At 37.0% G+C, this 72,089-nt stretch overlaps 2 protein-coding genes, 1 long non-coding RNA gene and 2 other non-coding genes across 5 annotated transcripts; 1 reads left to right on the top strand and 4 right to left on the bottom strand.

Moving 5' to 3' along the window:
• Positions 1-13,499: 13,499 nt before the first annotated feature.
• Positions 13,500-13,572, bottom strand: TRNAV-CAC (transfer RNA valine (anticodon CAC)). The gene has a single exon. It is a non-coding gene; the product is annotated as a tRNA-Val (tRNA).
• A 203-nt stretch (positions 13,573-13,775) lies between these two features.
• On the bottom strand, positions 13,776-13,848 carry TRNAV-CAC (transfer RNA valine (anticodon CAC)). The gene has a single exon. It is a non-coding gene; the product is annotated as a tRNA-Val (tRNA).
• An 18,943-nt stretch (positions 13,849-32,791) lies between these two features.
• LOC149631004 (uncharacterized) lies at positions 32,792-36,559 on the bottom strand. Its single transcript, XM_089851240.1, has 5 exons — positions 36,227-36,559; positions 33,438-33,509; positions 33,288-33,374; positions 33,150-33,217; positions 32,792-33,086 (listed from the first exon to the last, which is right to left on the bottom strand). The coding sequence occupies exons 2-5, from the start codon at positions 33,459-33,461 to the stop codon at positions 32,888-32,890; spliced, it is 378 nt and encodes a 125-aa protein (XP_089707366.1). The 5' UTR covers positions 33,462-33,509; positions 36,227-36,559; the 3' UTR covers positions 32,792-32,887.
• Positions 36,560-36,802: 243 nt separating this feature from the next.
• Positions 36,803-38,089, top strand: LOC149631005 (uncharacterized). Its single transcript, XM_089851205.1, has one exon. The coding sequence runs from the start codon at positions 36,803-36,805 to the stop codon at positions 38,087-38,089; it is 1,287 nt and encodes a 428-aa protein (XP_089707331.1).
• A 27,669-nt stretch (positions 38,090-65,758) lies between these two features.
• On the bottom strand, positions 65,759-66,610 carry LOC149631006 (uncharacterized). The gene is made up of 3 exons (XR_016374094.1): positions 66,532-66,610; positions 66,016-66,465; positions 65,759-65,940 (listed from the first exon to the last, which is right to left on the bottom strand). It is a non-coding gene; the product is annotated as an uncharacterized LOC149631006 (long non-coding RNA).
• Between the last annotated feature and the right edge of the window lie 5,479 nt (positions 66,611-72,089).

The raw sequence follows: 72,089 nt of genomic DNA on the forward strand, positions 1-72,089 counted from the left end.
TTTCGATCCGAATCTTTTCATTCGGAGTCAATTTCTCAGAATGAAAGTAAAACGTATTCTGTAAGAACCTTATCCTAATCATACGGTGATAACCTCTCCGAATCATTCGGCGGTCGAAAGAGATGGCCGAATCGAGCATTCGGATATTTTACCGCCTCTCTTCCCTCCATCAATCTTAGATTCGCGGAACTTTCGCCGGAGTTTTCTAGTATTTTTCCCCGTACCTTTTTGCTGGCACCTTGGCTGCGGTTCATATTTCTATTTAGTATGGCTGCTTTGTTTTTTCAACTCAAGCTTCATCGTTTGCGATTTGAATATGGTAATTGCATTGCCCGTCGCGATTTACGAGTTCAAAGGGTTTTTCGAGACTTAAAATCAAGCGTGGGCAAAATTTTAGGTTAAAGCGGGAAATGGCTTTAGGCCTTGGCGAAATCTACAAGGTAGATCGACGGCTTTTTGGTAGATTTAAAGGTAAAAAAACGTCGTTGAATTTGGGTGTACCCCATATGAGCAGTTCCCTGTAGAGCAGTTCTCGAAATAGCAACCGCGATTCCAAAAAAACAGCGGAGTTTTTCAAAACTGCTGTTTTAGAAATAGCGGCCGCTGTTTTAAAATAGCGGCTGCTATTTTGAGAAATAGCAGTGTTTGTCTTGAGTAAATTTGGATAACAATACAGTTAAGTTTTCTGTGATCATTTAATCAGTAATGTGACCTACTAACGGATCGTGTTTTTGAACTAAACTTAAATATTGTACTGTTCTTCAGGCTGTATCAGTTTACAATTCTCATACTAGGATAGAAAAATCATTCGGGAAAGGTTATTTTATTTCGGTAGTAGAAAATTGTAAACAGTAATTTTTTGGAAAAGGCATATTAAAATTCGAGAAAGGTTATTTTATTTCGGAAGTAGATAATTGTAAACAGTAATTTTTGGAAAAGGCATATTATAAGTCGAGAAAGATTATTTTATTTCGGTAGTAGATAATTGTAAACAGTAATTTTTTGGAAAAGGCATATTATAATTCGAGAAAGGGTATTTTATTTCGGAAGTAGATAATTGTAAACAGTATTTTTTTGGAAAAGGCATATTATAATTCGAGAAGGGGTATTTTATTTCGGAAGTAGATAATTGTAAACAGTAATTTTTTGGAAAAGGCGTAACATTGTTACACCAATTCCAAAATATTACTAAACAGTAACCTAACGTGACCTGACCTAATACTATTTAGTTGAAATAATCAACTTTAACCTAACCAAATTATCCATATCTGACCTATTTGTTTTTTGAGTTCATATAGCCCAGCTGGTCCAGCTTACACCATAATAAACAACTATAGTTTTTCAACTTTTTCGCATACCTGTTTTTCCGCTCTTTAGAGAACTGCTGTAACGGTACGCCGCGTTTACGAGAACCGCTGTATGGGTAATTGCTGTAATGGGTAAACTGCCATTTCGGGAACCGCTATTTAGAGAACTGTTGTTATGAGGACCACTATTTAGAGAACTGTTGTTATGAGGACCGCTATTATGAAATCCGCTCATATGGGAACTGCTCATATGAAGCTTCCCGTTGAATTTATCCTACATTTAAGGGATCATTTCGCGAGATCCAATTACTTAACACAGATTTAATTGTTCATTTTAATATTTTTTTCTACCGGGGCTTGTAAGTTAGAGCCACCTATTTTTGACCAATTGCATCAATTATTAATAATTGCTAGATTAAATTTGGTTTTTTCGTTTAGCATCTATTTAAATTATTAAATTTTGGTAGGTGTGTAACCATTGATAGAGGGCTAATGATCTACATTAATGAATTTATCATAATCTCACGAGATCCTCACAATTGGACTATAATTTTCGATTAATTAACGTTGTTATTCTAGGTTCTCATTGCCTCATATTTAACCCTACTAAAACTTGCGCTAAGTTTCATTTGGACGAAGTTCCTATGCACTTCCAAAAATTCGACGTATATTAACTGTTGTTTAGCGTGTACTTTAATACCCATTTTAAAAGGATATTATGAAGCAATTTAAGAATAAATAATTTTTATCAAAAAAAAAAATAAATAAAAATGGAAAAAAAGGACTTGTTTCTATCTTAAGAAAAGAAATCGAAAAAGAGAAAATTTTCTTTGTATTGAATGTGTTCCCAATACAAAGACCCTTTCTCAAAATTTCCACTCCTTGGGAAAAACCAAAGTTTCCATCCTATCAATTTGAAAGCTCGCCAAATAAAATTGTCCAATAAAGAAAAAGTGGGCGTCAAAAAGTACCACGTGGCTTAAAGGAAGTGATGTCCATTTGGATTGAGAGAAAATTTTCTTAGTATCCGAATGACGATAAGGATTGGGGTTAGAGAATACGGTTTTTTCGGTCCACTCCGAATGAGGCCGATCCGAATCATAAGGATTCGGAGTGATCCGAATGATTTTCCAATTTTAGAGAATAGCCTCCATGGATTTAGGAGGAGAAATAGGTCGATTTCTTTTCCGTACAGTTTGGCTTAATGTGGCCTAATTTCCCACATTTATGGTATCTAATAGTCATGCTGCTTGAGCTTCTAGACGATCTAGTTTCCGTTCAGGTTTCCTGACTACAAGCCGTAGGGTTAATCCGAGAACTACTTTCGCTTACGGTATTTCTAGTAGAACTCCTAGAATCCCTACGACAAGCATTAAGTCTAGATTCAATTCTTTGAGCATGTAGACTTAACTCAGAAATAGTATCATAACTTCTATGTAAATTAATCAAAAATGTCTTGATTAGAATCAAGTCCTAAAAAGAATCGATAAGACTGAGGTTATCACTTGTCTGAAGGATCAGATATTAATTTTTCTTTTTAATTGAAACTTAAATGCATGCTTAAGAAAAAACAACGTTCTATTACCGATTTCCGTTGAAATAACTTATTTTACAGGTAATCAATTTCAAAAATTTACTTATCTCGGGTTTTCGGGCACAATTCCATTCCCCCAAAACATTTTATCATTACATTAATTACTTTTGAGAGAGTACGTGTATGACATTGAGTTCTAAAAGGTTCCCTCATTTGTGCCCGGCATGCTTCGCAGTGGATACGTTTTAAAACAATGGCGGAAAATTAAGTAGGGACAGTTAGATTTTTACTCGTGGTTATGCAAAATGATGTAATGTCTAGTGTACTTCAGTCAACAGTCATACTGTTCATTCTCATAGCTCAGGACATGATTAATGCTGCTCACTATTTCTCTCTCTAGTTTCAAACAATGGTTAGAGACCATTCAGTGCCGCAGGTCGCACATGAATATATTTCAACTACAGTTTACATCAATTCTCCGTGGTCGTACTATTAGAGGGTTAAGCACTAATTTGTTCAGAACATGTCTCGAAAGTGTGCTTGTTGTAAGTTTTTAAAGCAGTGTTGCCAATGTGTGGGTAATTTCCCACATTAGGTTTGGTTTTAGGCTCTGTGGGGAAAAAGTAATATTTTTCCGAAATCAATTAAATGTCGGAATTTTCCTGTTCAAGGGTTAATAGTGCAAAATTTTCAAAAATTTATCCGGTTTAAAAATTTCAAGCGACATTTTGAAATAAATTCGGTGATTTTAAGTTTGGCACTGAAAAAAAAGCATATTTTTGAGAATTTTAAAGCTTTATAGCATTTGTACATATTGTCAAAGCCATGCGGAGTGATATTCCATATTAAACTTAGTATGATAAAATAGTCCAGATAAATATGACTGTAAAAAAGGGGGTGTGGGAAATGCGGCAAATTTTTAAAATGGAAGTGGGAACATCCACCTTCTAACATTAGCAACACTGATTTGAAGGTTTTGGTCATGGCTAAACAGACCGCTCATTCAGTTTTTTATTGTTTTAAAGCTTATTTTGACATGTTATCTCTCAAAAGTAATTAATGTAATGATAAAATGTTTTGGGGGAATGGAATTGTGCCCGAAAACCCGAGATAAGTAAATTTTTGAAATTGATTACCTGTAAAATAAGTTATTTCAACGGAAATCGGTAATGGAACGTTGTTTTTTCTTAAGCATGCATTTAAGTTTCAATTAAAAAGAAAAATTAATATCTGCTCCTTCAGACAAGTGATATCCTGAGTCTTATCGATACTTTTTAGGACTTGATTCTAATCAAGACATTTTTGATTAATATCTGCTCCTTCAGTCTTCATTTTAATTAAGATTGTTAAGAAACTGTTTTACATTTTCAAAGTCTACACTAAGCAGAAACATATAAAAAGGGGACCGTAACTTTAGCTCAATCAGTCATTTATTTATAATGATACTCCAAAAAATAAAAACGTAACTCATTGAAAGTTTGTATTCTTATTGTAATTAACATAATACAATTTTTTACAACCCTTTGAAACGCAAGGCGCTCCCCTAAAAATTCCACAAATAGGACCAAATTGACAGTTTTACACAATTTTTTAAAACGCTGATTTATGTCTGTTTAACCTTTAGCTCAAACTTTTCATAAGCCCAATATGAAATTCGGATATCCTTAAAACTTCTCAAAGACGATCCGAGATTATCAATTTCAAACTTTTTTGTTGCATTAACTAACGTCTGTTTGATATTAAGCTTATAAACCTTAAACACAATATAGTCAGGACAATGCCGACTCAATTTATAAGGGCTACCCTAAAAGGTCCACAAAGGTGATCCAAGATTGTTAATACGCCTAAAAAGTGCCCTCTTCAAAATATGTAGCCGGGGAAAAGAGAGCGTGATCGAGTGGGCCATGCTAGTGGGCACTTTGGTAGTAAGTAACGGGGGTTGGGACTCCAGGGATAGCCCGCTCCATCACGCAGTCGACAACGCAAAGCAACTCGCGCCAGCGTGGGAAATAAGGCGGTAACACAGGGCAAATGACGAGTTTAAAAATTGCCTGGTCCAGTTCAAAAATAAAATCGGAGGGGTGGTCAGTGGTCCACGAGACTACTAAAAAATTCAAGGGTAACCAGAGTCCACACATTAAAATTCTAATATTTTAATTATCCACTTCTTTAGCTTAGCAGACGACGTGCTCTGGCCAATGGTCACGGACCAGTTTATTTAATCCAAGTCAGGAGGGTCTCTGGGAGTCTGGGGTACGTTCAGTAACGAAAATCTCAAGGAAATCGCGGTTTTCTTGATGTGTGGTTGATGGGCTCGAGACGTCACAGTGACGTAAAAGGCTGTTGAACGGAAAAGTGACACTTTGAAGTTAGCGCTGGTTTAGAAAATGGAGTTGGGGAAACGTCTTACTGGCCCTCAAAACGTTACGAAGCGCATATGGCTCTTTTCAAGTATAAACGAGCTTACAAATAATGAAATTGTTTAAGAAAATTATGTCTATTTGAATGGTAGAAGTAGTTTTGTAATGAAAACTAATACAATTACTGTAGGAATAACATTATTGGAATTTAATTTTTAAATCCCGCGCCAACTTTTCGTCTGTCAAGTGTTCATCAGTCAAACGCTACGTCACGCCATCAAAAAAACCATATCGATTAGATGGTTTTTTGGATGGGCAAGCGCTAAGCATCATGACGTCAAAACCGGAAACGCGAAAAAGTGTACAGTAGGAAAAATCTCACATCGTTTAGTGAGAGGGTTACTGAACGTACCCCTGGCCTAATGTCCAGTTTAAAAAAACCCTTATTTCCCACCCTGACTCGCGCTATAGCAAGCAGCTGGCGACGTGTTGCGCGTGATCGAGTAGGCTATGGTCCGGTCAAAAGAAATCTTCAGTTCAGCGTTGTAAATAAGGCGGTGGCACAGGGAAAATGACCAGTTTAAAAATTAAATCGGAGGGGGAGCAGTGGTCCACAGGACCACTAAGGAAATTCTAGGGTAACCAGGGTCCAGAGACTCCAGACATTATCTCAACTATTTTAATTACCCACTTCTTTAGTTTAGCAGACGCCGCGCCCTGGTCAATGGTCATGAACCAGTTCATTTATACCAGGGCAGGGGGGTCGCTGGCCCAATGTCTAGTTTTAAAAAAATCCCTATTTCCCACCCTGCTTCAGTTGGGAGTCTGACTCCTGGAGCTCCTAAAGTCCAGAGATGCATATGACAAGGATTCATTTCTCATAAGCGAGAATGGCCAACTCTGTTGTGTTAGAGACAGCCTGGCAGCCTGGTATTTGTTTACTTCTCAGTCAGCTGGGTTTTCACCTTTAAAAGTTAATACAGCCCTTTGAATTTAAATAATTAGAAATGAGAAATGTTATTAAATGAATAAATCTATACGGTTGCAGTTGTGTCGAAATGAGAGCAATTAAAAATGTGTCTTTGATATTTAGCTCTGATAATTTCAGAAACTTAATAAAAAAGTAGTGTTATGTATTTAACCAGTATTTATTTTATTGAAATTTATTAATAATTATTTAATTAAAAAAATTGTAATACTATTTTATGTTTTAAATTTTACAAATAAAATTCAAAACAGTAAACATAGGGCAAAGGTTATATTGTATTATAAATAGCCAGTGGGATTGATTTTAGCTATATCGCAATTAGAGCTCGACATTTTCTATCCATTATCCACAAATTAGTAATTAATTTGAATGAAAATAGGTGGATATCTTTTATTAATAGTTGGGAAATAATGCACACACTTTACATTTAAATTTTAGAAGCTAATTTATTATTTACTTTGTGTATATAATATTCAGCATTAATTTCACTAAGGAAATAAACTAATTACCTACGAGGAATTAACTAGTATATATGTTTAAAATTATAATTTAATCGTTTCAAAACTAATATGGTTTTGAACCGGTCTTTGTAATTTAATTATTAAAATTTGTGATTATCGATTGGTCAATATTGAAAATTAACCAATGGTGGAACTAATTTTTTTTAAACTCAATGAAACTGAACTATCAATGAATAATCTACCGAACGAGGTATCAACCTATTATTTTTTTTCAAAAGAAGGTAAATAAGGATTAGATGGCTTGCTGCTTCAAACAAGATTTTTAACCATGAATAGAATATTTTGTTAATTTTAGTCAAATTTAGATATTCGGTAATCGAGTTGATATGAATAAAGCCCTTTTTGCTCATGTCTATTTTAAACTTTAATCACAGATTTCGCTTACCATTTCACAAGCATAATAAACACTACTGAAGGGCGCAAATCTATCTGTGATCGGTAATGGTGACCAATATAGCAATTTGCCCAATTAATCAGTTTGAACTTCATTTGCACATTTCTATTCGTTAATTTGAAATGTTGCGAGAAATTTGAATGGAATGTAAGTAGATATCTCTTTCAGAAGATAATTTTTGATGTTGATATTTAAGATTCATTGAGTTAAAAAAATTGGTATTGGTATTTCAAGTAAGCTTAGATATCAACATCGGTGAATTTACGATATGGGCTTATGATGGTAGTCTGTCTATAAGATTAAATCGTTACTTTAAGTGTCACTAGACTACCTCCAAAATCGAGAGTTAGTAACTTTATAACCATCTCCTAGTCACAGGATATCCGAGGGTCAATTTTTTATATCATATGACATGTGATAATCTATGACATGTGATACTATAGCTCAGTCAACTTTTGGCAAGGCCTAATACCGTTTTGCTTGACTTTCGCGGTCAAATTCCTTTTAAAGCATAGATCATATAGTATCCACCCTTGATTTTCATTACGCAACACACGTTGGATTCGTAAACCTCGACGCGCACAACGATTAGAAGCATTAAAATGCAAAAACAACACACTGACCGCATACATTTTTGGTAAATAACAGAGTCACTACAGCTGTTTTCGGGGCTGAACGAGCGACCGAGAGGGCGTAAAAGAAAAAGCCTCCGGCGGCCGGTCTCTTAAAGGGGGTAGTTTCGAGGGAACGAAATTCAAATGCAAGGCGCGTCCCTTCAACAAAAAACATTGAATTCGTTAATACGGACGTTTTAGGCAATTATAATATTGAAATTTTATACAATTAAGTAATATTTTAGAAAACTAAGCACTACTTTCAAAGTCTAAACTTTAAAAATACGACGATACGAGAAGGCGAAGTAACAACAAGAGGTAAACATTTTTATAAATGGCAAAAATTAACGGTAAGCCAAGGCTTAGCGCAATTTCACCGCCTTAAAGAAAGTGCCAAGTTTAGAAATAGATTGTGGGACAATAAAAAGGTGGAAAATTATGAAATTAGGCTTATATTAAAGCTTGAAACCTACTTTATATTATATTTAAAATCCATCCATGAGCAAATCCTCAAACAATTTGAAAATGGCAACGAAAAAGGACCCACTCTCAAATTTTTTTCCCCTTTAAAAAAATGGCGGCCACAAACGGGGTAATTTGTCACGGCGGCAATATTAAAGCAGTCTTATCTCACTATCGATAGGCCATTTCAACCAAAAGGCATTAAGAAAAAACAATCGGATTATTATGACGCAACTATACGTAAAAAAGGCCAATATTGGTCGCGCTGATATTTACCAATAAAACAGCGTATCCATGCTAAAATATCGCAGATTGGGGTAGTTTATAAAATTTAAAATTTAAATTAAACATACTTAAAATTAATTTTTCTCAAAAACCTTAAAAATGTTCCTAGAAAAAGGTTTAAATTTTGATATAAAACCTTTCCCAAACGTAACAAACGAATATTTCATTTCAAAAGGGTGGCCACAAAATGGCTAAATTTGAAAAAAACTCCATGTTATTTCTATGGGAAAATTTTCTTTTTCACCTAAAGGGCTGATTAATTTTATGGAAATGAAAACCACCCTTAGCAACTTTATTTTTTATACAATAAACTAATGGGTGGATCTTCTTGAAATTTTAACCACATAATTGTAGTTCTGTGGAATTTTTTCAAAGCAGTTAATACGATACAAAAAAGTTATAACCAATCAAAAAACCATCCTTATACATTAAAGTCGGTATGAAGTCTTATCTAAGAGAGCTATCGCTCTCCTAGAATACAAACTTATTTGTATTGAGTGGGGTGGCGTAGCGGTTAGCGCTTCGCCTCGCAGCAAGAGAATCCCGGGTTCGATCCCGGACTGTGTCACCGGGTCAGGCCCGTAGCCAAAAACGTTACGCAGAAGGGGCAGTATCTTTCTGTGAGGGGGCATGACAAATGGAATTTTTTTAGAATAACATAAATATCAAAGTTGTCATACAATATTTCCGCATGTTATTGACACTCATTTAATATTTGAAAATCAAACTGATTTTTATATTGTAAAAAAATAGTAAACAAACAATTCTCAATCTAATTTCTAGTCAGATATTTTTCGTAGGGTAGCGAAAAGTTTCACTTTCTTCCATGTAACAAAGCTCGTCGTTAAGAGAAAATACGCGAGTAGGCAGGAAAAGCTTCCCTTACAACTTCGCAAGTCGCTGTTGAGGCTCTAAATGCTAGTCTGTACCTTGACTCCCCAACATAATATTTTGGTCCTGGATGAACAAACCAGGGACATATATCAAGGATAACGACATAAAGCAAAAACTTCCAGTGTATCAGGGATACATATCAAGGGTGAAATTAAAACATACAAGTGAATCATGGGTATATCATAATGTTAAACTTCCGATCCATAGTTTTATTAATTATTTGAATTTAAATAAAATGAGTCTGATACTTCATGGAGATTTTAAAAAATTTATTTATTAATTTAAATATAAGCAGACTCTTTCGGACCGCGGTCCCTCTTCAGCTGCAACTTTGACAATAATGCGATAAAATTATACGAACGAGAACTAACAGTTTTTTTACATATGTTTTTTAGCAATACTACATCATATCGTCTTACTCTTAATTTTTTTATATATATATTCTTTTTTTAAGTGAAAACTTCCCCACCCATTTATATTTATTGATCCTCAGTCTAAATTTAAGGGGTATATCCTTAGGATAAAGGCATCGAGTAAAAAAATCCAACTGTGTCAGGAATATACATCAAGTTTAAAGACAATAAAGCATAAAATATGTTAATATACATTCAAAATAATTTTAATATTTGTGTACCAAAATGAAAATATTCATTACAGGGCAAAGTCCCTCTAAATTAATTTAAACAAGTTGGGAAAACCAAAATATTACCTCTCCGAGTCAAGAGGTCTACTACTACAAAGTTATTTACCTAGATATGGAATTATTTCCCTTTTTTGAAGTAAAAATTTACGAAATATTGAAGCAGTATTCCAAGCATAGCGAATATACAGTAAAGCAGACGACATTTTACATCCAATAAGGATAAATCTTGGATACATGGAAATCAGTTAATGGCAAAAAGAACAGGAAATGAAGTCTACGCTTCAGCTGTTTACCCTATATTTTGATAGCTACATTCACAACTGGTTAGCAGTGTAAACACTATCGTCTCGTCTCACCTCAACAATATTCTTAGTTTGCCAACATAAGTGTTAACGTTAAATAATACCAAAGCTAAATTGTAGCTAGACGCACTGATAGTCAATGCGCACCTTAAAGAGAATAAAACTCTGTAGCTTGGCCCTACTAATCTAATTGCCACCATGATGTTTTCTTCTATTATAAAATCTTAACCTGATTATTTAAGAGTGTATTTAACTTTCGGCTCACCAGGGAGGAGAGACTTGAGAGGGAGTGTTAAAGTGAATAGGCGCATTCTTTCGCATCGTGGCTAAAATCGTCTCTCTCTGGCGCTGACTCAGGGACTCATGGCGGTGTCCGCGCGCATGCGTCAAATTTAAAAACCGGCTTTGAACTAGAAGGGGAAGGTCGTGTTTGAATTTCTGCCATGGTTAACTATAAGAAGTGTTGTTTTCTAATTGTTCAAGTAACCCTAAGTATTTAACAAGACCCGACATGGTAAATATCGTTTTCAAACCATTTCCCAAACCAAAAACAAAGCTTGAAATTTATTGAAAGTGAATAGAAACTCGTGGAAATCGGTCTTCCACTAGCTAATATCCATCCTTTACTTTTTTAAGTCTGGGTTTTTGGCTTTGGAAACGTGTGGAAGGATATTCCTTTCATATATTTTTAAGCGAATACCTTGAATCATTCCTACAACCGTTACAAAAACAATTTGGCATTTTTATTAAGCCTCGGTTTCCTCCCAACAGACGTTGATTTTTGGTTGAACAGAGTGAGTGGGGCAACAGTCGATGGAAGCGGAAGCTGGCGGCAGAGAGAATTTTTAAATTCACTCTGCTGGCGGTAGTAAACGACGTCACTCGCGCCTGCGCGTTAGCTAAAATTGTGGAACGGAGATAAAAATTCCTACCCCCACTTTCTTTCCCATTTGCCACTGTATGACGGTTTTTTTAGCATTAGATCAACACTCCCTCTAACGTTCCTTACTCCCTGGGCTCACTCTGAACCGTTGATGTCTCTTCATTTCATACATGAAAATCAAAACCCAAAGTTTACTTCACCTCAGGCCTCAATTATTTACTCTATATTTCACTAAGCTTATTGCAAGTAATACTAGACATACCCGCCGGAGTCTAGATCTTAGCTTTCTTCATGTAATTACTAAACCAAGGATTATTCTATATACAGATGTAGTATAGCTTAAGTATTATATAAACAGCCATTTCAAATAATAATATAAAAAAAATCTTTGGAATATCAAAATGAAACAGAGCTTTAAAGCTACAAAAGCACTAAATGCATCATAACTACGAAAAATATTTCATCATATTCACTTTATATTAAGGATAAAGGGAATATTATGGTTCTGTAGGATTTCTTTACAGATCAAAACAAAACGAACTTCTAACGCAGCGCACTGCGGCACTAGTGTAATAACGGACCGACACACACAGACAATAACATAGACTGCTTTTTAACTCTTTCCGTATTAATTTTGAATTGAGAAACAAGATTATCTTAAATATTAAAATAAATATAATTAATATTTAATATTTTCTTCGTTAGTTATTCGCCTTATTGAACGTTACATCGTTTTAAAAAAGAACAATTAAACATTCTTGAGAGACTTGACTAATATTGGCGTTTGAAATGAAGCATACGCCGGTTGCTTCGCCTTACTAAAATAGGTAGTATATAAGGGTTTCGAATCGCAGCTATGGATAAGAACAGCGCAATTGCGTGAACCTTTGGTGGAAGCCCAACCTTAGGGAGGCCGGACGTTTCTCGTAACCCTGGCCGATCGCCGCGTATGTCTTAACCTTGAGGATGCTGATGGAGTAGAAGCCAGGTGTGCAAACTGGTGTCCATGTGGGATGGACAAAAACAATGACCAGAAGATGGTGGTGTGTAGAAACCAGTGTGTACAGACTGGTGTCCATGTGGGATGGACAAAGACTAGAAGATGGTGGGGATTAGAAGCCAGTGTTTACAGACTGGTGTTCCATGTGGGATGGACAAAGACCAGAAGACGGTGCTGTGTAGAAGCCAGTGTGTACAGACTGGTGTCCAGGTGGGATGGACAAAGACTAGAAAATGGTGGTGTGTAGAAGCCAGTGTGTACAGACTGGTGTCCATGTGGCATGGAAAAAGAGCCAAAATGATGGTGGACTATAGAAGCCAGTGGGTAAAGACTGGTGTCCGTATGAGATGGACAAATGGCCAGAGGATGGTGGTGTTAGATAGGTAAGTAGCTATGGTAAGTGGAATACAATTTTCCAAATTTCCGGGAACTGTAAATGCGATCCGGAATTTGGGAAAACGTTTGCTCAGACAGACACACAGACAGACACACAGACAGACAGACAGACACGTCGAAATTAGAACCTCTCCGTGACATACGTCACTCGGAGAGGTAAAAATTACATATCTACGCTTTTTCAAGAACAATTAGATTTTCCGAAAACATTTTATCATGAAATTAATTGTTCTTGAAAAAGCGTAGATATGTAATTTTTCAATTAATTTAGAGGGTCTAGATCGATTAACAGTAAAATCAGTTGATTGCATTAAATATTGATTAAGGATTGAGTGGATAAAAATAACTAGAAAAAAATTTCAATATCTGAAACTTCAGTCAATTGATAAACCTCACACATATCGTTTGTTTTTTCGGCCTTGGTCCAAACCAAGACGTTTTTATATAATATCTGTCACTTCAGTCTTAATATAATTTAATTTTGAATAATTATGTTTGCTTTACCGTCATACATTTGCACTCTAAAATATAATAGTGCATTCAAACACCATATATGCTGTTTTTTCCAGTGCCAAAAAAGACATCATTTAGGGTGTACTTTAACCCCATTTCTATGATCAATTCACGCCATTTACTTATATTATTTGCAAGTATTAAGGAAATATTAGGCATTTATGCACCATTTACAGTGGCTTTTAACATCTTTTTTAGACAATCTGTTGAACTTCTAATATTACTTCGTTTAATGGTTTTAGAAGTAGGGAAAAAGTACGCTACCTATGTCACATTATTAAACCAAGTGAAGTGATATAATTGTTAAATATTTATTATAACCACTACACCACAGACACGTGGTAAGTCTAAGTTTTCCAAGAGATCAAACTAATTATAATGTCCAATCACGATGGTTAAAACATGTATCTACCTGGGCTCGAACCTGGGACTTTCCGCGTGTGAAGCGGACGTGATAACCACTACACCATAGATCCTTGGTATATCTGAGTTTTCCAAGAAATCTAGCTAATTCTTTTGCCCAATCACGATGGTCAAAACATGTAGTTACCAGAGCTTGAACCTGGGACCTTCCGCGTGTGAAGCGGACGTGATAACCACTGCACCATAGATACGTAGTAGCTCTGAGTTTTCCAAGAGATATAGCTAATTCTTATGTCCAATCACGATGGTCAATACATGTGTCTACCAGGGCTCGAACCTGGGACCTTCCGCGTGTGAAGCGGACGTGATAACCACTGCACCATAGATACGTGGTAGCACTGAGTTTTCCAAGAGATCTAGCTAATTATTATGTCCAATCACGATGGTCAAAGCCATACTTCTGTAATTAACCAAAATTAACATACTTAGACTTAATTGTTTTGATCAAACTGGCTGATAGCACACCCTGAATACTTAATTGTTAATATAAGATAATTCCGAAAAGTAACTTCGCTGTAGTTTTTAAGTTAGCGGTGGGGAAAAATCACGAACAACCCCATGTTAATCTCCATAAGAAATTTAGCAAAAGCATGTGAATTTTACTTTAACGTTACAAAACGGTATCAAGTCATATCTACAAGGGCCTACCGGCCCTGTAGAATTAGGTAAGGGGGCATTTTAAATTTTGATGGGGCATTAAGGGGCAAACATAAATCTTATTTTAGGGGGCAGTGTCCCTGGTGCCTCCCTCCCGAGGCTGCGGGCCTGGTAACTTGGGCCGTCTTTACACGAGTAATTTAAAGCGCTAAGTTTTGCTGCCTTTAACTGTCAAGTCGAAAAACCAATGGATTATAAGACCACTGATTTTAATTATATTTTAGAAATTAAATTTATTTCTTGCATTTTACAAACAAACAATGTGCTGAAGCAAATGATGTCCAATAAGTTTGAGTTGCTGCCCGGTCTGCCTTATGGGCCATCCGGGCTAGTTTGAAACCCATTGCGCGTCCACCAATTCCCGAAGAAGAAAAGGAATGGAAGATGATACGGTTGAACCTACCAGTTCTAGTAAACTTTTGAATTTGATATCGCATCCTACGGAATTAGATCCCTCCGCGCTATAGTTTTGAACCAGGAAGTAAACCTGAACGGATGGTGATAGGCTTAGACAGTGAAAACGACAGGACTTTACCGAATACCATAGACATATTGGGTGACAATTGCCCCTCGCAGCAGGCATTAAACGATATAAACAGTAGTAATACATCTTATTTTATGTTAGTTCAACTTTTTGGCCTTTTACACCAAGTTAAGTTTTTTTTATTCTTTAATTTAAATATTTTTGCATTTTACCACAGTTTTTTACTATTAACTATCATGTGACCAACCAGAGTTCTTTATCATTACAAACTTATCGCTTTCACTTTTTTTTCCGTTTGTGTCGAAGCCTATTACTGGCCTACTATGCCAACATATTTAAATTTCCCGCCATGAATAAAGTAGTGAGTGGTATAGAGTAATGGCAGTACAACGTATGCAAACTTCAGACCCTTCCAACTCTTAGTTCAGTGTCATCCCCCCTACTGGGCGCGTACAGTATCCCCTCTTACAAGAGCGCGCCTAAAGGGAGGGATACACATTATACACCCCTCTCTAGCGTCACTTGTCTATTGTAGTTCGGTTAGGACAAAAATCTTTGCTATGTTTGGAAATTTGAAATATTTATTATCTAAAAATTGTATTTTATACTTTATTAAATACTTTATAAGGATTAATGTAAGTTATTTTCAAATAAAATAATTTGGTCTTTAATCTTGCCTGTTAGTTAAGGGCCATGTGACTACCGGCTTACCATAGCCTCTTAGATCAGGCGCTCGCTCTTACAATGCCCGCCAATCAGTGCATTGATGGTGAAACGTGAGCAGCGGGTACTAGAACGCGCGATCTGGAAGGCTTAACCAAAGGCTTAAGGTTCAATGTGTGGCATTAGCCTCACCTATTTACTTATTCTCTTTTTTTTAATTCTATCTCATTTGTTTGAATTATAACCATTGTTCAATCTATTTCCATCTCTCAATGTATCCGATGTTCGTAAAAAAGCTGGTTCCACGAACAGCAGTCATTCAACAAATAAATAAAATTTTGGCCTATTGACGCTATTAGGCCAGTTTTTTCTTTGTGGGCTACTTTGTCTCCTGGCGGGCGATTCCTACACCGCCTTAGAAATACGTTGTAGAAATTTAGTCTCTCGAACAGTGGTAGTGGTTGGCAACAAAGAGAGTAGAAAGAGGGGGAGTAGAAGGCTTGGTGGGAGTGTTCTCGCTTTGAAAAGTTACCACTGAACTTCCGGTTTGCGCGCGACTTCTCGTGTTTGGTTGTCGTCGTCTGCTCCACCGTTAAATCAGCTAACCCTTTGAAATGGATGAACGAAGCCGTGCCGAAATGGACAGTAAGTTTTCGTAATTTTTTATGTTTACTTTATACTACTTTAAAATGTAGGTATATTGAAATAAATATATTAAATATGATTTTGGACACTAGATTCTCAAAAAATATTGTTATACGAAACATTGGCTGAACTTGAAAGGCGTAAAGAGGAATACAAGACTGAAAATTTGGACTACATTAACCAATTCTTTGAGGATATAAATGCTGGCCTCATGTCGAATTTAATTTTGAAACATTTAAAAAACGAAATAACAACGGGTAACCTCTTCAACTGTTCCTCAGAGACTAAATATATAGAAATAGTGTTAAAGATAAGTTTGGTGGAACGAAAAGAGGGTTGTTTACGATCAGTTCTCTGTTTGGCTTCATCAACATTTCAACTGTTGTCAGAATCTTTTCAAAAAACATTCGTGCAAATGTTCAAAATGTACCAAACATTGATATGAAAACCAAAGCTACCACTCCAACAAAATACACAGGGACCAAAAATAAAGAAAACTCACCTAAACGGCCACTAAAATCTCCTTCCAAGATCTCAAAAAAGGGTTTCAATTCAATAACTTTACCAGTTCCTCTAATCAAGCCCAGTAGGATAATTAAAGTGGCAGTTAATCAAAGGGGCCACTTATAGTAATGTCACATCATCATAAGTTTCTAGTCTAACCCCAAGCCAATGTGATAAAAAATATATTGCTCGTGATATTTACACACTGTCAATGCCAAGCAAAACCAAACGTGTCAAAACCAATACTGCCGCAGTAACTCAGATTGACTCAAATATTATGATGCCAACTTCTGAGGAAGGCATTTTGACGCATGTCATGTCAAACGCCAATCTAAATGATTCTAGTTTCCTAGACGGTAATCCGGACAAAGATTTATTTTTGCAATTCTTGCCTAAAAACCATGAAAATGACTATAGTTTCTTAGATGATAATCCTGATAAAGATTTATTTTTTGCAATTCTTGCCCAAAAACAATGAAAATGACTATAGTTTCTTAGATGATAATCCTGATAAAGATTTATATTTACAATTCTTGCCAAATGATTAAGAAGTAGTTTTACAATGTTGAAACAATTAAAGATTTTTGAGCTAACCAGATAGCGTTGTGTTTCCTCCTATTGCTTCCAAAACAAAGCCTTTCAACGATTCTAGCTTATCTATATTTGACTGGTAGTGCCAAACGGAGGGGTTGTTACTCCTGCCACCAGCTGATTTCATCCTTCCAAAGTACTGTTCCAACGGATCCTGATTAAGATGCTGCGTCAGGACGAAAGGAGCACCCTTATTAAGTACAAATATGACCACTCTGACAATTGAGTGAGCTACAAACATGATACTAAAATCCCTGTCATTAAAAACAATATACCAGTCATTTTCAACCCTTCGATCGTTTCTCTACTAAGCAGCATCTTGGCCCTTTGACCAGGAGAGAAGTTTCCTTCGCGGTTAAATACATCAGCTTCCCGATCATCAAGGTAATTGATGAAATTGGATTCCAACCACTATACAACAAAGGCAAAATTATTAACAATCCCCCTAGTATTATGGTTTTAGACATAAAACTAGTCTTTCGTCATTAACGGATGTGAAAGGTGCTTTGTCCGATTTTCCCTTTTGGTATCCCTCTTTACAGTTTTTCACATTACAGATGTCAAAAAACTTATTAAAAACTCTAATTAATTTTGTCGTCTCAGTGTATTTATCTTTTTCTAAACATGTTTCGATGGCGTATGCTACAGTTTCGCTGAGTACTTGTGCTGCATATTTTACTTTCATTTTTCCGTAAGAGTTTAAATAGACATGGCCATAGGTCAACTTGGTTAAATGTTTGAATTCCCCTCTTCGGCGAAGCTGAAAGTAATAGAGTTTCAAAATCACTTCCCGGGAAATATTTTCATTATTCTTCCACATAGAGCGAATCTTTGAGTCTTTATCACTGTTGTTAAAGCAGTTTCTAGTTGTTTTGATAAGATGAGGAGGATCTGATATAAAATAAATATTCCTCTCTTCATCGTTAGCAAATAAGTTCGGAGTACTGAATTTTATCGGTACAGCTTCATCTTGAAGTTTCCCGGCTGCTTCAGAAAACATTTTAAAATATTTCCTATTGACTGACGCTCCATCTCCAACAACCCCTATTATTTTAAACCACTATTTTCGAGTCTTTCGATGGCTTCTTGCATTATAAAAAATATTTCAGTACTGCTAGCGCAAGTAGTTGGGAAGTGTGCAAAAGGAATTTGAATTCTATTTGTCACACCTATTAACATCAGCTGAAGTATATGAGTAGCTAATGGTGGTGTCTAAATCCCATTTACCTCTCTTTTTATATCATCTATCTTGTTAATGTCATCATTTAAGTCCTTAAATCCTGTTAAGAAGCCTGTATTTTTATGACACATTAAGTCCTCTCTGATTTTCATCTCTTCAAGTAATATAGTGAAATAACAATCCCAAGGTTTACGATGTGCGATATTTGTTTTGCGAATCATGTCAGTAAATGTTTCCTGGTGAAATCCACTTTTGACTGTCATTACTTGACGCTCATTATACAGCGTTCTCGAGGTTGGCAAATATATACAACCTGATTTTCGCAGTGCTTCATAGGATTATTTCGATTTGTTTTTTAAGTAACAGCACCATTTCAAAAATGTTTTATCCCAACGCATCCCATACTTTGACGAACGCATAGCTTTTAATTGCTGCTTGATGAACACTGAAGAAAAAGACCCTGTTGGTTCCATTTTCAGTCTTTGTTGAAATATCTCTCTCATTGTTGAAATAGCAGCTTTAGTTTTTTGACAGTTTGATGGCACAATCAGCTTACTTGGTCCTTTTTTCACTATTGCTAAAGCTTGCGAAATTACTTTTGATCTTATTTTTCTGAGGCAGCTCCTGTATCTAATACAAGCATAACATCTTCTTTTCTCTGATGGTATTAAAAGATGTTTACCATTACTGAAAATAGTTTGACGTTTTTCACAATAATACCCGGTTTTTGTTCGGTTAAGCTTATTTTCCTTTTTGAATAACTTAACAAAATCTTTGTCTGGATTTCCAAGGCACATATTAAAGTTATTTAATTTTTCTAATAAATCATAGATATCCTTGTTTTCACTCAGTACGAAGTTTGGATAGATGCACTGCAAATTTATACACTTATCTACAGTGTTTACGCTAACAGTTTGTCCAGAAAAAATGCACTCAATAATTACAATACCACTTTCAAGTTTGCTAAATTTAACAGTATTCTCAACAACTTCCATAGCCAAACCAACTTGAGGGATTAATGAGTGTGTGTCAATTCCTTTCTTCAGTATTAATTCATTACTTAGTTTCAATTCAAATGATGAACTGGCAAATGATAATTCGGGAGAGCAACTTGGTTCAAACCCGACACTAGCTTCCTGGTATGTTTCAATCTAAATACATATAGTTTATACTGAATTAATTACATTATGCTTTCAAATAAGAAATAGCAATTTCAGAATTTACCAAATCATTTCGGATATTGGAAGGACAAAGACTTGAATGAATATCATTAAATGGCACTGGGTCGGGGGTCTCCGTCGTAGGTCCTTGAAACCCATGAAAATGTATTTTACATAGTTAACTGGACTTCGTAACATCTGCAATGCCAAAGTTTGGCCGTCCACATGCTGATACCCATCTTTTACACTTTTCTAGTTCAGTTATGGGTGACGGAAAACGCACAAAACCAACATCCAATGAAGAAACCGTTTTCTTTTTGGGTTTCGCATTTCTCATACAAGACCCATAACAGCAACGATATCTTAAGCTTGGCATTATTTTAGCAATCGCCGATAACCACAAACTTGGCAAATAATTAGAAGACGTTTAAGCGCGCTTAAATTTAAAATTAACTTGGATAATTAGTGATAAATGTTACACGACCACCACCTACACAATAAGCAGACGACAACGTTTTCCCTCCAAGCAGACCGCAACTTTTCTGTCCTCTAATTGGTTGAGTATAAGCCAATGGCGATAAACCGGATGTAAGGAGGAAAATTCAAGAAATAAATAAAAAAGAAAAGCGAGAACACCCAAAATGCCTTAGCAAGGCTGTAACTTTCTACTCCCCCTCTTTCTACCCTCTTTGTTGGCAAGCGTAAGCTTTCGTTCTTGCAGTATTTCATAATCGTAATTAGGGTAATTTTCGTATGTAATTTTAGTATGTAATTAGTATTTAAACCATGATTTAGGTGAACTTAATTGGTTTATTAGTTGATAAAATACGGAATTCCTAAGGTTTTATCTTCTATTTATAACAGGAAGGATTCTATCGCAATAGTGTGGCAAGTCTTCCTGGAGACATATAAATAAAAATTATAATTTCATCGGCCCAAAGCCCAATGTTCGTGGGTACCAGGGGCTCCCTAGTCATGCGCCCTAGAGGACAACTTTTGAGTCTTGAACTCTTGATACTAGAAACCGCGTCAAACTCACCTAAAGGGAAGGAGGGAAGGTAATAAAGGCTAGGAAGGGATTAAGCCCAAAACAAAATGTGGGTGAGGGAAGGATGCTTTCCGGCCACAGTTTTGTGGGGAAATATTCGTCAATTCTTCTTCCTCTTTTCTGATGGCTGTTTAATAAGTTCTATTTTATTTCTAAGTATTCTATTGCAGGCGCATAACCCCCTTTATTTGTTGCGTTAAATATTTCTACTCCTCTTGGGAGACTAGTTAGGTTGAACTTGAACACCACCCAAACACCTTAGTTCTTTTCTTAACTGAATATAGATCATTACAATGCCTTAAAAAGAGGAACCAACGCCGCAACACCTTCCAAAAGTTTTGGCATAATTGAATTCAAGGCCTTTCTTGAAGAAAATGGATCAATAACTTGAAACAAACTAACATCACGCATTTGGAAGCTTGCAAGAGATCACTCGCTAATCACTATTCAATAGTTTTTCAAAGTTTTAATTGTTCCTAACGCACAATTTTGACTTAAACATTAGGTTTATGAAGGAATCGAAATCATTACGATGTTTTGATAATGTAAAGGATAAAGTGGTCGTCCTAATTATTAACAATATCTGTAGTCCTGTCTAAGAAGTTCGTAATATGGTCTGTGACATATTTAAAACGGCCATGAACCAGTTGAAAGTATCCAACGAGGCTTTAATATCAGTCTTAACTTGTCGTTTATGAGTTAGTGAACTATATTTCTAGTAGGCTTCTACTATTATATGATGAAAGTAAATGAAATGTTTTTTTTTCCAAAAAGATGTTAGAGAAAAAATAGTAGAAATGTGCAAAACTGGGCAACTTGATTATGTTTTCAGACATTAAATGGTTATTGTAACTACCTTAGACTCTGCGAGGTTATTTGCGCAGTCATGTTTGTCCAGAGAGATTTCAAGTGAATATAAATTGTTTGTGGTCAATCTAGGCTTTTAACAAAAATCAATTTGAACTCCCTTCTGATGGTTTGGAAAAAGCATTCGAAACGAATATCCCCGATTGTCAAACTGCTTGTTGTAAAACTTGGCAAGGTTTGACTGACCATTTCGCGCGCGATAAAAACCGTCCTAGTTTCTGCCAATCAGGTGAAACAATCAATGCGATTATTATTGAGTGGTAAAAGATACAGTGAAGATACTAATGTCGCTCGATTTGAAGCTTTGTGTCACCTCGCCTATAGAATGGAGGAAAAACTTGATTCTGAGTTGAAAGAATTTGTTGTTTAATTTTAAGAATTATCCCCACATGAAAATTTTAAATATTTTTATATCATTCTACTACAGGTGATATTACGACTAATAAATAGAGCCCTCGATGATAAAAGAGAAGAAACGGCTATAAATAGTTTAAAAGTTCAAATGAAAGGGTGTGAAATACTGATAAGATTATTAGATTTTCCCGTTACTTCCGCAGTTGGTTTGGCTTCTCCAAAGAAAGCTCCACCAAATTCAACAAGTTAGTTAGTTAGTTATTAAATGTTTGGTTAAGTTCATCTTACATTAATTTCGTGTCTACTTTAATTTTACACTGCAAAAAATAAAGGTTTGGAATAAAACCCTTTATGAATATGAACTTTTTGTCAAAAACTAAAACCATGGAACGTTTGAAAATAAACCATTAGGAGATGTGGTACGCCCCCAAGGGTATGAATTGAAACCATTTTTTAGATATATGGCGTGTAGTTAAACCCTTTTGTTGCTGTTTTTATACCAATACTGGTAGATATTCAAACCACTATATTGAAGTGATTTTGAAGGGGTTTAAGCCTAAACCATAATATAATTTAAAAATAGACCATTATAGGTTTTTATTATGCATTTGTAAAACCAGTTATGGTTTAAATGACGACCAACAATGGCAGTATGGAACATTAATGGTATAGCTAAAACCCTTAATCTAATGCACTAATAGGCCTAGTTTTGAATTTTCATTATGCACTATAAGCTATGCATCTCGTCTCGCCTATAGACGAACAAATATCCAAGCCATGTACATAATGAAAACTCAAGATACTTTTGAGAATATATGAACATACTGAGCAAATAATTAATATCAATTATTGGCAATATCCACACTTTATTAGTTTTTCAAATTTTTTTTCACATTTGTATCACTTTCTAACCTTGCTTAAGTTTTTACCCATTTTTAAAAACCTTCAGTTTTACGAAATGTTTAGACCAAGTTTTAGTTTTTATAAATTTTTTAAAACCTTAAGTTTTTATTAATTTTTTGAACGAAATTTTTGTTTTTATTAATTTTTGAACGAAATTTTTGTTTTCATCAATTTTTAAAGCAAATTTTAGTTTTCATCAATTTTTAAATTTTAGTTTTCATCAATTTTTAAAAACATAACGTTTTTGTTACTTTTTAGATTTTAAACATTTTTAAACCAATTTTTCTTTTAGTCAGTTTTTAAAACACATTTTATATTTTGTCAATTTTGAAACCAAACTTCAGGCTTTGCCAAATTTTAAACCAAACTTTAGCTTTATTAAATATTTAAACAAAACTTTACTTTTCGTGAAATATGAAAAAGTTTAACCAAACTATAGTTGTTATGAAAATGTTTAACCAAACTATAGTTGGTATGAAAATGTTTAACCAAACTATAGTTTTTATGAAAATGTTTAACCAAACTTTTTTATCAAACCAAATTTTAGAGTCATCAAACTGAATTTTTGATTTATCAAACCAAATGTTGGTTCTTTATATTTTATATCCAATTTTATTACTTTCTATCATGTTTTTTTATAATATTTTTAACCACAGCCCCACATCTTGATTCCTTCATTCCAACAAAATATGATTCGATGAAACTTAAAGTTTTGACTAACGAGTCGTTATAACGCACATTTAAGATAAAAAACACAGCAAACAGTGCCGAGATTGCTGAGAAAAAGTCATGTGCATCAGTAATTTTCTTCCCATCAACAAAAATTTCATAATCACTGTTGGAAAACCAACTTTCACCTGAGTAGACAATGACAGGCCCATTCAAAACCCTTTGTACAAGTATCCTTTTACAAAAAAACTATTGTAGTTCTCCTTAAAAAGGCCAGGAACCAACAGGAGAGTGTAAGCCCGTTTTAAGCCTATTAAAAGATAATATGTATTTTCAACAAATGGCGATTCTTTTTATTTGATATCTTACTCTGTTGTTCTCTGGGATTATCATTAGCGAGCACTTGCTCCATTATTTACGCTCTTAGTGCCACCGATTCTTTTAGGTTCATTCCCGAGATTTTATTGCCATGTGCTTTCAGAGAAAAATCTAACTTTTCTTTTATATTTATTTCCGTAATACGTTCAAACTCCACAAAAATCTAAATTGAGAATTTGTCGTTATTTAAAAATTTCCATCTATAAGATTTTTTTAGATGGTTTCATAATTTGATTCACCTGTCTAAGATCACGCAACGCTGGATATTCAGCCAAAACCTGATCAACAGGTTTTTTCTCCTTTAAAATATAATTCCGGCGATCTTGGAAAGTTCTGTCCATCTTGACATCTATTACCTGCCAATCAATATTTGTTTTCGCCATTTCTACTTTCATGGATTTTTTAATAGCAGCCATGCTTTCTTTATCCTCGAAATCCATTGATTTTACCTTAATTTGAGTTAACTTAATCTTAGACCATAATATATATAATATACGAAATAGGTTTTTCAAATTACAAGTTGTTTACTGCATTTTGTAATTTGGGATTTGGAAGTCCTCAATGGCGATTTGTTGGCTCGTTTCCTCAAAATCAAGGTTTGTGACCTATTCTTTGATTCTATCAATGGAGCTCTAAGTCGTGCCCCAGTGGGTGTTTCTACCAAAGGGGATCTGTTTTCTGACAACGTCACTGTTTTGACTAAAGAGGATGTATTTTCTGGCAAGGTAGATGATTCTATCATGGGGGATTTATCTTCTGTCAAGGTGGATGATTCTATCATGAGGGATTTATTTTCTGGCAAGGTGGCGAGGTGGATGATTCTTTCATATGGGATCTAGTTTCAGGCGAGCTGGTTGATTCTATCATAGGAGATCTAGTTTCTGACAAGGTGGTTGATTCTATTGTAGGGGATCTATTTTCTGACAAGGTGGTTGATTCTATTGTGGGGGATCTATTTTCTGACAAAGTGGTTGATTCAATCGTAGGGGATCTATTTTCCGAAAAGGTGGTTGATTCTATTGTAGGGGATCTATTTTCTGACAAGGTGGTTGATTCTATTGTAGGGGATCTATTTTCTGACAAGGTGGTTGATTCTATTGTAGGGGATCTATTTTCTGACAAGGTGGTTGATTCTATTGTAGGGGATCTATTTTCTGACAAGGTTGTTGATTCTATTGTAGGGGATCTATTTTTCGACAAGGTGGTTGGTTGCTCAAAGAAAGATGGTGTTTCTATAACGGAATCCAGTTCCAAAACTGTCGCCAGTTCAGAATCATCGACCTCAACTTGCTTTTCAGCAATAGCTTCAGAAGTGTCTAAAATAAATCAAATTTGCTGAGTTTTTCAAGGTTTCGGCTCTTGTATTAGTTAAACAAGCGTATCACAAACATGCTTACTTTTCTTGTATGTTGATTTTCCATATTTAGCTTTGGCATTTTTTACCATGTCTACTTCTTTCAGGGTTAAACGAAAATTTTTAAATTTAGCACGTAGCTGTTTGTACCATTTCTCCTTTAAATCAAAATATAAAACATTTGATTTTGCAGTGTTTACGGTTTAATGCTCAAAACAAAGCAGGGCAATAGCTAGCTTGAAATAATATAGAATACTCATGAACCAACTTCTTTAGTCTAAGGGGTGAAAAAAGGTTCGCTTTACTAGAATCCAGTCTATTATAAACACTTATTTGCTTAAATTAACTGTTTATAGTAATTCCAAGTTGGGTTTTATTTTTTATAAGACCTATTTGACTACTCGTAAATTATTGGACACATTCAGTTAAGACTTAATTGTTTCATTTCCGTTTTACTTCAATGTTGTAAAACTATTGGTTTTCCCACTTTTTTTAACCAACTGAACACAATATTTGTCCAGCAAAAACTAACATCATTTCCCCAAGGGAAACTAATTCCTTTCAATCAGAGATTAGACTTTTACGCAATTTTTTTAATTTTATGGAAAAATTCTCAAACATCTAAGAACTGAAGCAGGGAAAAACTCTACAACTGTCCAAGGAAACGTTTCCTTACTATAAAGAAAAGCATCCCAACTTACATAACCTTCTCCTGGAAGTTGTCTTAGGTGTTGATATGTTAACACCAACTTTTTGGCTACGTACAGACTGTTAAAAAAGTCTTTGCGCGTTGCAGTTTTCGCACATATTTTACTATATTTCAAAAACTATTCAAGCTAGCGCTCTGGAATAAAGTGCGTTATAAAAGTTTCGCATTTCTCTTTCATATTTTAACCGTTTCACAGTTGTCCTTTGCATACTTCTACCGGAAACCGGAAATGTCAAAATTATCAACTTTGAAAATATTGGATTCTCGAGGATATAAATGCGATTTTCGGATTCCTTGGGGTCGATTCATATTTGAAAAGTTTTCACCAAATTCAATTCGGATGAATAGGTCACGAGTAATCAGCCTTTATTCAAAATCTGGCAACTTCGATTTAAATGGCGATAATTCACAATCGAGTATCGAATCTTTGTTAGATGTTATGGCACTTTATGCATATATATATGATTGGTCTTGTGGCGCGATACTTTGAAACAATTCAGACGCTCGTTAAAGGGATGGTGAAGTGGAAAATTAAGTAATTTTTTATTGATTCTTACATAAGACCAATCTGCATAGTGAATTATCAGGAAATAACACCGAACGATTTTTATACGTCAATTAGTTTGAAATTTCATGGATTATTTTAAATAAGGATCTCCGACCAGTCGCCTAGAGCCCTGTCCTTTTATAAACAATTTTCTCGTGGCACGTTCCGCGTTGAATCAATTTATCGCGAGATTTGAAAATATTTGCGTGATGTGACAATTGTGGCGCGAGACATGGAGCGTGCCACGAGAATTGTGTTAACAAAAAGGCACGGCGTTACGCGATTGGTCGTAGGTCCTTATTTAAAATTATTCATAAAATCTTAGCCTAATTTGAATATTAAAATCAATGGGAGGTATTTCCTAAATTTTTCATTATGCAGACTGGTCTTATAAGAACCGATAAAAAATCACTTTAATTTCCACTTCCCCCTCCCTTTAAGAGAAAACTCGCGTCTTTTGAAGAGGAGAAGCGGATTGAAAATATTGTTATTTGGGCCATGATATCATAATATTTAGAACTCATATTAATTACGTCTAGGTCTTCAGCCCGACTCATTGAAGCCTAGTGAAAATCTCATTCATGATGGCATATGCGCTTCAGGAGATCCCTTCAAATAGACATATTCGACTATTCCATTTAAGAAACAACCTCAGAGGAGATGGCTTCTATAAGTTCTATGCTAGGAAGGTTGGCTACGCGATTGAGCTTCGCTAAACGGAGCCTGGGGTTGCCTATAGCCTCCCGCGGATAGAGCAAATGTCAGGCCATTGAAAGATTTTATTTTAGAGGTAGGAATAGGACAGAGTAATCTAGGCGCGCGTCAAAGTCCCGGACCCCCTTCCTCGGGACGGTGGGATATGAAAGAAGAGGCGGCTCATAACGACAGAGGAAAAAAGGAATTACGTATTTTTCGCCGTCCCAGTCAGTAACGTCATAAAAACCTAGTTTAAGTGAGCCAATCTGAAATTTTAAACTTCTAATTACGTGTTGGAGGTAGGAGCTGTATACTGGGCTATGAGTCGGACTGAATTAAACACTAACCGTTCTCTATTCCTACTTCTAAAATTAAATATATCTCTGGTGAGGCTTAATAATAAAGCCGACCGCAACCAAAGCATGGGAAAGGCGTATTTCAAAACTGACGTTCAAAGCTACCGATGGAAAAGCCTAAAAACTAAATGGAAAAAATGAAAGCCGGTAACAATTATCACAACTAAAAATAACAGCTAACAGCTAAACCGAGCCCGAACGGTAAAAACTTGAAGTTGGTCTCTGCGCTGCTGGTCTGCTACTCCTTTTGTTTATTTTCTATGGCAAAAAACACTATTTTTGGGCATCGAGGGGTAGTAAAAAAAAAACATCAATGCAGTTACTTGCTCGATCATTTATATAAATTGTAACCATCTTAACCCAAAAATCGAATTAAATTTACAATTAATCATTAAATTAATAACGAAATCCCTTAAATTAACATTATAAATATATTTCTAGCCCTTTAAACTTAAACTTATCCCTTTAAAATAAACTGAAAAGAGATTCTTTCGTACAATAGAAGAGGAACTAGCCCCTCAATGTTGACACAAAACTTTCTAGAACGATCCTATACCCCTATATCCATAGTGTAAAATGAAATACCTAGCAACTAAAATACTTTCCAAGAACCCAGAGAAATGTCACGCTGATTTAGACCCCAAGCAACAAGACCTTGAGTCACTATCCTGGTACCTGGCCCGAGAAACTTCTAGAACATTTTTTTTAACCCTTAAACTGACCAATCCCCATTTGGTCCCAGATTTAAAAGTTTTACCTATTCGTTGATAACATGAATCCGCCCGGCTACGTAATAAATATGGTCCACTATTCGCCAAACCGAAGTCAATCAACAAACGTCATTGTCCCAGAAATCCTTGCGAGAAGCTAGAAGTTATATATACGAAGTCCCTCCTGTCCCACCCTCAGTCGATTCCTGAACTGCTTAATGAAACCCTGTCGGCTCATCCTTAAGAAACCCTTAGAAATCCGGAGTATTATTTTATATCGGAGATATTTTTTATTCATTTTGATACCTTTATTTTTCATCAATTTGAATCCCCAAGTATTCGGAAGAGAATCGGAGAGATTTTTTATTCAATTTGATACCTTTATTTTTCGTCAATTTGAATCCATGATTTTTTGGAGAAACTCGGAAACATTTTTTTTAAACCCCTAAGTTAAAGAAGAGAAGGAGCGCGAGAACGCGAGATATTAAAAGAAAAAGAAAATAATTAACCCTTATATCGTGAAACCTGAAAAAAGATCCTGAATTAAAACCCTTAAAACGCGAGAAAAGAAAAAAGATCCTGAACCCTTAAGAAAAATATGGAAAAGAGGAGCAACTTGTCATAAGAAATTAAAAAATTGAAACTATTTTGATAAACTGACTTGAAACTATGGTTAAAGAACTGAGATTATTGTTGACGGATTGATTCATTTTTTTTAAAATCTTAACTTTTTATTTTTTGAACATTATTGTTTTTATTGCATAACTACACGATTTGAATCTAAACAACCCCTAAAATTTAAATTTGAAACTTAAAGGAGGCATTCTATAGAGTATATTACTTTTGATTTTTGTTTAATTTTTTTATTTTGACCCCTATAAAAGACGGTGGAAATTTATGAACAAGATTGAATATTATGTTGAATATTAAAATTTGGATTAGAATCTATTTTGACTCTCAATTGACACATACCATCAAAAACGCGGTCACTTTTGATTCAGAAATTTTATAAGCCCCTCGTTCCCGTTAAAAGGCCTTAACTCTCCACAACTGACTGCATTCTAACATCTTGTCTAGCGTTAGCGAGGTTGAATCATAAGTGAAAAGAGGTAGGTGTTTATCTTATACTCTAACCCCTCTAATAAGAATCGAACACTCCACCTTACCCCCATAAAATCTTAAAAAGCATAAAGAAAAGGCTTATAAAATATATTACTTCGGGCGTGATAAATGCAGTTAGGGAGTAATGGGGATATTAGGGAATTTTGTGTTTTAAGACTTTTATTATGAGGGAAAGAAGACATGCCTTTTTTGAAGAATTGTTCGAAAACTTTTATTATCTTTATTAATAATTAGTTAAAAGCTGACACATATTAATAAAATTTGGAGGAAAATTTTCAAATAACAATACTTCCTACGAGTTTCAAATTACAAGACTTCCTTCGAGTTTTAAATTAAAGATAGTTCGTTTGCTTTATTGAACTATTTATTACAAACAAGACTGTCACTTTCAGTTTCAATTGTTGCTTTATATTTTACTTAACCTCCCCTTGCCCTTAAACACTTCTTTTATTTAATGAGAGACATAAACACTAAATAGGGCTCAAGTCGGTCGAAAGAGCGGCCCCGTGAAAAGCGTCACTTCCTTCGTTCGCCCGAAATCTTGCAACGAGTCGGGACGCATGGGCTGGTCAATTGTCCTTCAGAGCCTGAAACCATACACTAAAACTATTTTTTATGTTAGATAAGAATAATTGTTAGCTTATTAATTATATTAATTCCGGTCACGATTAGAGCTGGTTAATCTTACGCAGAAAAGAATACCAGCGAACCGAGCGGATCTGTTGAATATTACAATTCTTTACCTCCTAATTTCATTAGACTTTATGTCTGTCTTTAAGAATAAGACTAAGAATGTTTTTAAAGGGAGGTTGAAGTGAAAAAATGTGTTTTTATCGATTCTTCTACTAATTATGAGACTATTCTGCATAGTGAAACATCCAGGAAATATCTCAGAATGATTCTAAAATTCAAATTCGGTTTAGGTTTTATGGATAATTTAAAATAATAACTTTCGACCGATCGCGTAAAGCCCTGCCTTCCTGTTGACAAAATTCTCGTGACACGCTCCATGCCCAATGGAATTTAACGCAAGATTTAATAAAAGTTTCTCACGATGTGACAATCGTGGTGTGCGTGATATAGAGCGGGCAACGGAAATTTTGTTAACAGGATGGCAGGGTGTTAAGCGATTGGTCAGACTTGCTTATTTCAAATTATCTATAAAATCTGAGAATAATTTGAATTTTAAAATCATTCGGAGACTTTATTTCCTGGAACTTTCACTATGCAAAATGGACTTATAATTAGAAGAAGAATCGATAAAAAATCACTTAATTTTCCTCTTCATCCTCCCTTTAAAGGCTAGGGGAGGTCCATTAAAAATCAAGCAACAATTAAAACTGAAAGTGACTGCCTTGTTTGTAAAAAATAGTTCAATAAAGCACACGAACATTCTTCAATTTGAAACTCGAAGGAAGTCTTATTATTTGAAAATTTTCGTCCAAATAATTTTATAGATATTTTTCAACTTTTAAAGAAATTAAAAGTTATTCGAAATAGCTTTAAACAGGCTTGTTTTCTTTCCTTCACAATAAATCTTTTAAAACACAAAATTCCCTAATATCCCATTACCTCCATAAGTTAGTGTTTTTGCCATAGAAAATAAACAAAAGGAGAATTTTCCTCCAAATTTTATTAATATTTGTCAGCTTTTAACTAATTATTAAAAAAGATAATAAAAGTTTTCGAAAAATTCTTCAAAAAAGGCATGTCTTCTTTCCCTCATAATAAGAGTCTTAAAACACAAAATTCCCTAATATCCCCATTACTCCCTAACTGCATTTATCACGCCCGAAGTAATATATTTATATAAATGATCGAGCAAGTAACTGCATTGATGTTTTTTTTTCACTACCCCTCGATGCCCAAAAATAGTGTTTTTGCCATAGAAAATAAACAAAAGGAGTAGCAGACCAGCAGCGCAGAGACCAACTTCAAGTTTTTACCGTTCGGGCTCGGTTTAGCTGTTAGCTGTTATTTTTAGTTGTGATAATTGTTACCGGCTTTCATTTTTTCCATTTAGTTTTTAGGCTTTTCCATCGGTAGCTTTGAACGTCAGTTTTGAAATACGCCTTTCCCATGCTTTGCTTGCGGTCTACTTTATTATTAAGCCTCACGAGAGATATATTTAATTTTAGAAGTAGGAATAGAGAACGGTTAGTGTTTAATTCAGTCCGACTCATAGCCCAGTATACAGCTCCTACCTCCAACACGTAATTAGAAGTTTAAAATTTCAGATTGGCTCACTTAAACTAGGTTTTTATGACGTTACTGACTGGGACGGCGAAAAATACGTAATTCCTTTTTTCCTCTGTCGTTATGAGCCGCCTCTTCTTTCATATCCCACCGTCCCGAGGAAGGGGGTCCGGGACTTTGATGCGCGCCTAGATTACTCTGTCCTATTCCTACCTCTAAAATAAAATCTTTCAATGGCCTGACATTTGCTCTATCCGCGGGAGGCTATAGGCAACCCCAGGCTCCGTTTAGCGAAGCTCAATCGCGTAGCCAACCTTCCTAGCATAGAACTTATAGAAGCCATCTCCTCTGAGGTTGTTTCTTAAATGGAATAATCGAATATGTCTATTTGAAGGGATCTCCTGAAGCGCATATGCCATCATGAATGAGATTTTCACTAGGCTTCAATGAGTCGGGCTGAAGACCTAGACGTAATTAATATGAGTTCTAAATATTATGATATCATGGCCCAAATAACAATATTTTCAATCCGCTTCTCCTCTTCAAAAGACGCGAGTTTTCTCTTAAAGGGAGGGGGAAGTGGAAATTAAAGTGATTTTTTATCGGTTCTTATAAGACCAGTCTGCATGATGAAAAATTTAGGAAATACCTCCCATTGATTTTAATATTCAAATTAGGCTAAGATTTTATGAATAATTTTAAATAAGGACCTCCGACCAATCGCGTAACGCCGTGCCTTTTTGTTAACACAATTCTCGTGGCACGCTCCATGTCTCGCGCCACAATTGTCACATCACGCAAATATTTTCAAATCTCGCGATAAATTGATTCAACGCGGAACGTGCCACGAGAAAATTGTTTATAAAAGGACAGGGCTCTACGCGATTGGTCGGAGATCCTTATTTAAAATAATCCATGAAATTTCAAACTAATTGACGTATAAGAATCGTTCGGTGTTATTTCCTGATAATTCACTATGCAGATTGGTCTTATGTAAGAATCAATAAAAAATTACTTAATTTTCCACTTCACCATCCCTTTAACGAGCGTCTGAATTGTTTCAAAGTATCGCGCCACAAGACCAATCATATATATATGCATAAAGTGCCATAACATCTAACAAAGATTCGATACTCGATTGTGAATTATCGCCATTTAAATCGAAGTTGCCAGATTTTGAATAAAGGCTGATTTCTCGTGACCTATTCATCCGAATTGAATTTGGTGAAAACTTTTCAAATATGAATCGACCCCAAGGAATCCGAAAATCGCATTTATATCCTCGAGAATCCAATATTTTCAAAGTTGATAATTTTGACATTTCCGGTTTCCGGTATAAGTATGCAAAGGACAACTGTGAAACGGGTAAAATATGAAAGAGAAATGCAAAACTTATATAATGCACTTTATTCCAGAGCGCTAGCTAGAATTGTTTTTGAAATATAGTAAAATATGTGCGAAAACTGCAACGCGCAAAGACTTTTTTAACAGTCTGTACATATGAGATGCAGGATACCTAATATTTGAATTGTTAAAAGTCAGAACCCATACTATCTTCTCAAGATACTTTTAAACTTACAAGGAATATCTTCTCAAAATATCATTGAACAATGTGTTAACGAGCTCTTTATTTAGTTTTATCCTACTATCTTCACTAAGACTATTATATCTATCTGGATTTTTATAAACCTCAGGTAAATCAGGCAAAGTATAATTCAAACTGAACTCTGTCCTTGATCCGCATCCAACCCCTTGTTTTTGGTCTTGCACCAGCCTATAAAGTGTAATCGCTGATTAAATTCTTCTGATATTATTTTACTTTTTTATTATATTTTACCAAGAAACCGTGTTTGGTTCATTTTCATTTTCTTCGTCTATCATTTTAGCATTTGCAATGTCCAAATTCTAAGCAAAATTCAATAAATTTTAATAGGCCTTACAAAATCAGCTCTCTTAAAACAAAAACAGAAAAAACCTCAAGTTTATTTGAAGCAAAATTCCCATCATGTTCTAGTCCAATTCTTTTCTCCTTATGCAGCACTTCTTCGTGGTTTTTTTTACTCTATTACAAATACATCTCTATTACAAAATATGGCGATTCCTTGAAGGTGCGTTAGGTTCTTACTTTATTGACAACCACGATTTTCATAAAATTATGAAATTCCGTTGTTTCATCGATATCAATGTGTGTTTGAAACTGTTCATCAAAAACCCAAAAAATGGATTGATTTGTTTAAAAGTAATTAGCATAAGAGCAGAAGTAAAACTAAAACATCAATGTATGCAGTAACTTAAAAGCTCTCATTCTTTAATTGTTAACTGAAAATGTTATAAGGTTAGCGTAACCAAGGCGTAAACCTTCTGTGCCCAGATACAATTCTTTTGGAGCGCGTGGTACCTTTAGAAAGCTTCGAGCCTATGCATGGTTAACGTTATTTCGCGGTAAAACATATTTTAATTCTTTAAAGGGATAGTTGCGTTTATCTACATGTGGAGAAAAGAAACATGAAAAAGAAAGTTCTTCGAAGAACCGTTTAAGAAAATATATCGTGGCAATAGCTAACTTATTATCACTGTGTATAGATTAAACAACACGAAGCCCATCCTTTTTTATAGTGCTGTAGCCGCTTTCCTCATCCGCCCATTCTAACCCCAAAACCGGAGTTTAGAGAAAATATTTGGATCTAAAACATTTTAAATTTTAACTCCGTGTGGTTATATAATAACCAAAGGAGTAATGGGCTGATACCCAGTTACTTAGTTTTTTATCTAGTATAATGCATGCGATAAGGCAGTGCAAGCGATTCCATGGATATTACATTTGTAAAGGGGACTAGTAAAACTGACCGCTTTGATAATTCAAAAATCGAGGCAAGAGTTCAGTATAAAGCTCGAGTTCTAAAAGGAGTTATTAAACGTATCTTATAATAGTTTGTAGAAGTGTAGAATCATTTTTAAACTCTGAACAGAAATGAATAATTAAGCTTTTTTTTATAGTCCCGTATAAGTATATATTGTCCCTGACTTTCAACAGTCCCACACCAGAAGTTACAGAACCAGTTTTCGTGTACATATACATGTACTGAAAGCCTTCCATCACTGGGAGGCGATTCGATACGGTGGGGTTGTTTTCGAAATTACATAGACATCGGAAAAGCCTTCAATTGACCTCAGTAAGTTGATGGATTTAGTTCTTTTTTGACCCAAAGAAAATATACGCTCCACTGCTCCTGGAATGGAAGCTATGTCTGGGGGTTGGGTTGACCAAGGAACTTCCGGTCTATGCTATTTCAATGTAGCCGGAAATACCTCGGTCAACCGAGCCTGCCTTTGGAGCGTACTAGGAGGGGCCAGACAAAAATTTACACTAGAGGAAGCTACACTTTCCATTCCTGGGGCGTGTATCTTCTTTGTTTGACCTCAGTAAGTTGATGGATTTAGTTTTTTTTTTTGACAAACAGAATTCTGAAACTGGTTACGGCAAGGGTTTATTTCCCATTGTGTTGATTTTCTACGATTTACGGATTAGAGAAAAATGTATGCTAAGTTAGATATGGCACCTTACAGTGTCGTAGTCACTGTATTTCGCGTGTATTGAATTGGGCAGGCATTTCTCAAGTTTATGTGGCACCTTTCGTAACTTAATAGTGTATGCGAGCCACTGTATCGCCTTAGATCTTTATAGGGAGCTAACAGTTCTGACCCTGAAACGTCACACCCTTCTATCTCTTACTGGAGTTTCATCCCCACTAACGGTTGGAGACAGTATTCTACGCGCAAAAAATCCAACCAGAAAGGGACTGTGTGACGTCATACTATCGTCGTGAAAGAGAACTGCCTTAGACAGTATAGAATTTTTCGATCCTCATTGAAGGGAGAGTGAATGGGAGAGAATTGTGGTGAGGTGATATTTTTCGTTCGTGTATTTTAAAAGGAAGGAAATTATGAGAGTTAGGTTAAGCCATATACCCTCCCTTAAAAATTTCTCTTACCCGTCGACAATAAGAGTTTTACGCTCCCCTATTTTAACATTCAAAGAAATCGAGGGAAATTTTGAAAGCAAAAGCAAGTATTTACTGACCTTCTTTTTAGAATGGTCTTAAGGCACCGGGATATTACAATTATTGGATGTTTTACCGAATTCTTTCTCTTTCAAACTCTTCTGACCATAAGTTCATGTTTGAAATTTATAAGAAGCGATAAGTGTGCATCGGCATAAGTCTATTTTGTAAACTCATCGAGGGGATAATCACTAAAACTATCTGTTCTTCGATTCGCCGGAATACTACAATTACGGCATAAGAAAATTTATACGGGTTATAATTCTATGACCGTTTAGGGTAGGGCATCGAGGGGCTATTCACTCTGATTTTATGCACGGTAAATTATTTAAGCATTGTAAAAGATAGCGCTATTCACTCATTAGGGTAAGGTATAGAGGGGCTATCCACTCATTAGGGTAGGGTATAGAGGGGATATTCACTCGTACGATGTGGCTACTATTACGAGCCCATAGGTCGCCTTGTTTCCTTTAACTTCATAAGGATTAACGTAATGAAATCGATCGTTATAGCATTGCTCCGTAAAGCGTGCTGTGTCGGGCGCGTTAATTCTAGTAACAGGGCGACGCTATAACGGCTCGTTTTCGTCAAGATGTTGCCCAAGATTACTTAAAAATACTTCTAAAATATATGACAGTTAAATGTCAAATCATTCCTTTTTTTGTTCTATTTAGAAAGTGTTTCCATCCAAAAATATGCGCTACCACCCGACTAAGTTATCGTGTGCGAAATAACTTACGCAATTACCTTTATCGCTTTATAATGGCAACTTTCATAATCAACGTAATCATTTAATAATAGGTTTATAAATAAGCCTAAATTTCAAAAACGCTACAATTTAACTTTAACATACCTGATAAAATGTATTGGGTCCATAATATTCCTTGTACTTTTCGTCACTTTTTAGGTGTTGTATGAACGATGAATATGACGGATGTTTTAGTTCAATCTTTTTTTATTTTCATCGTGACACAGTAGTAGCGAAACCGTTGATGATGAAGTCATAATTTTTCTCCACTTAACGATCGAATAGTTCCGTTTCGCGTCCAAGTTTTCTTTGAAAAATTCGCGCCAAATTTTAACCACAGCTTCCGAAAACCTAAACTTCGCGCTTCTTATCTCTAGTTTTGGCGCCTATTTTGTTGCTATGGGCAGGTTTGACTCTTACTTTCTCTATTTGTCATTTACCTCCCCTCTTTGGTCGTTTCTGCTCCCTTAACCCACAAGCATTTTCCTTTTTTAAGAAAAACTCAGTAAACACTATAGGTAGATCAAGAAAACCTTGAACCTCAACCGCGAAGTGACAACCACGGCTTGAGTCAACCCTCAACATCCAACGGGTTTGCTTAACCTCGCAAATATAATAGCATTTCTATTAAACGAGTTGTTTTGCCTGCTTTTGGCAACGGTTCTGTTTCTTTTAACTCATATGGAAAACGCCCATGGACATGACCCTTATTTCAACATCGTTTACGGATTAGAGGGTTGTGGGAGATCTTTTGATAAAATATCAGCATATAGACGTCACGTTAGATATAAACACAAAGGTTTCTTGAGTAATGACGTAGGTGAAGCTGCTCCAAGTAATTCAAATGAAGGCTTAAATCAAGTTGGAGAAAATGAAATGGTTTATGAAGAAGGAATCGAAACCGAGAGACGAGATGACACCTTAAAACCCCCGGAAATTAGAGACATCCTAATTAAAATTATACTAAAATACAGGGAGCTACACCATTTACCTCAAGGAGTTGTGCAGTCCTTGACCAATGACATACTTGAGTTTTGCGAGCACTTGCTTACAAAAAATAACGAAGATATTCTCAACGTTTTAAAGTCAAAAGACATAGAAATCGACAAAAAAGACGTATTTGCGAATAACATAGAGGTCAGGGCAGCATCTGAAAGCTTAGACTCTATTTATAAAGTAAAATTGGCCTGTAAAAATCAGTACAATATGATTGAACCTATTCAGTATACTTTTGCCCAGTCAATAGATTCAAGAGATATAAAAGTATTTCATTACGTTCCAATAATCAGAGTTCTTGAAAAACTCTATTCTTCTGACGAAATGTATACTAAAACTGTTGATTTAAGGAAAATTCCAAAAGACTGTATTGGACACTTTTTACAAGGCACTGTGGCCAAGAGAATTCTACAGGAAAATTTGGATTATTCAAGCGAAACAATTCATCTTCAAATTTATCTAGATGAGTTTGAGCCAGTAAATCCCTTAGGGTCAAAAAGAGGTAAAAATAAAATTATGGGATGCTATTTTTCAGTTCTAAACCTCGAAGGAAAATATAGGTCTCAGTTGAGCGACATTCACTTAGTTTTTTTGGCGAAATCAACAGACATAGATAAATATGGCTTTCACGAAGTTTTGCAGCCGTTGTTTCACGACTTAAAACTTCTGTCGAAAGGCATTTTTCTTCAAGAAAAAGCTTTAAACCTCAAAGTAAATGCTTCTCTATTTTCCGGTGACAATCTCGGTCTTCACAAGCTCGGTGGCATTAATGCTAATTTTAGTAAAGAACGAATATGTCGATTCTGCATGATCAGAAAAGATGATATACCCGTTTACACCAAAGAGAGTCAATTAAAGGAAAGAACTCTCGATCTACACAGTACACAAATATCACTTAGACGGAATTGCCATAGACAAAAGTATGCGGACATTATATGGTGTGCGAAACGAAAGCCCCCTCATGAAACTTAAATATTTTGATATAACTAAACAGCTACCGCCTGACCCGATGCACGACTTGAAAGAAGGAGTTATTCCTTCAGTTTTGAAAGAAGTAATCAAACATATGATCACGAGCAATATTTTATCCCTGGAAATATTTAATGAAAAAATATCGTCTTTTAAATATGGAAAAACGGAACCTAACCATCCAGAAGCTCAAAATAGTAACGCCATTTTAGGAAATGGGAACTTTAAGGGATCGGCAAGCGAAATATTTTGCTTGTTCAGATTATTGCCATTTATATGTTACCCTTTGCTGCCGGACGAGAGTGACCAAAAGTGGTTGTGTTATTTAAAATTACGTGAAGTGGTTGATTATATATACGCGCACCACTTACACGAATCTTTCATTTCGAAACTGCAAATATTGATTGAGTCATTTTTAAACTCTATTACTCAGGTCTTTGGAGGAGACGTAATGACACCAAAATATCATTATTTAATACACTACCCCAAAGCTTTTCTTAAATACGGGCCATTGAGAAATATTTCTTGTATTCGATTCGAAAGTAAGCACAATTTCTTTAAGAAAATAGCTCTTACGTCGAATAACTACAAAAATATTACAAAAACTATGGCTTCGAGACATCAATACTACCACTGTTATAACACACTAGCGGAAAAACAGTACGGTATTCAAAAAACGTCAGCTGGGTGTTTAGTTGCGAAGGACAAGCTTCCATTACCTCTTCAATTTATTTTAAAAGATATGCCAGAAAAACTTTACTCAGTAAAAAACGCCAGTTACGATAACATGCGTTTCACTGTAGGATGTTTTTTGAGAAATGATTTGAATGAAATGGAAGTGAAAAGCTTCTTAGAAATTAAGTATATTTTTTCTGTTAATATGACCCTAAGATTATGTTGTTTATTGTACGATGTAAACAAATTCTCTGATCATCTGCATGCTTTTGAAATTACCCAGAAACATAACGAATGGCTAGTATGCACTCCTGAATCACGAGAACCTTACGAGTTGCTAGATAGATATGAAGTTGCAAACAAATATTATATTCCCTTGAAATCTAAATTTGTAAGTGAAGCAATTTAAATAAACATAAATATTTTATTATAGAGCGTGAGATTATGTTTCAAACATTTTACATTTTCCCTCTAAACCCCGTTGGAATTTCCATACTAAATAACTAAAAAAATGCACTTAAGAAATAAAATCCGAAGCACATCTTCAAAATGTGCTACTAAATAAGAAAAAATGCATTTCCCTTTATAATAAATGCACTTCCCTTTCCTTTTCAAATAAAAACTGCCTTTTTGGATAACCTGGATCTTCTTGGTCAATATGGTCAATGAGTTTCTCTCCAAACCGTCTCAAAGACCCTCCTTTGCGTTTCCAAGAAGAATTCGTACCCTCGAGCTTTTGTGCTATGGCTTTCTACACAAAATAGCGCTTACCTGTTTAACTGCCACCTTCAATAGAGAAAGGGTGTAGCGCTTCAAACTATTTTAACTATCAATCGCGACAACTTAGGGAAAGAATAGGTAGGCTTAAGACATATTTTCTTCGCGTTTTCACTGCTTTTTTTGATTTACGAAAAGAGATAAAATGTATGTTAAACTACTAATGGCACCTTATGGTGTCGTGGTGACTGTACCCCGCGAGAATTGAATTTGACGGACATTTCTCAAGTTAATGTACTTTTCGTTACTTTATAGTGTGTGCGAGAGCAGCGAGACACTGTACAACCTTAGATCATTGTTGGGTGCTGTACAATTTTAGCCTATTGGAAATCACACGTAGTATCGCAAAACTATTTTTGCACCTTTTTATTTATGGGAACGTAGCAAGGGTGAGATTGCACTAGGAATTCTGAGATAGCTTTATAATACACTGTATTAAAAAGCTATATGGAGAAACAATGAAACATGCCAAACAATTCTAAAATGTAAACAGAAGACTAGTTGTCAAACGGGATAAGGTTCAGAAGTATTTGCTACGTTATTAAGAAAAGCGGGGTCTTGAAAATTGTTTCTTCATGTTGCGAGGCGGTGAAGTACTCAAAAAATGGCCATCTTTTGCATGCGCTATTCACTCATTAGGGTAAGCTATGGAGGGGCTATTCACTCATTCGGGTAAGCTATGGAGGGGCTATTCACTCATTAGGGTAGCATATCGAGGGGATTCTCACTCAATTTTTTTACGCCTGTTAAGTACGGTACGATGTGCCTACTATTACGAGCCCACCCCTTGGGTCGTTTTGTTTTAACTATTACAGATAGTACTAGTGTGACTGGGACATAGCCCATAAAAAAACTGATCCAGTCATGGCCGCGCCCTACGAAGGGTACGCCTGTGGCGTTTGTATAGAGTGCTGTCAGTTGTGACGTCAGATCCAAGGTTAAATGTCATGAGTCTGCCTTTAGCAATGGGCGGCCATGACAGTTACCGTTTTTTCTTTATGGGAAAACAGCATGGGTGACGTCACACCTGCGCTTCTGACAGCACTCTATAGGCGCTGATGTCTCGACTGAAATAGCTCTATGAGGGTATTAGATCTTTCTCACTGTGACGTGTTTCTCAACTACCTTTTCATAAAGGAAAGCAAACGAAAAGAGTGAAAAAAGATTGTTAGCGCCATTCGACCAAGAGTTCATTGGCAATGTATTGTAGGATATTTTAGCAATGTCGCCCGACCAGTGACCCCCCCCCCTCATCCATTATGTTAAACTAAGGTTTTACTATGTAAAGAAATCAGCAGTGGCGCCATCTGAAGTTCCAAAGCTAACTTAATGTTAGTTTCTAGAAAACTAAATGTAATTTTTAGTTTTATTTTCATGTTTTAAGTGCTGTTATTTTCCCACCAGCTTAAGATATTTTTATGTTAATAAATAATAATTCATACTATTAAATAATTAACCTAAATTTAAATTAATGACCAGAGGGTACTGACAATTCTACACCACACCTTATGGTTTTATTTTAAACCATATTACAGGTGGTTTATGTTAATACCAACGTCCACTCATTAATGGATTGGCCGACCTTACCCATAAGGGTTTCCATTTTCAATCAAATCCATTACATATATTAACATATACCCATAACGGTTTGGATTCGAAAGGAAACCATTTTCAAACCACTATTTTTTGCAGTGTAGAGCCATTGAATGTGCCTATCCCCAACGTCGTCTTCCATAAACACTCGACTAAGCTTTTGGAACATCGTGAGACGGTTCTAGGGATATATAAAGAGAATGGAATGAGTAGGGGAACTCAGTATCTCTTGCATTTAGTTTCGGAACGAATGTCGAGTATCAGCGAGGAATTGAATGATAATCAGGCCACAATTTCAAATATTCTTCATTTCTTTCAAAAAGTTATAAAAGAGGGGTATTTGGAGTCTGGAGATTCCTTGGTTAGTATATTTAAAGGAAAAGGGCAGGAATCGTTGTAACTGATTATACCTTAAAGCTAGATTCCCACTCGACCGAAAAAACCCGGCGGAAATCACGCAGCCGACGGTAGAAATTTTAACTTACGCCAGCGTCCAGCGGTAGACCGTTCACACTACGGCTGAATTTTTAGTTTGGCGGTAGATATTTTTGGGTCACGTGGCAGATTTGAGTGGTTTCCACAACATCTCTTTCGCACTCTGAATGTTTATCTTTGTCCCCTTGTCGCTTCAATCGTACAAGAAGGGATATTTTCTAGCCTCCTCACTAAATTCTTTCCTATTAACATCTAATCTCCTTTAACTTCCATTAGTTTCAATTTTCTTTCTTGGTGGTATGTTTAAGCTAAGCCTTGGTCAACCACAAAAAAATGGCGGGTATAAAATCTATCTCGCGTATGCGTGCGCACTTGAAATTTATGACGTAGTCAGTGAGATAATTTCATTGGCTGAGACACCGGCGTAACGCCGAACACGACCGAAAAAATAGAACCGCGATTCTGTCCGACGAAACCGAAGTTCCGTCGGGGTCGACGCCAAATTTTTTACGTCGAGCCCTAAACGCCGAGTTTCCGTCGTGTTTTCTGCCGAGTGGGAATCCAGCTTAAAAGAACGGCCTTTTTCTGCATATAAAAGGAGTGGAATATTAAGCTATAATCGTACGTTGACTAACCATTACCTTAATCATTTATTTTAATAAAATTAAGGGTTGAAATTAAAGTTTTAATATTCTTCAGAAATTGTTTGATGAGAAACATCCCCCTTAATTTTGGCGGACTTATCAGAAACTAAGACTCGTAAAAGGACTCCGTTTTCGAGTTAAGATTTAAAAATATATTGTACGCGGCATCCCTTGAATATGATTAAGAAACTGCGAGTTGTTTTTGCTTCAGTAGAACTGGATTTTGGAATCCAAGTCAGTTCCGTTCGGTTCATATTATTCTCGATTCTACTTGAAATCCTTCAACTACGAAGTTTCTTTTTTATTTTTAGTTGTCGTCTGCTTACAGTACTTGTTATAAAACACGCGGTTAAGGCTTAGCACCTTTATTAATGTTATTTAAATTAAGCTGTTAATTATCAGTTTTAATATAGACACGCCGACCTACAGCCCTACACGAGTCACGAGTAGAGAAGAGCCGTGATTGAGGGGTCGAACGTTTTGGAAAAAGTGTATGGGATTTCGAAATCCAATTTGATTTCGTCGGATTTAGTTTGATTTCAAATCCATTGGAATTATGAGATTTGAACCGTGATTCGGTCAGATTTTTCTATTTTTACAGTGATTTCGACGGATTATGCGATTTTTTTGATTTTGGATTTCGTGAATTTTGTAATGGATTTCACGATTTCTTTACTGATTTCTTTGTTTATTTCGTGATTTTTTTACTGATTTTATGATTTCTTTACTGATTTTGTGATTTTGTTGCCGATTTAGTGATTTTTTATTTGATTTCGAAATCAGCCTTGATTTCGGATTTCTTAAGTTGGATTTCACGGGTAATTAAGAACGTTTGGGGTGACATCTAGCCAACGCTATAACACTACGGGATTTCATGAATGACAGCGACTCCTCGGTCGTGATCCGTCTGCTTTATTCAGAAAAAACTTAAAACCCTTATTTCCCTGCCTGATTGAAAAACATCTGGCAACACGTTGTTTTTGACGGCCAACTTGACATAACTTTATTAGTATTAAACGCTGTATAAAAAGTTGCCCACATATTCTGACTAATCATGAAGGACCACAATTTTGAGCCTCTCGACTGCAGTCTAAGAAATAAGGATATTATTTTTAAACTAGTTCTTGGGACCATTGACCCTCCCCTAGGGTTTGAAATGATAAATTGGTGTCCTTACTGGTCGCAGCCCCCTTGTGTGCTGGACTCTGAACGGGAATGACCACACCTTTGTCCTCTATTAGGGTCGCCATATTTTATCACCCATCCCTCAAGTTGACTTCGCAGGCCACTGCAGCTACTGTCCATTTCTTCGGCTGATTCTGGATTCTTTTCGATCTTCGACAGGGGTCAGACGAACGGCTCTAGCTAAGAGGGCTCAGCTAGTACGCGCCTTGTTAAACAGTGTACGAAAAAATCGGATTCTATTTAAAAAAACCTATCCCAGCCTTTATCAACTGGTTTTATTTAGACTCCATGTTCTACGAAAGTTTTCACTTAGTTTTACCCCATGGACACACCCTTTAATTTATGGCAGACTTATCAGAAACACCCTGCATTTCTCTGCATGTATTATATCACGGAGAGGAAACCGAACTTTACCCCTAGCCCTTAGCGTAGCTCAGGTCTGCGCAACGCTTAAGTTCCTCTTTGGCGCGCACCCCGAGCCCCTTTTAAACAAATTCTGACGTCATTATACTTAGTGGAACTTCAATTCCTTGCCATTAAATGATGATTTCTGCAGCTACGGTATACTCATATCTCCTCCTTCCTCCCTCCCCCCCATGCACTAACTATTAGACTGGAATCGCGGTCAATTTAAAAATTAAACCTTTAAAATCACCAAGGCTTATGCCTTTCAAGGAGCGAGTGAAGGCGGCCATCTTTCTTGTATTCATAGCCTCCCTTTTTTGTTGAAGGCGAAAACCGAGGCTTTCCCCATTTTATGAACACAAACAGTGTCTACGTTTCCTAAGAGCCTTTACAGTACTAGATGGGGAAAAAGTATCCTTCCCCTCTAAATAGAAGCATGGTGATTGAGAATGCGGAAAGATTAGCCCTTCCTTTTTAGCTCCATCCACAATTATATCGTCTTGACTGACTCATAATTTAACGCCCAGACCGAACCTCTTTGGATGTTGAAATTTCACAGCCTGGGCCTTATTCTTAACTAGTACTGTACATGGTCATTAAAGGCTCTTTTACACAAGCGCGAGGTTCTCTAGCTGAAGCGGAAAGTAGATTCCGAAGTATGAAGTCGTATCTCGCGCAAAAAGTCGGTTTCGGCGTAAGCTTGTTCTCTACGCGAGGTCTATCGTTCACATAGGCGCTTCAAGTTAGCGCGCTTTTGGGTTAGAGAGCTGCAACTCCGTCGAAGAACTCCGAAACCCGCTGGGTTCCGCGTTTAAGCGATGGGAACTCCAGGAGTTGGAAATGTTTTTCTGGGATAAAATTGGAGTTGGGTGGCAGTGGAAGTTTTCGTGTGCGGAGTTGGGAGGCAATGGGAATAATGATAATTATAATTGCGGAGTTGGGAGGCAATGGGAATAATGATAATTAGAATTGCGGAGTTGGGAGGCATTGGAAAATTATCTTAAAACATGGAAATCTACGGAGTTGGAAAACTTAAGTCTGGTAAGTGGTAGGTCTCCAATTTAAAAGCGGACTTTAGCGTTGTTTGTCTTCAGAAGCTTCGTACGAAATTCTTTTTTTAACCGTAACCCACCGTGACACGTCCCCTCAGTGAGTGTCTCACACAGTGGGGCCGCGGGCGCTTTCCTTTTCTCTTAAACCCATTGACAAGAGTCTCCTTTCTAGCTTTGAGGCATATTAAAGTAAGGCAGTAGGCATATTGGCAGGCACAACTAATACCAGAATGGACTCTAGTGTTAGTATTTCTTGATTCGTGAAGTTCATGGTCTTGTCCTTCAAAATAGCATTTGCGAAGCGAATCAGTCCGATTTTAATTAAATAGCTAATTTAAGATACTAAGCGTAAAATATGACTCAACGACAACGCGTAGCGCCTTTTCCCCCCACATCTTAACTTTTAATGTCTAGAACAATTTTATGAGTAAATATTATTCCTTATTTGAAAATCATAATTTATAAGTACTCGTGATATCAATCTCAGGCCAAATTTGAAAGAAAACTAATGAGCTACAACTTTCAATTTTTCCAATTCTAAAGAGTGAAGAAATCTTCCAAAGACTAGAAACTAGAAAGATTTTAATGGACGAAGCTAGGAGTTTAAGAAATTTTAATTTTCATGGAAGGAATTGGGAGGAGTTTAAGAAATTTTATTTTTCATGGAAGGAATCGGGAGGAGTTTAAGAAATTTTACTTTTCATGGAAGGAATTGGGAGGAGTTTAAGAAATTTTATTTTTCATGGAAGGAATTGGGAGGAGTTTAAGAAATTTTATTTTTCATGGAAGGAGTTGGGAGGAGTTTAAGAAATTTTATTTTTCATGGAAGGAGTTGGGAGGAGTTTAAGAAATTTTAATTTTCATGGAAAGAGTTGGGAGGAGTTTTACATTTCGCTTGGCGGAGTTCTGCGGAGTTGAAACTTTTGATTATGGCATTGGGAGGATTTGGAGTCATTGTTGCGTATTGCCTTGGAGTTGGAAGGAGTTGGAGTTTAATATTTTCATTTTGCAGCTCTCTATTTTGGGTACTCTTGCGAGAAGCTGAAGAGGTAAACATGCAAAATGGCGGCGGGACTAGTAACGACGTTATCATTTAATATAATATCAATTACTTGTCATTTTCATTTCCGTGGCAATGGTTTCCCATTTTAAGTTTTGCAAGTCCCTGTCTCGATAATTAATGTTAGACTTGTCCCAAATCTCAGAATAATCGCAAATTATATTTATTAAAAGTTCCCTTCTTCCTTGTCCTTTTTATCTATTGTTGGCTTTTAAAGTATTTTCATGTTCTTTTTTTCTTTCAAAGACATCGTTCTTCCTATTCTATCAAATTTTACTCTCAAAATCAAGCGAGAATGACTAGCAGACAAAGACAAATTAACCACCGACCATGCGCCGACTAAACAAATGCTTGTCAAGTCACATGACTTTCCGATTAAGCTGAACTCGTGCGAGAAAATCTACCTTGGCAGATCGCGAGCTTATTCGGAAAATTAGCTTCATCTCTAGGCAAAAGCTCGTTCAAGTGATATTCTCGCCTGCATGTGAACGGTCACGCGAGAAACAGAAGCACGGGTCAGCTTCATCTCTCATCTTTAAGCTTCATATTCTCGCGCATGTGTAAATGAGCCTTTAGAATCGGAAGAAAAAAAGGGAGTTGTGATTAGAGATGTGAGTCGGTAATTTACCGTCCGTAAATTACCGGTAATTTACCAAATACCGCGTAAATTACCGTTTTATATCTTACCGTAATTTTACAATGGTAATTTACAGGTAAATTACGGCGGTAAATTACCAAACATTTTTAGTACTCATTAAATGTTCATTTTACACTTAAATGATCACTCATTTCTGTGTTTACTTCCAAAATGACTCACCAGGCGCTATTCACTAGTCAGTACTTACAAAGTTGCGCTAGAAATTAGTTGGCATTGGGAGGATTTCGAGTCATTGTTGCGTATTGCCTTGGAGTTGGAAGGAGTTGGAGTTTAATATTTTCATTTTGCAGCTCTCTAATTACCATCTTTGGATATCAAAGATGGCCAACCTAATAAATTTGACGTTTTTGAAGTACCCAATCCATGGATTTCAGCAAAATCTCCGATGATAGTGCTGAAATCCCCGCTAAGTTCATCTCAAAGTCAGTTGTTTCCAAAGATTTGAGCCAAATTTCATTACCATACAAAGATGGTGGGCTTTTTGAAACGCTAATTGTTCCTATAGAGCCGACTAAACGGAAAAGAAGGCTAACTGGCGACAAAAAAACTTCCTCTGATGTGAAAAAGATGCGCGAAACCCCTACAACTAGTAATTCCGAGTTTACAAAAGAAACTAAAAACCCTGCTGTATTAGCTTTTGAGAAATTAAAGGTAACGATGCAAAAACTCATCGCGTGTCCACCAATTCCCGAAGAAAAAGGAATGGAAGATGATACGATAGACATATCGGGTGACCGTTGCCCCTCGCAGCAGCCAGAAGTATTAAACCATAAAAATAGTAGAAAGAGGAATTTTTCCTCATTAAGTTCAACTGATGAATGTCCCGAAATGAAAATGATTAAAGGGGTCCCGGTATTAGTTAGTATAGGGCGCTGTAGGTTAGCTGTGGCATAGGGGCTAGCCACCACCCCTCTATGCATTGTAAAGGCGTTAGATAAGTGGCAATAAGTCGCAAGATGACTTGGTCCAATTAGCTAGCTGAACTTAAATAAAGACGCGCCGATTATTCCCGAGACTTGTAACGTATCTCTTGACTCCAGTGATCAGCATTTGAAAAACGGTCAAGAAAGTGAAAATGCTGAACTGGAATCACTCGAGAAGAGTACGGAACTGAAAGATTTGAAACCGATTGATAAAGAATTAGCGCCTTCTTTACAAAGTCGCGCTGAAATTCCCGAAGTTCCTAAATCGACTATTTCTTCTTTGACACCTCTAAAGGACAATAGCGACGATATCTTAGTCAGCGCCAAAAAGAACGTGGATTCTCTTACCTCAAATTGATACTTTGCCATCAACTTCCACAAAGAAAGACGAAACAAAAATGAATTCATCGGTACTTGAACTTACTTTTTCTATTATGTTAGGCCTGCTTGATTATATTCGTTCTTTTTCTCTTCCAGAAATCCCAGAACGATGAACCATCGACTCCCGCTTGATCCACCAAACTTCAAATGCGAAGCGGCTTAAATTTAAGGACCAGAGTCGTAACCCCCGTTTCAGAAACCAAACTTGCGAAAGAAAAACAGAAGAAGAAAACCCCCGAGAAAGTGTCTAACGAATCTGAATCTGACAAAATGTCATCGCACCCGGAGTCGTCGACTAATGATACTGGTCTCGAGGAAAGTAAAGTTGCGCAAAAAGGTGACGAAGTTAGTGTCGATGGAGACTGTAGTTGAGCTGTTCCTGAATCAAAATCGGTGGCTGAAATTATTGGTGAACCCAAAGTATTAGAAGACATTGATGGGCGTAGGTCAATGGATATTTTGATGAGACCGCAGTTGAACATCAATCAGTGGAAGCCGTTGACAAATCTTCGTTAGTCCAAGCTGCTAATGAAACGAACTTACTCGACTGTGTTTACAAGTCTACATTCCTCGATGAGATTAACACGCACACAGTAATCAAAGTCTTTGGCAAAACATTTGACGAATCTAAATTTTTGGAAGGCGATGACAATTCTGAATTATTGGAGGGTGTTGACGAATCTAAATTAATGCAGTCCTTTGCTGAACCAAAACTACCAGAAACCAATGAAGAACTTAAACCATTGGAAATTGTTGAGAAATCTAATTCAAGTCTAATCGTTGATGAACCATCAACGAAAGAAGTTGTTAATGACTGTGGGGACGATGAACCTAAGTTAATTGTTGACGATAATTTGAAGGAACGTCAAGCAGTTCCTTTAGTGGTAATAGTAACTTATAATTCTTCATTAATTAATTGTCTTCTTAGAATACTGTAAGTACGGGCTGTTAATAACATCACCTTGTCTGATCCGTATCCTTTGCCACTAATAGATGAGATCCTCGACACATTTTGGAACTCAGAGTTCATTTCCAGATTTGTTATACGTTCTGGATTTTGGGAGATACCCATGGACCACGATAGCTCTCAACATACTGCTTTAATTACTCACAGTTGAAAGTATTAGTTCACGTTTATGCCATTTGTCCTCAAGAACGCTCCCTCTACCTTCCAAGTCTTATGGATAAGGTACTCAAGCATGTCGAAGGATGGAATAGCCATCGAAGACGAGAAAGTCGCCGAGATTAGGAAGGTTAAGGAAATGTTAAGGAATTATCTGCTTGAATAATTTTGGAAAATAAGGAAGAGAATAAAGAGGATTTCATCAGATTAGTAAGATGTTTTAATACATTTATTTGGGCACGAGGTATGCTTTAGCATAGGATATTAGTGGTGTAGTATTTTGATTCATTACACCACCTCCAGAGAATTACGGGTAACAAAATGTAACCTCCAAAAGTCTCAAACAGCTTATGGCTTGATACGATAAGCAAATTAATGAGAGAAAAGCTTTAATTTTCTGGAGGAATTAAAGTTTTATTGAGTCAAGTATGTAGTGATATTAAATACAGGTAAATTTATAATTGAAGTGCCATTAATTATACAATAGAATAATAGAAACTGATTTTTATGCCAGCCAACGTTCTGATAAAAGCTAAAAAATTCGAGACAGGCTTTGCGCCTTTAAAAATTTGACCCGAAGATCCGCATTCACCGCAAACGTAAGCTGTGTCGTGTATATCATTGCAATCATGGAAACCCATCTCGGATATGCAATGTATGGGTTGATGGATCACAACTAGAGATGTGAAATTACCGTAATTTTTAAAAACGGTAATTTACCGGGTAAATTACCGATAAATTACCGATTGAAATTTTGGAAAAACAAAAATTACCGTTCAGTCGGTAATTTTTGGTAATTTATATTTTCCTGCGCTTACAATGCATTACTTAAAACAAAGTTTAATTGTGAGCACTATCTGACTCCTTTACACGTATTTGTGGCCTTTGCTACAAAGACGGCAGCCGTGGCCTTTCTAATCTGATTTCTAATTAAAGATTTATTAAAAGACTAATTTCTAGCGCAACTTTGTAAGTACTGACTAGTGAATAGCGCCTGGTGAGTCATTTTGGAAGTAAACACAGAAATGAGTGATCATTTAAGTGTAAAATGAACATTTAATGAGTACTAAAAATGTTTGGTAATTTACCGCCGTAATTTACCTGTAAATTACCATTGTAAAATTACGGTAAGATATAAAACGGTAATTTACGCGGTATTTGGTAAATTACCGGTAATTTACGGACGGTAAATTACCGACTCACATCTCTAATCACAACTCCCTTTTTTTCTTCCGATTCTAAAGGCTCATTTACACATGCGCGAGAATATGAAGCTTAAAGATGAGAGATGAAGCTGACCCGTGCTTCTGTTTCTCGCGTGACCGTTCACATGCAGGCGAGAATATCACTTGAACGAGCTTTTGCCTAGAGATGAAGCTAATTTTCCGAATAAGCTCGCGATCTGCCAAGGTAGATTTTCTCGCACGAGTTCAGCTTAATCGGAAAGTCATGTGACTTGACAAGCATTTGTTTAGTCGGCGCATGGTCGGTGGTTAATTTGTCTTTGTCTGCTAGTCATTCTCGCTTGATTTTGAGAGTAAAATTTGATAGAATAGGAAGAACGATGTCTTTGAAAGAAAAAAAGAACATGAAAATACTTTAAAAGCCAACAATAGATAAAAAGGACAAGGAAGAAGGGAACTTTTAATAAATATAATTTGCGATTATTCTGAGATTTGGGACAAGTCTAACATTAATTATCGAGACAGGGACTTGCAAAACTTAAAATGGGAAACCATTGCCACGGAAATGAAAATGACAAGTAATTGATATTATATTAAATGATAACGTCGTTACTAGTCCCGCCGCCATTTTGCATGTTTACCTCTTCAGCTTCTCGCAAGAGTACCCAAAATAGAGAGCTGCAAAATGAAAATATTAAACTCCAACTCCTTCCAACTCCAAGGCAATACGCAACAATGACTCCAAATCCTCCCAATGCCATAATCAAAAGTTTCAACTCCGCAGAACTCCGCCAAGCGAAATGTAAAACTCCTCCCAACTCTTTCCATGAAAATTAAAATTTCTTAAACTCCTCCCAACTCCTTCCATGAAAAATAAAATTTCTTAAACTCCTCCCAACTCCTTCCATGAAAAATAAAATTTCTTAAACTCCTCCCAATTCCTTCCATGAAAAATAAAATTTCTTAAACTCCTCCCAATTCCTTCCATGAAAAGTAAAATTTCTTAAACTCCTCCCGATTCCTTCCATGAAAAATAAAATTTCTTAAACTCCTCCCAATTCCTTCCATGAAAATTAAAATTTCTTAAACTCCTAGCTTCGTCCATTAAAATCTTTCTAGTTTCTAGTCTTTGGAAGATTTCTTCACTCTTTAGAATTGGAAAAATTGAAAGTTGTAGCTCATTAGTTTTCTTTCAAATTTGGCCTGAGATTGATATCACGAGTACTTATAAATTATGATTTTCAAATAAGGAATAATATTTACTCATAAAATTGTTCTAGACATTAAAAGTTAAGATGTGGGGGGAAAAGGCGCTACGCGTTGTCGTTGAGTCATATTTTACGCTTAGTATCTTAAATTAGCTATTTAATTAAAATCGGACTGATTCGCTTCGCAAATGCTATTTTGAAGGACAAGACCATGAACTTCACGAATCAAGAAATACTAACACTAGAGTCCATTCTGGTATTAGTTGTGCCTGCCAATATGCCTACTGCCTTACTTTAATATGCCTCAAAGCTAGAAAGGAGACTCTTGTCAATGGGTTTAAGAGAAAAGGAAAGCGCCCGCGGCCCCACTGTGTGAGACACTCACTGAGGGGACGTGTCACGGTGGGTTACGGTTAAAAAAAGAATTTCGTACGAAGCTTCTGAAGACAAACAACGCTAAAGTCCGCTTTTAAATTGGAGACCTACCACTTACCAGACTTAAGTTTTCCAACTCCGTAGATTTCCATGTTTTAAGATAATTTTCCAATGCCTCCCAACTCCGCAATTCTAATTATCATTATTCCCATTGCCTCCCAACTCCGCAATTATAATTATCATTATTCCCATTGCCTCCCAACTCCGCACACGAAAACTTCCACTGCCACCCAACTCCAATTTTATCCCAGAAAAACATTTCCAACTCCTGGAGTTCCCATCGCTTAAACGCGGAACCCAGCGGGTTTCGGAGTTCTTCCACGGAGTTGCAGCTCTCTAACCCAAAAGCGCGCTAACTTGAAGCGCCTATGTGAACGATAGACCTCGCGTAGAGAACAAGCTTACGCCGAAACCGACTTTTTGCGCGAGATACGACTTCATACTTCGGAATCTACTTTCCGCTTCAGCTAGAGAACCTCGCGCTTGTGTAAAAGAGCCTTTAATGACCATGTACAGTACTAGTTAAGAATAAGGCCCAGGCTGTGAAATTTCAACATCCAAAGAGGTTCGGTCTGGGCGTTAAATTATGAGTCAGTCAAGACGATATAATTGTGGATGGAGCTAAAAAGGAAGGGCTAATCTTTCCGCATTCTCAATCACCATGCTTCTATTTAGAGGGGAAGGATACTTTTTCCCCATCTAGTACTGTAAAGGCTCTTAGGAAACGTAGACACTGTTTGTGTTCATAAAATGGGGAAAGCCTCGGTTTTCGCCTTCAACAAAAAAGGGAGGCTATGAATACAAGAAAGATGGCCGCCTTCACTCGCTCCTTGAAAGGCATAAGCCTTGGTGATTTTAAAGGTTTAATTTTTAAATTGACCGCGATTCCAGTCTAATAGTTAGTGCATGGGGGGAGGGAGGAAGGAGGAGATATGAGTATACCGTAGCTGCAGAAATCATCATTTAATGGCAAGGAATTGAAGTTCCACTAAGTATAATGACGTCAGAATTTGTTTAAAAGGGGCTCGGGGTGTGCGCCAAAGAGGAACTTAAGCGTTGCGCAGACCTGAGCTACGCTAAGGGCTAGGGGTAAAGTTCGGTTTCCTCTCCGTGATATAATACATGCAGAGAAATGCAGGGTGTTTCTGATAAGTCTGCCATAAATTAAAGGGTGTGTCCATGGGGTAAAACTAAGTGAAAACTTTCGTAGAACATGGAGTCTAAATAAAACCAGTTGATAAAGGCTGGGATAGGTTTTTTTAAATAGAATCCGATTTTTTCGTACACTGTTTAACAAGGCGCGTACTAGCTGAGCCCTCTTAGCTAGAGCCGTTCGTCTGACCCCTGTCGAAGATCGAAAAGAATCCAGAATCAGCCGAAGAAATGGACAGTAGCTGCAGTGGCCTGCGAAGTCAACTTGAGGGATGGGTGATAAAATATGGCGACCCTAATAGAGGACAAAGGTGTGGTCATTCCCGTTCAGAGTCCAGCACACAAGGGGGCTGCGACCAGTAAGGACACCAATTTATCATTTCAAACCCTAGGGGAGGGTCAATGGTCCCAAGAACTAGTTTAAAAATAATATCCTTATTTCTTAGACTGCAGTCGAGAGGCTCAAAATTGTGGTCCTTCATGATTAGTCAGAATATGTGGGCAACTTTTTATACAGCGTTTAATACTAATAAAGTTATGTCAAGTTGGCCGTCAAAAACAACGTGTTGCCAGATGTTTTTCAATCAGGCAGGGAAATAAGGGTTTTAAGTTTTTTTCTGAATAAAGCAGACGGATCACGACCGAGGAGTCGCTGTCATTCATGAAATCCCGTAGTGTTATAGCGTTGGCTAGATGTCACCCCAAACGTTCTTAATTACCCGTGAAATCCAACTTAAGAAATCCGAAATCAAGGCTGATTTCGAAATCAAATAAAAAATCACTAAATCGGCAACAAAATCACAAAATCAGTAAAGAAATCATAAAATCAGTAAAAAAATCACGAAATAAACAAAGAAATCAGTAAAGAAATCGTGAAATCCATTACAAAATTCACGAAATCCAAAATCAAAAAAATCGCATAATCCGTCGAAATCACTGTAAAAATAGAAAAATCTGACCGAATCACGGTTCAAATCTCATAATTCCAATGGATTTGAAATCAAACTAAATCCGACGAAATCAAATTGGATTTCGAAATCCCATACACTTTTTCCAAAACGTTCGACCCCTCAATCACGGCTCTTCTCTACTCGTGACTCGTGTAGGGCTGTAGGTCGGCGTGTCTATATTAAAACTGATAATTAACAGCTTAATTTAAATAACATTAATAAAGGTGCTAAGCCTTAACCGCGTGTTTTATAACAAGTACTGTAAGCAGACGACAACTAAAAATAAAAAAGAAACTTCGTAGTTGAAGGATTTCAAGTAGAATCGAGAATAATATGAACCGAACGGAACTGACTTGGATTCCAAAATCCAGTTCTACTGAAGCAAAAACAACTCGCAGTTTCTTAATCATATTCAAGGGATGCCGCGTACAATATATTTTTAAATCTTAACTCGAAAACGGAGTCCTTTTACGAGTCTTAGTTTCTGATAAGTCCGCCAAAATTAAGGGGGATGTTTCTTGAGCGATTTTGAGTCGAATATGTTCTATCTCCAATTTTCCCTCCCCGGGTCACTGTTTTCGAGTTACGATTTGATGGGTGTTTGAGCCTTAGGGACGATACAAGCTAAATTAAATTTTAAAGCATTGTCTTTTGATCAGTTTTTTAATTAAATTTAACGATGATCCGGACACGGCAAAATGTCAAAGAAATTACATTTTCGACTCAAATTTGCCCCAAGATCACCCCACATAATTTCTGACAGACTTTTCAGAAACACGTACCTGTATAGGGTTCATAGGCAAAAATTACATTGTATTGCCCCAATGCTTTTATATAGACATTATTGGTCTAGGAGGATTGATACCCTTTACACCAGGAAGCCAGGCCACTTGGTACTGCACTTTTTCCGAGGGGCTGATCACTTGCGAATTCGAGTGTACAAATGCCCATAAAATCAAATTTCCAACATCTTGGAATTTTTAAAAATCTTGGGTGAAATGCCATATCGGTATCGGTTTGATATCGGTTTAATCGAAGGATTGGGTAAAATATCGGTATCGGTACGTATCGGTTTCCGAAGTATCGGATCATATCGGTATCGGTTTAAACTGGTCTCGGCCCATATTTCATTCATATATCTATCAAGGTCCGTACACTGTGATATATTTCATTCATTGCCTCCTATATCTATCAAGGCCCTGCATTGCGATATATTATTCAAAACAACAACAAAAATGGGAAGCTCCTCTCAGAAACATAATAATTCATTTTCTCTGTATATGAAATGAAAATATGGATAATATTGCGCTCCTTCTTTAATGGTATGAATCATTGCCTGTCTATTAATATTTTACGTAGGAGTAATACGTTTTTAGCGAAGTCTAGAGAGGATAAACATAAGCGAGATTGTTTCGGAAAAAAATACTGCTTCCACTAATGGGTTTATACTCCTTGTTACTGTTGTATAGAGTAATCATGATAAAAGCTTAAAAAATTACGAGAGGACAGACCTTTTTTATCCTCTTGTTTTATTCTTATAAGAATATAAAACATTTATTTTGTATCAAAAAATATTTTTTGGTGCTGAGATTGCTTTAGAAAAATTCAAACGGTTAGGCATTGGTAAAAAAGACATGTGTAAGCAATTTGCAGAGATGATAATTGTTTTACATGTTTTAAATAAGACTGAAGCTTCCACTATTGTGTTTATGCTCCTTGTTTGTTTCACGGAAAACCATCTAGGTGTAGATAACAGTCAGACCAATAATTTCAAAAATATATATTTTAAATCTAATCAGATAAGCCCACCTAGTTGAAAATAGACCTTTTAAATTTGCGGGAGCCATTCTTGAGAATTTTTATTTGCTTGTAGGTTGTCAATTTATCTACCAGTAAATATTTTTGTTTGCTAGTTGGATATTAAGTCAAATTAAGTGGTTGTAAAGAGCCAGCAGGTTTTTGCCGCTTCTTTTTGTGAGTATTTGATTTTTGTATGTAAAATGGAGGAAGATAATGTTGAGAGTAAGGATGAAATGCGGAAGCGCAAAGCGCGGGAAAGGATGAGGGCAAGAAGGTCGACGTTTTCATTGGATACATAAGTTTATATAATCTTCTCGACACGGAGAGGTAATATTTTGGTTTTCCCAACTCGTTAGTGTATTGCTAGTGACGTAGTATAATATTGTAACGTGGACGAGTGAAACTAGTTTCTACTCGGACCATGAACAAAAACCCTGACCTCTTCGGTCACGGAATAAGAGGCAAGTTTGCTCGAGGACACTCGGTACCATCTGGTCAAGTTTCCTCGAGGACACTCGGTACCATCTGGTCAAGTTTCCTCTAGGACACTCGGTACCATCTGGGCAAGTTTCCTCTAGGACACTCGGTACCATCTGGGCAAGTTTCCTCTAGGACACTCGGTACCATCTCGGCAAGTTTCCTCGAGGACACTCGGTACCATCTGGGCAAGTTTCCTCAAGGACACTCGGTACCATCTGGGCAAGTTTCCTCGAGGACACTCGGTACCATCTGGGCAACTGCTCTCGAGGTTAATTTCGCAACCCATTTGGCAAGTGCCCTCCAGAGAACTCTTGGTACTGTTGGCACGAATTAAAACATTACATTAATACAAGCTACTTCGTTGAAACTGGAACTGTTATAGTTGGACTGTATCACTTGGACTCATTTGATGCTAGAATGTCATAATGGGCCTCGAAAACCAAATTACACATATTTTTTAACAATATTATTAATCAATATTTTGGTTATACTTCAACATCAACATTGTTTCAAACATGGTATCATCTTTTACGCCTTGGTGTTTGGATTTGACCTCCCGAGCTAAAAGCTCTTTCTACGGCGGCAGACGAAGGCAATATCGTATTATAAGGGGTCCACTTCATTTGTCGTCGTTGTTGCGTTAGGTGGGTCTACGGTACTACAGATCGTTGATACATAGGTACTTGAATATTTCTCAGCTTCCTACAAGAAGACAGATTTCAAATAGTCCAAAGTTTCCCGTTCTTCGTGGATCGTCCACCAATGTAGCTTGAATTTCGGAAGTGAAATGGTGGCTAAAATGTAGGGTCTACTCTCTGGACTTTCCAAGGCTATCTGAAAACCTAGTATCCAAGCCTTGAATAATAGCTGCCTTAAAAGCGTGACATTGTTCCAACTTATCTATGCGACTTAATGACAATTTTATCTGATAGAGCGTAGGAAGCACTAGCCCCAAATAGCAATGCTCTTCCCCTTGGAGAATATCCAAGGCAAGAGCAACCGGGCGCATGACGGAAAGATATTCAGCGATAAATTCTAAGTCTGTGGCTTTTAAAGAAGGGATTCCCAGGCTATTGGAAATGGCCGGTAGGTGTTCCTTATTATTAACTATTTCTAACAAACAGTCGTAGAATGAATTCCATATAGTTGGGCAACGAGTCGGTAGCCGTTTTGCTAGACGTTCCTCAACATAGTCGCACGATTGTGTCGATCGGCTAAGTTTATTCCGGAGAGCACAACATGTTCCTATGAATGAATTGTAGCGTTTCTTAAAGACGGCATCCTTCAAAGCTTTCTCTGCATCGGTAGTCGCTACCAAATTCAGAGTGTGTGCAAAGCACTTATAATGTCTGGGTAGACTGGAATCGAGAATGGTCTCTTGATCTTCCAAAGGGCCATGCGGGAAACCTTTTACATCTATAGTCTTCTGAAAATCGTGGTCCAGGAAAGAAACATCCTCGTCAGGTACATTGTCAGGCACATGGAGTACTTTAAATGCTTTTCCGAAATTTGAAGCATTATCAGTAACCGTACCCACTAATTTGGGGACATATAGGTCATAATTAGAGTAAACGGAGAATACCACTGCAGCAATTTCCGTAAATATATGCTTGAATTTCATTCGTTGACATGCAAGTAATACAGATACACGTTTTAAAGAGGATGGGTCTATATAATGTCCGGTAACCCGTATAAATGATTTATGATTGGAGCTCCATATATCAGCAGTTGTACATACAAATTCGACACCCGACAACTTGACTCTTAGATTATATTCCATAACCTGTCCTTTCGAAGAGAGCTTGCCCTTGAAACAAGTGGCGTAAGGAGGTTCGACTCCTCCAGACAAACGTTTAATCATACGCCGAAACAATGGTTTTTCAAGCGGATATATCGCATTTCTGATATTATGTACTCCATCACGACCTCGTGCACCTGTTATAAGAAACACCTTTAGGCAGGGATAGCTACCGATCAATAAAATAAGTCAAATGACGATCAAGAGTTACTAATAAAAATCAACTAAGCAAAAACGATCAGAACTGTGACTGAATAGAAAGATTTGAGTTTAAATGACTGATAATGCGCCTAAATATCACTACCACCTATCATCAACTCCCAATCGTGCTGGCCACTCTTACTTCGTCTTTTGTTGGTGGATGAAAGCAGATACGCTTGGTTCGTTCAACTTTAGAGGATGATTTCTTCCTTTTGGTAGCTTTATTTTCTTTTATTTGTTTTAACACGTAAGGGGTGTTTATTCTGAAAACAAAAATGACAAGACAAAGCGCCTGACTGCTTTTAGTTTGCCGCCACTGCTTAGGAAAGGAATCACTGTGACTATGCTTAAACTTTGCATTAGCTTGGAAATGTAAGCAGAGGATCGGAAACCGTAATAATAACAAGAAGGGATATCTAGTTTACTAGGGAGAAGGTATAAGATGCTTAAGTATTCGCGCGCCATAGCCTCAGTCCTCCTTTTATAATACAAGGGGGGGACTTAATAGCAGGCCGAGCTATTTCGACTCTCCTCAGTCGTCAGTAACTTTCGTCATTCACGTCGCGCTGACGCGAGTTTTAAAGAACAAGTGAGATGCTAGTTGTAATTTTGAGGCGGGGAATAACTCCGTCCGGACCTACGTTTGGATTGGAGATAAAGCTAGAAATGTGCCGAATTTATACCTTCTTCCAAGTAAACTAGATATCCTTTCTTGATAATAATATAGAGTTTATCTGAGAATTGATGTGCACACTATGTTTGCGGCTTATTTACAGGTGGATTCCTTTACAATGCATAGCTCCAGTGCTACATCTACTATACTAACTATTACCGATAGCCTCAGTCTCTTTCTATCAAGTTTTGATAGAAAGGAGAAACCATGAAACACAGCGGAGAAAAACTCTTTTTACAACTCCTTTAGAATCTAACAAGTGGCACACTGCCAAGTACTCTTAATAGTATCGCTGTGATTTAATTTTAGGAAAATGTAATGTATTTTGGATTATTTCCACTAGGGGCTACAAGTCTATATTCTAGAAACAGGCCTATTTGGGTATATAACGAAAACGTACCTTAATGTGCTTAAGTAGGTTCCCAGGATGATCTTGATGATTTCAGAATTTTCTATCAGTGAAAATTTAAGCATTGGACACTGATAGAATTAGAGGCATTGCTGGACTCGCCGATTGGAAGAAAAAACTCGCCGTCCAAGAGATATGGAAGTTGGATATTTGAGTGTACACTTGTTGTTTCACGTCTGATGTTATCAGTACTTTCATCATTATTATGGTTGATCTCTGACATGATAATCTATCTCGCAAACACACGCAACGAGAACTGACTACTCCAAGCTCACCGGGTTTATGGCAATTACTTGACAAATTAATGGGAAACTGCTTTTTACGGTGGACTTTATGCGATACACTGCTAAAAATATTGACCTAAAACATGAGTGTCAGATAAAAAACATGCTAAAAATAATGTTCTTAGAAACGAAATTAGATAATAGGTAAAAAAGAGTGAACAGTTTTTGATATACTAGATACGAAATATTCACGAATTGAATTCGGAAAAAGGCTCCTTTATTTTTTCCTAGACTTCATTGGATGGATCTATGTATAGTTATATGTAGTTATTTTAAAAAACTTATCAAAGATATAACTACCTACAATCGTATCTAGATGCATAACTAACGTTACTATAATAAGATATCGCTGAACACTGCTCGGGGATATGAGGGCTGCGTTCAGTAACCGGCATCAAAAACAATTCAAGTAAGATTTAATGAAAAGATGCACACTTGTATATGTATCTGCTGTGTAGTGGTTATCTCACGCGCTTCCTAACCGTAAGAACTCGGGTTCGAGACCACGTGGCTGCGGAGAAATTCTTTTACGCTTGTAAGTATAAATTCACAACTAAATTAGCTCAAAGAGGTTCCAACATCGTGTATCATGGCTCAGTTGGTAGAGCCATTGAATGCCAATCTTGGTCGGTGCCCGAAGTGGTCAGTATCCCATGTAGGATCAGTACCCGAAGTGGTCAGTGCCCGGAGAAGTCGTTTTTAATGAAGTTCGTGCTCAGATACCGGTCTTTTTTATTGTTAGTTTTTAATTGAAATAAGATTTAGTCAAACTATGCCCACTTTTATATGTGTCTTCTGTGCAGTGGTTATCTTATTCGCTTCGCACCTAGGAGACCCCGGGTTTGAGACCACGTGGGTGTGGAAAATTTCTTTCACGCTCGTTAGTTTAAATTCCCAACTAAATTAGCACAAATAGTGGTTTGAAGTTAGGATCTACAATGTTTGTACTACGGGAAAGGCGTAACTGAAATGCAGGTAGATTATTAGGATTAGTTGATTTCTGTTTTGAGTAATCGCTTCATTTGAAATATTATTTCAAGTTTAAAACATCCTTTGGAGTAACAAAATATGGACATTCCAACACAACTTATCTAAATTCATAAATTAGACTTTTTGAAAAGAAAATTAAACAACTTTATCATAAAAATTATTTTTAAATTACGGGCTTCCTGGATGAACTGTTCTTGGCCAATGCTCTTACTGAATATTGCAAGGAACTAGGAGGGCTCCTTATTAATAAGTTGCTATGAAGTTCGTTCATCGAGTTTCATACTCAAGGGATGAAATTTGGTAATTATTTTTGGATTCTTGTGTTTAAAAGATAGATCAGAAACTTTAATTATTTAAACAAAAATCTCAATTTATTTCAATCGATGAAATTCACCAACTTATACATTTTTAAAAGGGTTAAATTAAAAAAAAAATATTCCACGCCCAGATAGATTGTGGAGAGTTTTATTAACTAAGTATTCACTTACCGGCCCGAACCATTCTTTTATCTGGTGGTTCAAGATTGTGTAATTGAAATTTTTAACAATAACAGCCGCGGTGCTTTTTTTCACCTGTGAATCCGTCCGTCCTAAGCCAGCCACCGCTCTATTCCTCGGTTCCGCCGTCGACCTCGCTTCGCAACGGGGTGCCGTTGACATAGCTCCGCCACGGGGTGCCGTTGACATAGCTCCGCCACGGGGTGCCGTTGATATAACTCCGCCACGGGGTGCCGTTGACATAGCTCCGCAACGGGGTGCAGTTGACATAGCTCCGCCACGGGGTGCAGTTGACATAGCTCCGCCACGGGGTGCTGTTGACATAGCTCCGCCACGGGGTGCAGTTGACATAGCTCCGCCACGGAGTGCAGTTGACATAGCTCCGCCACGGGGTGCATTTGTCCTCGCTCCGCCTCTGGGTGCATTTGACCTCGCCCGGCATCTGGGTGCATTTGACCTCGCCCGGCATCTGGGTGCATTTGACCTCGCCCGGCCTTTGGGTGCATTTGTCCTCGCCCGGCCTCTGGGTGCATTTGTCCTCGCCCGGCCTCTGGGTGCATTTGACCTCGCCCGGCCTCTGGGTGCATTTGACCTCGCCCGGCCTCTGGGTGCATTTGAACTCGCCCGGCCTCTGGGTGCATTTGACCTCGCCCGGCCTCTGGGTGCATTTGTCCTCGCCCGGCCTCTGGGTGCATTTGTCCTCGCCCGGCCTCTGGGTGCATTTGTCCTCGCCCGGCCTCTGGGTGCATTTGACCTCGCCCGGCCTCTGGGTGCATTTGACCTCGCCCGGCCTCTGGGCGCATTTGAGCTCGCCCGGCCTCTGGGTGCATTTGACCTCGCCCGGCCTCTGGGTGCATTTGACCTCGCCCGGCCTCTGGGCGCATTTGACCTCGCCCGGCCTCTGGGCGCATTTGACCTCGCCCGGCCTCTGGGTGCATTTGACCTCGCCCGGCCTCTGGGTGCATTTGACCTCGCCCGGCCTCTGGGTGCATTTGACCTCGCCCGGCCTCTGGGTGCATTTGACCTCGCCCGGCCTCTGGGTGCATTTGACCTCGCCCGGCCTCTGGGTGCATTTGACCTCGCCCGGCCTCTGGGTGCATTTGACCTCGCCCGGCCTCTGGGTGCATTTGACCTCGCCCGGCCTCTGGGTGCATTTGACCTCGCCCGGCCTCTGGGTGCATTTGTCCTCGCCCGGCCTCTGGAGCATTTGTCCTCGCCCGGCCTCTGGGCGCATTTGTCCTCGCCCGGCCTCTGGGCGCATTTGACCTTGCCCGGCCTCTGGGTGCATTTGACCTTGCCCGGCCTCTGGGTGCATTTGACCTTGCCCGGCCTCTGGGTGCATTTGACCTTGCCCGGCCTCTGGGTGCATTTGACCTTGCCCGGCCTCTGAGCGCATTTGACCTCGCCCGGCCTCTGGGTGCATTTGACCTCGCCCGGCCTCTGGGTGCATTTGACCTCGCCCGGCCTCTGGGTGCATTTGACCTCGCCCGGCCTCTGGGTGCATTTGACCTCGCCCGGCCTCTGGGTGCATTTGACCTCGCCCGGCCTCTGGGTGCATTTGACCTCGCCCGGCCTCTGGGTGCATTTGACCTCGCCCGGCCTCTGGGTGCATTTGTCCTCGCCCGGCCTCTGGGTGCATTTGACCTCAGACGGTAATCTAGCTTTATTATTGGCAGTCGGTAATCCAGTTTAATTGTCTTTAATCGGTATCTAGTTAAATTGTCTTTAATCGGTAATCTAGTTTAATTGTCTATAAATCTAATCTGTATGTTCCACAGTTTCAGGGTAAGGTTTGTTTAAATTCGCAACTAAATTAGCTCAAAGGGCGTTTATCATTGTGTATCGTGCCGCAGTTGGTAGCGCCATTGAATGTTGGTGCCTGAAAGAGCAATCTTCAAAAATGTTCAGTACCCGAAGAGGTCAGTATCCCATGTAGGGTCAGCGCCTATTGAAGTTCGTGCTCATATACCGAAGTTACTTTTTTCGAGTTAGTCTTTATTTCAAATAAGGTTTAGTCAAATGATCCGTACTTGTATACGTATCAATAATGTAGTGGTTGTCGCATCCGCTTCACATCCGGAAGGTCAAGGGTTCGAAACCACGCGGGTGTGGCGAAATGTTTTATGCTCGGAAGTTTAAATCGACAAATAAATTAGCCCAAATAGAGATCAGCATCGTGTATCATGGCACAGTTGGTAGCGCCATTGAATGACAATGCCAGAAAGATCAATCTTCAAAGATGGTCAGTACCCAATTAAGTCCAAAAGTAGTAAATTGGTCTATGGTGGCGTCATCTATTCAATATCTTTAGAAAATCTGATCCCAAATTTGGTTCAGTTCAGTTCAGTTTAAAAAAAGTCAAACAAGGTGTATACAATTATCCAAAATCCAAAGATTGTTATAACCCCATGTGCCAAGCACATGGTTGGTGAAACAACCTCAAGTAGACGCAGGGAACTTGCTTGCAGCTTATAGTAATACACTGTTTTTTTGCTGTATATTTCTTCGAGTTAAATTTTTTCGACTATGCCTTGTTCATGCAAAACAAATTGCTTAGGCGCGAAAAGGCGGAATATTTGCGTATGCAGAGCAGAAAAGGTGAAATGTACTTCCTTGTGCAAATACGGTGAAATGATAGATTGTGCAAACGGCAAGACGTGTGAATTAAAAATAAAGACAAACAGCGCTAAGAACTGTCAGGTGGTTGGAAAAAAACGCTGTTGGGTTGCTGCCAATAACCAGGTATTTTATTTTCTTCGTAAGTTAATGTTAATCGAAATTCTACAATAACCTAAATTTTCAGACTACCAGCGTTACAACAGCTTAGAAAAAATTCAAGGAACAGATTGACGTAAAAGAGTTGACGCTTTCACAATGCCGCACATTACTAAAACAAATTCAGAGACATGATCCACATATTTGTCTGTTGGATTACTTTAAACCCCCGCAGGAAAAAGATGCCCAAGTAAATGATGTCCAAGACAATGTTTCTGAAGAAAAACTGGATGAAATGTTAAGAAGCGTGGAAGAAAATGCGCAGGATCAACCTTTTACGCTACCAGATGGAGAAATTGCACAACGTTTTTGTCGCTGTAACAACTGCCGCCCTATGAGCACTGTGGCTGAAAATAAATGTTGCCAAAGAGGACGTAATGAGGAATATGTTTGCATAACACACGACGAAAACTTTGTGAACGTGATTTTAAACAGGGAGGTACTTCAAATTCAGATGCAAATTTTCCAACACCTCGTCCATTTTCAAGTAGAAGAGGGTGATGTAAACAGACAATTCCGATATTCCGCATATAGGCAGTTTGTATTTTGGCAATGGGGACGATTAGGACAGGGAAATAGAAGAGTAATCCCTTCCTGTGTAGTTTTAAAAATAAAAGAAACATTCCCACATCCCAATGGGGATTACACTGGATTTAATCCAGAAAGAATTTAAAATAAAAAACAATTATGAAATAAAGGAAAATTTGGCTATTTATTTCTATTAGATGAATGTTAAAATAGTTTTCCTATGGGTTTACTGTTTTTGTCCACAGGGGCGTTCGGTGCACATATCAAAGAGACTTGTTATGTAAAAGCGTATGTCAACAGTTTTCCTCTCTGAACGCCATGAGCAACACATCCTACTTTTTCCTTTGTTAGTTGGCTGTCAATTCCCAGTTTCCGAAAATACGGAACAGTAATAACTGACCTTGAAGAATTTTACGAATCATCTTTCTTTTATAAAAGTGTATTATTTAACATACCACAGCAATTGTAGTGCTGTTCCTCAGCTATAAGTGCGCTTTAGTTACTCAGATTCACCTTTAGCAGAGAGACAGAAAAACAATATTTTCCCTTACTTTCCAGTGGGACGTTTCATCTCTTGCATATTGGTTCTATAGAGAAATATGCATTAGTTATTGAAGAATAGTACTAAATCCTAGAATAACAAAAAAACGGAGAAAGTGTATAGTATATACCAAATCTTTTTTTATAAGTATCACTCATTTCTCCCTTGAGTTAGTAAAATTGAAACAAAACCAAACCCCAAAAATAAATGATAAAAATTTAATTATTATAGAAAAAAATAAAAATATTGAAATCTTAAAAAAAACTTTTAGACATCGGATTAAAAACATTAAACAAGATTTGCCCCAAGGCATATTTGCGCTTTTTGCAGTGTGATATTGTCTTTAATGAAACCCGAAATTAGGGATATTCACACCGACAACGTCAGTTCGAAGCAAAGGCGTGGAAAAGTATAGGAAAAGTATCGATAGCTTAACAACAATCCGTAGTGGCGCGGACGTAAAATATCCGCATCCCACACCGGCGACGTCAGTTCGGTTCCCGCTACCTCCGAGAGACCGCATTTTCTCGTCGAAAATATGATCGAATTTAGTATAGATGTCGCTAGTGATGTGGAGAATCAAATTCCGGCGAGCTCTGCCGCGTAATTTAAATTTACGAAAATATACGCGAACGCGAAACAGCCAGCTGTCCTGCCAGCTAGCCAGCCAGCCTGCTAGCCAGTCAGCCTGCTTCCAGGGGTCTCCGTATAAAGCTTTTACTATGGGCGAAAAGCTTAAAAAGACCTTTAAGACATTGGGACGAACCAAAAAATTCAAAAACCTATAAAAAATAGAACTGAATGTATTCAAGTCTTAAAATTATTGTTCATAGATTAAATTCTTCAAACATAGGGAAGTCCCCAAATTTGGAATATTTTTCCCTAGCCGCTATCTGTTCTGCTCTAGGAGGGCAAGGTGTCAGGGCCAAATTTCTCCGTTTGGTTGTTATACTCGGATCTTCAGGAAAAAGTTCGTTTACATTCCGAACCTCACCTGACAAATGTCCAATGAGTGCTTTATTTGCGGGTATTGTTTCCCTTGAACACAATTAAAAACATTTGAAGAACTTAAAATAGACAAAAACTTTAAGGTACTCATGGTCAAATATATACTCATTAGGGCCTTAATCCCTCTGTGTCCATCCGTGGCTATTTCCGCTATTGAGCAGTGTTGTTGCAGCTTGCCCATTAACCTTTCAAAACAATACACCTCCATATTGGGGCTTTTATTATTAGATAACCTTCGGTCTGCAAATTCGATAGCTACGATTTTTTGCGTTTTTAGGTAAAAGCAGTGTAGCTAAAATTTTTAGCGCAATAGCTTGGTGAATCATTACGCGCATCACATGCAATTATTAAGGGTTATTTTTTATTTACGAATAATGAGAGCTTTAAGAAGTGGAAATTATTAATAAACGAATGCATTATTATTTTGAAATAATGTCTTACTTGGTCAGAATCCCAATATTGCATAATAGCTGAATAACACAGATTGACTTGTTTGTCAATTACAGTGGTTGACGCAATTGTTTTCAAGTTTAATAATTTTGACAAATTTTCAAACTAACAAAAAGGTGTTGAAAATTAGTTATGTAAATTAATCCTGGAATTTGAGATAAAATTTCACACCTTTGAAAAAGAGCAACCTGAATAAAGCAGTGCAGCTGACAACTTCAGGTTTATTCTCCTGTAGTGGACTCCCATTTTTGCTTTCGCTGTCTATAGACTGCGGAAGCATTGTAATTACCACTTACGGCTGGGCGTCTTCTCCCCCCCTTTCTGCCCCTAATTTTTCATGTGACCTGGGAGAATCCATCATAAATAAAGTTACTTTCATTTCAAACTTCCCGCTGGAAATACGAACTTCAGCGACATCTATACGAAGTCCCGTAAATTTTTCACTATTGAAGAATTAATTTTTTGGCACGACCGGGATTTAAACCCGCGACGTCTGTATCCACACAGGCACCAGAGTACAACGCCTTACAGACTGAGCTATCGAGGCTTAGTCCCTATCTACGATTTTCACCAACAGTATCTCACTCTTCCCTCGACGGGCTAGCTATTTTTTTTGCCAGAGAGAAAGAGAAAGAGAGAGAGAGAGGAAGGGGACCACGTGACTCTCGTTACTAGAGCGGCGGGCGCGTTACTCTTGCCTCTCGTTAAGTTGGGGGTGGGCCGTTTCCATGGTAGCGCGCGTATACGAGAGTACTAACACGCAGCGCCTCTGAATTGTAAACTCTTGGCGGGAAATTCGTGAATGGTAGATTGGCAGTAAAGTATGTCGCGTTTTTAGCATTAGAAGGTTTACAAAATTATTTTAGGGATTCTACTCGTCGAAAAGTCTAAATCTAATAAAAACTAAACACATTTTTAACGTAAGAGATATTTGATTTGTAAACCAAACGAAGTTTATACCGTAGTCTCTAGAGAGTGTATCAGGGTAACTTCTGTAATTAATCAAGTTTATGATATTACCATCTATGTAAGTGTTTATATTTTAAGTTACTTAAATTAACTAGCAAGTGCTTACAGATAGACACATTTTTGGGGTTAACTATACCTGTACAATTAATTTGGGTGTTGGGATTAGATAAGCTAAAGCCTAGCTAAAACTTTTTTTTTCTCTTTAAGCACGTTACAGTTTTGGACAAACAAAAAGGATAATTTGATGTTTAATTTAAGTATTGGCATTCGTAATAAAATCTTTCTATTAAAGTTTGATTACTCAAATAATCCTAATAATAAATTTTACCTAGCACAAGCACTTTCTAAGGTTCTTTTCACATTTCAGTAACAAGTTCGGACAAAGAAATATTATCATTTCAAGTTTAAATTTGCCTATAAACGTTAATGATATTTTATTTAATTAACTATACCTATACATTTAATTTGTGAATTATGGTGTTGGGACTAGATAAGCTAAAGCCTGAAAACTTTCATTTTCTCTTTGAGCACGTTACAATTTTGGACAAACAAAAATGATAATTTGATGTTTAATTTCAAGTATTGTCATTCGCAATAAAATCTTTCTATTAAAGTTTGATTACTTAAATAATCCTCTATTAAAGTTTGATTACTTAAATAATCCTCTATTAAAGTTTGATTACTTAAATAATCCTCTATTAAAGTTTGATTACTTAAATAATCCTCTATTAAAGTTTGATTACTTAAATAATCCTCTATTAAAGTTGGATTACTTAAATAATCCTCTATTAAAGTTTGATTACTTAAATAATCCTCTATTAAAGTTTGATTACTTAAATAATCCTCTATTAAAGTTTGATTACTTAAATAATCCTCTATTAAAGTTTGATTACTTAAATAATCCTCTATTAAAGTTTGATTACTTAAATAATCCTCTATTAAAGTTTGATTACTTAAATAATCCTCTATTAAAGTTTGATTACCAAATAATCCTAATAATAAATTTTACCAAGCACAAGCACTTTCTAAGGTTCTTTTCACATTTCAGTAACAAGTTCGGACAAAGAAATATTATCATTTCAAGTTTAAATTTGCCTATAAACGTTAATGATATTTTATTTAATTAACTATACCTATACATTTAATTTGTGAATTATGGTGTTGGGATTAGATAAGCTAAAGCCTGAAAACTTTCATTTTCTCTTTGAGCACGTTACAATTTTGGACAAACAAAAATGATAATTTGATGTTTAATTTCAAGTATTGTCATTCGCAATAAAATCTTTCTATTAAAGTTTGATTACTTAAATAATCCTCTATTAAAGTTTGATTACTTAAATAATCCTCTATTAAAGTTTGATTACTTAAATAATCCTCTATTAAAGTTTGATTACTTAAATAATCCTCTATTAAAGTTTGATTACTTAAATAATCCTCTATTAAAGTTTGATTACCAAATAATCCTAATAATAAATTTTACCAAGCACAAGCACTTTCTAAGGTTTTATAATTTCAAGTTTAAATTTGCCTATAAACGTTAATGATATTTTATTTATTTAACTCTTAATATAATAATTACGCCATTGCGTCATCTACGTACGTAGACTACTATTTTAGCAATAACTTCGAAGCAATAATTATTAATTGTTAACTCTATATTAAATTTAGTTTTTTTAATTGTAAATTTTATGTATGAGCAAAAACGTTTAAATTAACATTGCCATATGCATTTAAAATTAGGCCGACATGATGGCGCTAAATAAAGCCTAGATCTGACGTAGACTACCCGCCTTTATTTCCGAGTATTCCACCCCCATTTTTACCTTTCCGAGTGACGTATGTCACGGAGAGGTTCTAATTTCGACGTGTCTATGTGTCTGTCTGTTGTTACACCCACGTGACCGCGTTCGCAGTTTGCAAATCGGAGAAAACGTATTTTCAATTTCCGGACCGCATTTGCAGTTCCCGGAAATTGTATTCCACTTACAGGCTATTACTCCATTGCCTGTCTAACAACTCTGCTCATTTGTCCACCCCACATGGACACCAGTCTGTACTTACTGGCTTCTAAACACCACCATCTTCTATTCTTTGTTTTTGTCCATCCCACATGAACACCAGTCTGTACTTACTGGCTTCTAAACACCACCATCTTCTTTTCTTTGTCCATTCCACATGGACACCAGTCTGTACACCTGGCTTCTAACACCACCATCTTCTGGTCTTTGTTTTTGTCCATCCCACATGGACACCAGTCTGTACACCTGGCTTCTAACACCACCATCTTCTGGTCTTTGTTTTTGTCCATCCCACATAGACACCAGTCTGTACACCTGGCTTCTAAGACTACCATCTTCTGGTCTTTGTTTTTGTCCATCCCACATGGACACCAGTCTGTACACCTGGCTTCTAAGACTACCATCTTCTGGTCTTTGTTTTTGTCCATCCCACATGGACACCAGTCTGTACACCTGGCTCCTACTCCATCATCATCCTTAAGGTTAAGACATACGCGGCGATCGGCTAGGTTTTCGAGAAACGTCTAGCATTCCAATGGAGGGGTCTTCCTCCATGGTTCACGCAATTGCGATGTTCTTATATTATACAACTGCGATTCGAATCCTTTATATACTACCTATTTTAGTAAGCCGAAGCAACAGGAGGATGCTTCATTTCAAACGTCAATAATAGTCAAGTCTCTCAAGGTTGTTTAATTATTCTTTCTTAAAACGATGTAACGCTCACTAAGGCGAACAACTAACGAAGAAAATATTAAATATTAATTATATTTATTTTAATATTTAAGATAATCTTGTTTTTCAATTCAAAATTACTACGGAAAGAGTTAAAAAGCAGTCTATATTTTGTCTTTGTGTGTCTGTCCGTTAGCAGTTCGCTTTGGTTTGATGTGTTTAGAAATCCTACAGAACCTTAATATTCACTTTTTCCAAAATATAAAGTGAATATGTGGAAATATTTTTCGTAATTACGATGCATTTAGTACTTTTGTAGCTTTAAAGCTCTGTTTCATTTTGATATTCCAAGGATGTTTTTTAATATTATTATTTGAAATGGCTGTTTATATATTAGTTAAGCTATACTACATCTGTATATAGAATAATCCTTGGTTTAGTTATTTCCTGAAGAAAGCTAAGGCCTGGATTCTATCGGGTAAATCAAGTTTGATCAGCAATAGGCTTAGTGAACCAAAGAGTAGATAATTGAGACCTGAGGTGGAGTTAGGGTTCTAAATCGGTAAATTACCATGGTAATTTACACGGTAATTTACCAGGGTAACTGTAATTTACGATTTTCTCGGGTAAATTACGAAAACGGTAATTACCGTGGTAATTTACGCTGGTAAATTACCACGATGGTAATTTACCACCGAATTTTCATTTCGTTCGCTTGGAAAATGGTCTTAAAGCTGCACATTTTGCTCTACCCGCGCATGCACACGTATTTCTTCCCATGAGACATGAGTAAGTCATAGAAGGTCGAACGGCAAGCGTGGGAAAAATTTATTATGGAAATGAAATTTGATTTTCTCGTCTATTCTTGTTGTCGAGCTCGTTTGCGTCAGCTGGGAAGCTGTAATTGTTAGAAATTTCTAGAGATGAGCCCATACCGATACCAATATCGGTACCGAAGTTTGACTAAACCGATATATATTGGTATCGGTTTAAACTGGTATCGGCCCTTCTCTAGAATTTTGTTCTAAAAACGTGAAATAGCAATAATTCGAAAAATTGGTAAGAAGAAGAAAGTGGATGTTGCTGTTCAAAAGTATTTTGAGCTGCAAACATCAAAACTCGGTGTTTAAATAATGTACGATACTATGCTATAAAAGAATAGCTGTGTTTAAGTGATATTTTTCATTATTTAGCTTAAAAACGATCAATATAATTTAATTTTTGAATTTTCGTAAATTACCATGAACGGTAATTTACGCGGTAAATTACGCCGTAATTTACCATTTTCCAAAATTACCGTAATTTTCGAACCCTAGGTGGAGTAAACTTTGGGTTTTACTTGCCGTGTCTGTAATGAAGGGACATTAACGGTTCAGAGTGAGCCGAAAGTTAAATACACGTTTAATTAATCAGATTCAGATTTTATAATAGAAGAAAGCATCATGGTAGCAATTAGATCAGTGAAAGGGCTAATCGTTATCGGGTTATAGCTTTGAAGTTTTCATTCTTGTTATGGTGCGCATTGACTTTCAGTGCGTCGAAAGAGGGGGAGTAGAAGGCTTGGCTGGAGTATTCTCGCTTCGAAAGTTTACATCTGAGCTTACGGGGTGCGCGCGCACCTTTCTCTGCCCTCTTATTGGTTGAAGTACAGTGAACCAGGTATTAGGAGGGCAATATAACAAATAAATAAAGAAGAAAAGCGAGAACACCCAAAATGCTTTGCCAAAGCCGCTAGCTTCAACTCCCCCTCTTTCTACCCTCTTTGGTGCGTCTAACCACATGTCATTTTTGGTATATTTAACGTTAACACTCATGTTGGCAAACTAAGAATTTCGTTGAAGTGAAAAGAGACAGTAGTCTTTATACTGAAAACCAGTTGTGAATGTAGCTATGAGAATATAGGGTTAACAGTTGAGGCGTAGACAATTGGGCCTTTTCAAACACATAAAGGTTATATCTCTCCAAAATTTATATACTTCTTTTCCCGCTCTTTCCCATTTGCTGATTTCCATGTGTCCAAGACGTATCTTTATTGGATGTAAATGTCGTCTGCTGTGTACATTCGCT

This window comes from Phalangium opilio, unplaced genomic scaffold (genome assembly GCF_054372755.1).
Source record: "Phalangium opilio isolate 3A_F unplaced genomic scaffold, DU_Popi_V2 ptg000101l_1, whole genome shotgun sequence".
NCBI lineage: Eukaryota > Metazoa > Arthropoda > Arachnida > Opiliones > Phalangiidae > Phalangium > Phalangium opilio.

Excerpts from the sequence above, each read along its gene's own strand:
- LOC149631005 (XM_089851205.1), top strand. The coding sequence starts at position 36,803 with ATGGAAAACGCCCATGGACATGACCCTTATTTCAACATCGTTTACGGA.
- LOC149631004 (XM_089851240.1), bottom strand. The coding sequence starts at position 33,461 with ATGAAAATCGTGGTTGTCAATAAA. Across the intron at positions 33,375-33,437 it reads AAATCGTGGTTGTCAATAAA|AGTAAAAAAAACCACGAAGA; the intron begins GTAAGAACCTAA and ends TATTTGTAATAG. Across the intron at positions 33,218-33,287 it reads TTGCTTCAAATAAACTTGAG|AATTTGGACATTGCAAATGC; the intron begins GTTTTTTCTGTT and ends AATTTTGCTTAG.